Source organism: Crotalus tigris, unplaced genomic scaffold, assembly GCF_016545835.1.
Source record: "Crotalus tigris isolate CLP2741 ecotype Arizona unplaced genomic scaffold, ASM1654583v1 scf7180000024397.1630199, whole genome shotgun sequence".
Taxonomy (NCBI): domain Eukaryota; kingdom Metazoa; phylum Chordata; class Lepidosauria; order Squamata; family Viperidae; genus Crotalus; species Crotalus tigris.
Genome location: NW_024100565.1, coordinates 1,458,993 through 1,531,081, shown reverse-complemented (window position 1 = coordinate 1,531,081; position 72,089 = coordinate 1,458,993). Strand labels below are relative to the sequence as shown.

The 72,089-nt window shown below is 40.6% G+C and overlaps 1 long non-coding RNA gene across 1 annotated transcript; it reads right to left on the bottom strand.

Annotated features, from left to right (window-relative positions):
* Positions 1 to 13,584: 13,584 nt before the first annotated feature.
* LOC120301807 lies at positions 13,585 to 50,424 on the bottom strand. Its single transcript, XR_005555037.1, has 3 exons — positions 50,348 to 50,424; positions 45,353 to 45,460; positions 13,585 to 14,485 (listed from the first exon to the last, which is right to left on the bottom strand). It is a non-coding gene; the product is annotated as an uncharacterized LOC120301807 (long non-coding RNA).
* Between the last annotated feature and the right edge of the window lie 21,665 nt (positions 50,425 to 72,089).

The window sequence follows — 72,089 nt, the reverse complement described above, 5'->3', positions numbered from 1 at the left end:
AAGGAGATGGGTGTTAATGCTGTTGACTCCTATACCAATGGCAAGGAGGAGAGATAAACACTTCTGATTTTTAAAACCACTTCCCTTGGGAAATGCAGGAGATCAAGCCAAAACACCCAGGGAATACTTTAGAACCTCATTTGCAGAATTGAAATGTTAATGTAAATATTTTAAGATGGCTGCTTAAAGCTTTTATCCTCAGCTAGCTTTGTGGTGTGCCGCTCTGTTTTTTGATTGTTTTCATGTTTTAACTGTTCCAAGTAGTTTGGGTTTTAATTACAGGACTGATTTAGGCTTCATGTTCAAAAGCAAACTTTAATGAAAAGGACTCAGTGGGAGGAGGCGATGCCAACAGCTGCACAGATCCTTTTTTGCTCAAGGAAGCCAGCAGGAGAACTAACGCTGGACTGCTGGCTGGGAAAGAAAGCTCAGAAAAAAACTTTAAGGAGATTGTTATCCCACCCTCTTTTTGGGACTCTCAGGGTGGAAGAGGTTTCAGTCTCTTCATAGTAGTGGGGTGGTATTCCTTGTTTAGTGACTGTCTCATTTTTCAACCATTGCAGTTATAACAGTGATTAAAAAGTAACTTTATGACTAATCCTCTCATTTATGACCTTCACGGGCCTGTAAAGTAAAGGAAAGCTGAGGTAAGATCGTAAGCACACTCACGGTTTCACTTAGTGACTGCTTCACTTAATCACCAAGTTGCCAGACCCAATTGTGGTTGCTAAACAAGCACTACCTTTTTGCAGGATCAGTCCAGGGTTTAGAATGGTAAGCACCTTGCTTAGAATATGGATAGGGACACACAATTGTGTCACTGGCATTTTTCTAAGATTCTGTTTTTTCAATCTTCATTTTGGCTAATTTCATTTCCAGATCCATTTTCCCCCCGCAAAAGCTCAAGTGATTATTAAAATACATGCTCTTGTCCATTTCTCATAAATATGCACATTTTGAGATGTCATATCACATATGACACTCACCCTTTTGTATGTTGAGTGTCACAAATCAGGCCATTCTCATGCATATCAGAAAAGTGCTTCTATTTAAGGAGAACAAGATTTTCATTTTGCAGGCTAGGCAACGTTTGCAGGCTGGGCAAACTAAAACTGATGAAGTTACCAAGTTTGGGTAATGAAACATATGCAAGAAAACAGCCAAGCTCAAAGAACACTAAGGACCCCTCAAAGTTGGCGTTACCATGTGGGGGAAAAAAAGAGAGGACAAAATGGGCCATGTCGTAGAATTCAGGGGTTTCGATCCTCTTAACTGGCTAAGAACTGCCAGTTAGAAACACAACTGAAGGGTACTATGTTGGAGAAGACTTATGTAAGAGAAGCAGGATGGGACCAGAAATGCCTCACCTTACAGGAGATGAAATGATGGTTATTGTTTTAAAATGTCAGCCCATCCAAACTGATGACCTGATTTTTAAATTAGACTCACACTCTTTGCACCTTGTACTGGCACAAGCCGTATAGTATATGGCTACCATTTGCAGTTGACAATAGGCTAGTGGATATAGCACTTAGCAATAGCACTTAGACTTATATACTGCTTCACAGTGCTCCACAGCCCTCTCTAAGTGGTTTACAAATGTCAGCCTACCCCCCCCCCAACAATCTGGGTCCTCATTTTACCAACCTCGGAAGGATGGAAGGCTGAGTCAACCTTGAGTCGGTGAGAATTGAACTGCCAAACTGCAGGCAGGTGGCAGTCAGCAGAAGTAGCCTGCAGTTCTGCATTCTAACCACTGAACCATGCCTCATGCTAAACGTATGTATGTATGTATGTACAGTATTCATTCATTCATTCATTTTTATCCTGCCTTTATTATTTTTATAAATAATGTAAGGTTGCAAACAAGCCTAATACTCCTTCTTTGTCCTATTTTCCCCACAACATAGGGTAAATGGCCCATTGACGCTTAGCAACCAGACAATAGGTGGTCAGACATCTAGGAGATCATCTGTCCCTAATCTTCCACATAGTTGGAAAAAGCATTATGTTTCTCTTTTGACTGCTGGTTATCATATCTGTACATCAGCATATGCTAGTATTTTACCAGTCGGGGTCTTCTCTGGCACTCCTTTGGTGATGGTGTTTGCATGGGGCCAATGGACATATTTGGCCAGTGGATTAGTCCTTGTTTTTAAGCTTCCCTCCCAGAGGAGAGTCAATAACCAAGCTTTATAAAATATGATATCTTTTTTAAAAAAGTTGAAAAACAAGAGCAGCAATTTCAAGAGTGGTAGCACCCAAGAGAGTACAAATGTTTATGAGGCACTTCTGGGTCAAGTTGGGGAGAAGGGTGTTCCAATCAAAAGAGATACCATAAATGCCGACGTATAAGGCAACTTCCGTGAGCGCTGAAATTGGCGCCAAAGACGGGGGTCGTCTTATACGCCGAGTCGTCTTATACGTCGGAAATACTGGTAGTTTCCGGCGTATAAGACGATGTTCTAGGAATGCGGCCCGGTGATAAAGACGGGGGTCGTCTTATACGCCGGGTCACCTTGTACGTCGGCATATACGGTAATTCCTTCAGCCAAAGAAGAGGCTGCTGCCCATGGAACCTGTATCTGCCCTTCAAATATCCCAGAAATATTTGGGGAAGAGAAAGGAATAATGAGGTTTTTCTGCTCCCAACATTTCCTTGTTTCCCTGAAGCAACAGCTCACTGGACAGGGAGGGGAAACCCTGGGGACCAACAATCTCAGATCATTTTGTTGTTGTAACATCTTGTTCCTGCTCAATCTGGGGAGAATATAGGCAGGATACCATGTGCATGTTTACATGATCACTGGAAGCTTTCCAGTCTCATTAATGCTGTTGGGAAACACCTAAAAGCTCTTAACCCCCCATAGAGCAATAGCAGTTGGTTGCCAGAAGATAAATATGACATTTATCAAGAAAGAGAACCTTATTATTAGAATTTTTATTATTTTATTATTATTGTAACCTTATTATTACATTATTATTATTCTTATGTATTTATCACACCGTTACAAATATATAATTCAATGAAAGATAAAAGCGGATCAGAATACTTTGAAATCTGGGATAAATTGTACCATCGGTGGGAATCGAAGAAGACTGTTGGGGTATAGATTAGTAATAAGATGGAAATACATATATTCTTAGGTTAGCAAATAGAGAAAATGTATTTAGTATTGTATTAAAAGTTTATATATATTTATAGAGATAAAGAATTGAATTTAAGAGGAGAAATAATTTGTTAGAAATGTTTAAACTGGAATGTTACGTCATGTCCAATGTTTTAATTGTATTATAAATAAAAAACTTTATATATATATATATATATATAAAATTCAAGGTGGCAAGCATACCTAATATTCCTGCCACGTTTCATGCCTACGGACTAAGACTGGAATTCACAGCCACCCAGTTTCTCAGCCAGCACCTTCCTTGTTACAGCAAACCGGCTCTCACAATAAATTAAAAGACATGCTGGGAGAATGGGAGCTTTGCTCTGGCCTCAGGGAGAGTCCCAGCCGTGAAATTTCCAAGGAAGATCTGCAGAGCTGGGCTTTCTCTCCTTTCTGTCAGAGTCCCTCTTCATCCACCATGAGCGGGACAGGCTACTTTTCAACTGGGAGGAGAGGTAGGCGGCAAGAAGGAAGATTGGCTGTGAAAAGAAAGGGCCGAGCGCGTTATCTTGCCAGGGTAATAAAACAGGACAGAGGCAAGACAGCTTCCATAAAGAGACAAGTCGGCTGTTTCTAAAACACAAAAGATATATTTCTGAGAAAACTCTATTAAGAATTTAAAAGGTGAAGAACCTTTCATCCAGCTGACTCCGGGAGAGAAACTTCCCAATAAAGAATGGATAAATAAAGGCGTTTGCCCTTAGCTATCCTGGCATGAAAAGGACATCTTATGAATACTTAGCAGATTAATGAGACAGAGGACTCGTAAATATGTCAGGGGAAAAATGAACACTGGGCTGGCAGTGAAATAGATGCCTCATTGGGATGCAAGCTTGCATTCATGAGGGCAGGTGTTCTGTAGGAGGCCACCCTCATGTGTGGGATGGGGTGGGGAGGGGGGTGAGGGCTGGCTACTTGCAGGCTGAGGTGCCCTTCATGTTTAGGTCAAGAGAACAGGTTGAGTCCCTGTATAAATTCAGGAGATTGGCATCCGGTGGGTAGAGAAGCTTACGCCCAGCCACCAAAGAAATAATGTGGCTTTCTCAGAACAGAATAGTCCAGGGCTGGCCCCTTCATGAGACAGAATGAGAGCTAGGGTGCTGTGTGATAAAATATTGCACTGTGATTGAAGAGACGCAAGTTTCCTCTTGACCATGAAAACTCACCGGGTAACTTTGGCCCAACCTACCTCATATGGTTACTCTAACACTGGAGAGAGTACTAGGCAATCATCTTTGAACTCCAGGAAGTTGGTGAAAATTTGAACCTACCTATTATAATAAAATAAGTAGTCAGCATGAATATCTGTGGGGTGGGGGACCAAGTGGTGTTTGTAGATACTTCAACTTACAGACTTGCATCAGGACATGGACCAAAGGGTGGATCTGCATCACAACCTAGCTTCACCATATTTGCATCCTATTTGGGTCATCAAAGCTTGCTGTCGATGAGACCCATAAGAAGTGGGCCTCATCACTTCCAGCAGCAGCAGTAGATTTGGAGTGTCATAGAAAAGCAACTGTTATTTTATTAATATTTCTGCATTTTTTTTCTCCTACTAGTGGAAGAAGTATTTATTCTGTTTTCTGTCTGCTTTGCCAAACAAACTTAGCTGGCCATGAATTCTCTCTGCTTAATTTGAATGCTAAAGTCTGGGAGGTCAAATTTCCAACTCTACTTTGGGCAACAAAATGCCCAGGGCAAGATCTGTTGAGAATTCTCCAGATGTGGAATTCCAACTGCTGTTAATCTGAGCCACTGTTTCAGACGATAGACAATATATAGAGTCTCCTGCTTGAGCAGGGGGTTGGACTAGAAGATCGCCAAGATCCCTTCCAACTCTGTTATTCTGTTATTTGATGGACTATCAATTGCCACCCAAGGATTGTCCAATCTTCAGAAGGTCATTTCAAGGTTCACTGAAGTCTCCCTTTGAAGTGACTTTCACTTCTGACTGTGGCCTGGTATTTCTCAGAGGCAACTCGTGTGTTTGCTACAAGGCACAGCGCCTCTCTGAGGTAGATTGGGTGTGATCAGCTCAGGCCTACTATCAGATCTCTACCCTTGATGGAACTCATATGTTACAACTAGCTATTTTTAACTTACTAAGGTAAGTGGACTTTAGTGTGGAAAAACATCAGAGCTTAGCTCAACTTGGTCATTAAAAATCTTGATAACCAACATTTTAGGACACTTAGCTAAACTAAGGAATGTCTATATTTCTTTATCCATGTCTGAATGGCAATCTGGATGACAATATTCAGAGAATGTAATGAAATTGTGGCCAGCCAACGATATTCTGATACTTGAGACACTCATCCCTCCATTTCATGTACAACAGTTGACTGGGTTGATAGATGAAATTTGCTCTGACACCAGTGATGAGACAGCATCTCACATCATCCCAAAGGATAGCAGGAAAGTTTGGCAGAAAGCACAGGGCTGGCTAAGTTATACAGCTTTGTCCTCTAGCCAGTTACCAAGGACCTTCCTGGTAGCATACAATTGCTACATGAAATGGTTGGCTTGCTCCTCCTGGAGGTATAAGTGACCCTGTGAAGAGTCAATTCATCAGCATCTATTCAGAACCAGGGATAAACAGCAATGGCTTAGCAACCCACTACAGCTTGTGACATTTTCTAATATATTCTGCTTGTCACATGTAGAGTCACTGCTTTGCTGAAGTATGCCCATTAATCTCCCAGGTGGCAGCTACAAAATAACAACTAATATCTACTGTACTGGTCCTCAGCTTATGGGGACAAGCTTTACTCCCGTGGGATATATTGAAAATTATAGATTCAACAATGAATTTAATTTTTTTTTTTGAGCCTCTTCCAAGTCTACATCCCAGATTCATGGGCAGATTTTGAGAAAAACCTGGTGGGAAGGGGTTCCCTGCATTTATGGCACTTGCAATCCCCTTTGGGAGTATCTCTTGTAAGGCTGCTTAGCTTGAAACACTTCCAGGAAAAATAATTAAGTGACCACACATACATTTTAATAATGGCGGCAAGCCATTCATGATTTGTGAGAATGTATCTTCCTGTAGAGTTACGTTGACCTCCCTGCTCTGCTTTTCTCATATTTTTAAAGGTTGCATTGATGCTAAGGACCCAGTAGGCTTAACCCATGAAGGGTTATGGCTGGGAGAGATAGGGTCATAGGGCTTTCTTCCATGCTATAGAGTAGGACTGGGCAAGCTTCTTTTCTGCAGAAACCCATTTTTAAAGTTATTATTCCTTGCAATCAGAGGCTCAGGGGACATTGTAGTGACAGATAGTGATGTCATTAGAGTGGAATGAGCAATGGCAAGAGACGAGTTGGGTAGATTTTTTTAACAGTAATAAATTCCTTTACTGTTGAATTTCAGCAATACAGTCCTGAAAGCTGTGAAGCTACTGAAATGGATCTGGGGGCCATCTGGGAACCCCGGGTTGTCCGTCTGCCAGTAGACCTCTTTCCCATCCTGTTCCTGGCTGAGGCATTCATTCTGTGGTCATTGACTTCTCCCTTGCCTTTTTAGAAAGGGCTGGCAACTATTTTCCTTTAATGTTTCTTTTTTTATTGGTACACTAGGTAGAGCACAAAAGGGGGTGGGTGGGCTATCAATCCTAGCAAACGGTGACAACTATTGTATAGAAGACAGGACTTCAGATAAGAGAACCTTTATTGCCATTTTTTTTTACTGTGGGCACAGCGGCACACATAAAAAATGAAATTTAGTTGCCCGCTCTCATACATGACATGCCCTAAAAACATACTATGTACAACATATGTATAGACTCATACCCCTACATATACATAACAAATAAATATTAAATACTGTCCATCTTGACTATATAACGGAAGGAGGAAGCTTGAGAGTTCACAAGGTTAATGCTACTGTATATGGACTGAAACTATGGCTGAATCTGGATGTTCTGCTGTGGATACCACGAAGCCTCCTCCCAGAAGGTAACAAGGAAAACAGGTGGTGAAGAGGATGTGTAGTGTCCCAGATAATTTTACGGAGCCTGCTCAAGCAGCGCTTCTGTTCTATGTCCTGGATGGGAGGGAGGGGAGTGCCAATGATCTTTTCAGCCATTCTCACCACTCTCTGCACCACTTTCCTATCTGAAGCAGTGATGCTTCCAAACCAGACTGTGATGCTGTATGACAGGATGCTCTTGATCGTCCCCCTGTAGAAAGTGGTCAGGACAGGGGAAGGAAGATGTGCTTTTCTCATGCGATGCAGAAAATGCAGGCGCTGCTGTGCCCACTTTACCAGTTTCTCACTGTTGAGCGACCAAGCCAGTCAACAGAGCAACTTGTGCTGTATGATGAGAGACAACTCCATGAGTGACCAGCCCAGCCTGGTCACTTCCAATTGTGTAGACATCAACTCTCAGAATTCCCCACCACATAGTCACTGCTAGGATTTTCAGCGTAATTCTTGTTACCTGGGCTGAGCTATCCCTTCCTAATCACTTGCCTCAATCCCTGCTTCTTTTTCTTTCTCCAAGGAACAGGAAACTAACCCTCTTTGCTGGAGAGGCAGAGCTACAGAATCATCTTGAGAACTCTTGGTGATGATGAAATGAATATTCACTCATATTTAAATGTGGCAAACATTCACTTTCACTAGGCCGTCTTTGACTGAGATGTGTCTGCTGAGAAATTGGAATGAGCACTTCTGAATGGCAAATATATTACTTCCAAATGCAAATGGTTTAACACTTGTTATTTATTTATCTGGTCATTTATACTCCCACCTGTTAGTCCTGATAGAGACGAAACCTCCCAAAACATGTAACAATGATCAGCAGTTAGCTGTTTCTGTTTTGGCTTTTCTAATAATCCTTGGTAGAATGTTGGCTTTTACTGTACATTCTTATAAGAAACTGTCAGTGCAATCAGATCTATGTCCACTCAGAAACAACGCCCAGTGAACTCACGAATAGAAACAAACAAACAAATAAATAAATCTAGGCAGGATTGCAGCTTTACATGTTCACCCACCAACATTCATTGCATTTAAAATGCATCGACAGATCAGTGTGTTATAATCTATATCTTTAACCCTGCCTGGAGAAGGGCAGCATTTTTTGAATATTTTTATTTTATTCTACATCAGTGGTTCTCAACCTTTTTAATGCCACGACCCCCAACCGGTCGTAAGTCGAGGACTACCCAACCGGTCGTAAGTCGAGGACTACCCAACCGGTCGTAAGTCGAGGACTTTCCCTTCCCGGGAGTGCCATGCATGCATGGTGCCGCCCCCTGTGCCATCCGAGGCATAGCTGGCAAATGGCAGAGATGGCACAGGCCGACCACCGGCTGGGCCACTAGCTGGCCCAGCCCAAGGGAGGTAAGGCACCCGCTGGGCCCCACTCGCACCAGCAACCCTCCCTGCATCCGCCAGCCTCCCACCTCCCACCCCTGGCCCTCTTTTACTTACATTTTTAGTAGTTGCTCAGCAGGGAAGGGTGGAAACTTCCAGACAGCTCGCCTTCGCTGCAGACAACTTGCAGCACTGTTTGCAGAATGGGATTTTTGGCGGGCTCAGCAGGGCAGAGACAGCCTGGACAATTTCTATTGGCTTTTGAAAGCCAATAGAATTAGACTCTATTCAAGAGAGTCTATTCTATTGGCTTTCAAAAGCCAATAGAATAAAAGGGAGTAGCACAGCTAAGGAAAAGGGGAAAAAAATGGCGGACTTCGTTGTTTGGTGACCCCCGTGAAATGGTCATTTCACCCCAAATGGGGTCCCGACCCACAGGTTGAGAACCGCTGTTCTACATACTCCATGTTGATCGATAGTATTCATCTGGAGCAGAATAAGGAATATTTTTTTCTATATTTCAGAAGTTGGGAGTAATTTCCTTAACAAAGCCAAGGTACTTGATTGCTTTGACATTAAGACACTCTCCAGGAATCCTGTCAGTGATTTTGTCACAGAGCACAAAATTGTGAAATGTTTAATCCAAGCCAAACTCCACCCCAGAAAATGTCTGTTCTGGAATTATTTCTTAAGAGACTTGAGGTCCTTCCTTCCTTCCTTCCTTCCTTCCTTCCTTCCTTCCTTCCTTCCTTCCTTCCTTCCTTCCTTCCTTCCTTCCTTCCTTCCTTCCTTCCTTCCTTCCTTCTTTCCCTCCCTCCCTTCTTCCTTCTTTCCTTCCTTTCTTCCTTCCTTCCTTCCTTCCTTCCTTCCTTCCTTCCTTCCTTCCTTCCTTCCTTCCTTCCTTCCTTCCTTCCTTCCTTCCCTCCTTTGAAATTTCTATATTACATAATACATGTTTTGGTTTTCTTCTTTAAGTTTGGGGGAACACAACCCCCGCCCCTCCAAAATGCAACGTGTAATTTCATTTTTTCCCCCATAACTCTATTAACATTATGATTCCTTAAGAAACAATTAACTGGGACAGAGTAGCAATACTCCAGCTATGAAATACCAGTCCAACTGTGTGGGGGTAGCAGCAAATTTTAATTGCCATTGGAAGATTGATTACTAATTATAAAGCTGTCTCAAGCTATGTCAACTGCATTACTAGGTCTGTGCCATCCCAAGAGCCCGAGTTCAATTGAATGTCTATTGTTACAACTCAAGAGTGAAAATAATTCTTTCCCTCCAGCACCACGGCACAGCACCAAGGTATGTCAATCAAGCAGCCACACAGCCCATTATCCCACTCAGGCAGGAGTCAAAAATAGCAACTCAAGAGCAGTGTGAAGCAATTGCCTTACATTTCCTACTTCTTAGCCCTATAGGCCCCCAGGGACTACACCACTGTTCAGAGCAGGCATTGCAATCGGTTCCTGTTATTTTGGTCAGACACTGATTGGTGGGCATACTGGCTGACAGCAGGGGAAGCAAGATTTAGCTGGCTCATTTCAGACTTTTAGTACTTACTGAAGAGCACACAAAACATGGATGGTCTTGGCCACCAAAGCTACCAGTATTGCCAGTGATGATGTTGGATGCAGGAGTACCCCAATTTACTCTCTCCTTCAATTTAATTGTTTGGGGGTCAAAGTATGTGTTCATGAATATTAAATCCTGAAATCCTGTATACTAATACTATAGCAGAATCGTGAACTATACACGACCTTCGTGGATCTCACCAAGGCTTTTGACACAGTTAGTCGTGAAGGACTATGGCGCATTATGTCGAAGTTTGGATGCCCTGACAGGTTTATTCTGATGGTACAACAGTTCCATGATGGCATGGCGGCTCGTGTTCTGAGTAACGGTGGATTCTCAGAGGCCTTCCCTGTTACTAATGGCGTTAAGCAAGGCTGCGTGCTGGCACCAACCCTGTTTAGCATGATGTTCTCAGCCATGCTGTCAGACGCCTTTCAGAACAGCTCAGTGGGAGTTAATCTGAGGTACAGAAGTGATGGGAAACTGTTCAACCTGCGAAGACTTCAGGCTGTCACCAAGGTAAAGGAGACTGTGCTACAAGATCTCCTCTTTGCTGATGACTGTGCCCTTAATGAAGGATCGGAGCAGGAAATGCAAGCCAGCATGGACAAATTCACAGCCGCTTGTGACAACTTTGGCCTCTTCATCAACACGAAGAAAACTGAAGTGATGTACCAGCCAGCTCCAAAAGCCCAATATCAAGAGCCTACCATCACAGTAAAGGAACAAAAGCTGCAAGCAGTGGACCAATTTACGTATCTTGGTAGTACCCTCTCCCGTGCAGTGACAATTGACATCGAGGTCAACTGTAGAATTGCCAAGGCAAGTTCTGCATTTGACAGATTGCGGACTAACGTGTGGGACCGCCGTGGAATAAGTGTTGCTAGCAAGCTTAAAGTTTACCAAGCAGCAGTGCTAACTACCCTATTGTATGCTAGTGAGACCTGGACAGTGTACAGGAGGCATGTTAGGCAACTGAACTACTTCCACATGACTTGTCCTCGTAGAATTCTGAGGATCCGGTGGTAGGATAAGATACCAGACACAGATGTCCTCTCCAGAGCAGGCCTATCATCAGTTTACACTCTGTTGATGAAAGCCCAGATGCGCTGGGCAGGCCATGTTGTAAGGATGCCAGATCATTGCATTCCTAAACAGCTCTTCTATGGTGAGCTGTCTCAAGGAAAGCGATCGCACGGGGGACAAAAGAAACGATACAAAGACACATTGAAAGCTTCTCTTAAGTCCCTGGATATTAACACCATCTCTTGGGAACTTCTGGCATATGATCGACCGACATGGCGCACCTTGGTGTACCAGGGTTGCCAGACATATGAACACAGAAGGACAATCTTGGCACAAGAAAAGCGAGCACTCCGCAAAGCCAGAGCTGCAAATGCTGAAGTAACAGTGTCTACATTTCTTTGTTCAGTATGTGGCAGAACATTCCGTGCTAACATCGGTCTTATTAGCCACCTACGGACACATCGTTGATGGCCCATAACCCACAAGATGTCAAGGTCTTCATCGAAATCAATGGACAAACAACACTATAGCCACCACACAGCTATAATGACCATCTGCAGAACCAGCCTAGAAGGATATACCTTGATTGATGCTATCAAAGAGACAGATCAAAGATCATTGCCAGAGCTTCCCTTGAGCATCTCTCTTCCACAGAAGGTGTTTCTTTGTCAGATTCCACCTAAGTAGATCTGATCCATCAATAACTACTTTAACAATGCCACTGTTAACAACTTTGCACTTATAATACAATCCACTGGATCTTTCTTAATGTGTGGTCATCATATCTTGCAAACATTAATAATCTCCTGGACTCATCCCATTGTTTTAGCTTATTTTAGGAAGACAAGTTGGGCCAGTTTTGAAAACATAGATAGATCTCTGCAAGCATCCCCAAGCAACAATAAAAAAAAACTCTGATGATCTCAAGCTAAAATATAGTAGTCAATATACTAGAACCTTTCAGACGATGCCTAATACTGCTTGTCTTTAGGAATTAACTTGGGGCTTTCAGGTTTTAAAATTCAATCTTTGTTACTAAAAACCCTTTCTTGGGGTTAATATATCATTGATAAATATATCATTAAGAATCTGGTCATTTTTATGACTGAGTCATTTAGGATGACTGTAAAGGAATTGTTCCGTCGTTGGCCTACCAAGTAGCGGGTAGCAGTAGCATTATTAAAGAAATTGTGACACCTGACAGAGTTTTAAGTAATGCATTAAGGGTTGCAATATTTTAATCCTGCTTATTATTCTTGCATGGAAATGGGAAACATGTAGAGAAGTTATTACAAATATTACGTTCAAGTCAAAAGAGATGGCAGAATATCTCAGACCTACTTCAGAAGATTCAATAAGCTATATAGGGGAGGAAGGGAGAGAAAGTTAAGAAAGGAAGGTCAAAATAGTGAGAGCTTGAAAAGGTACATTGAGAATCTTATGGATGGTAAAAATGTTTCTCAATTGTGGGTGTTTAGTAGGGCTATCATATCAAGCAACACTACATTAATCACCATGGTAACACAAGGAATAAACTCCCAGAAATTGGCCCAAATACTTATGCAATAGACTTTAATGAGAACATCAGGCCAATACATGGGCAATAACACTAGACAAATTGTTTATTAGTCTTCTCCAGTCTGGGTGTCTTCCAGGTGTATAGATTTCAGCTTCCAGAATTCTCGGTAATGACCATGCTGGCTAGGGAATTGTGGGAGCTAGTATTCATCAGTAGGACACCCATGTTGGATAGGCAGCTGTATGTAATGAAAGCAGCCCGGTGAGTAAATGAAGGTATCCTCAAGTGGTACCGAGAAGAGAAAATATACGGTATATATAGAGAGAGGTCCCTGGTGGTTCAGTGGTTAAGGTGCAGCATTGTGGGCTAACTCTGCCCACAGCCAGGAGTTCAATCCTGACTGGCTCAAGGTTGACTCAGCCTTCCATCTTTCCAAGGTTGGTAAAATGAGGACCCAGATTGTTGGGGGCAATATGTTGACTCTGTAAAACTACTTAGAGAGGGCTGTAAAGCACTGTGAAGTGGTACATAAGTCTAAGTGCTAGACACACAGACACACACATACATATACATGTGTGTGTGTGTATGTGTATATACACACACAGAGAGAGACAGAGACAGACAGACAGACAGAGACAGACAAGACAGACAGACAGACAGACAGAGAGACAGACAGACAGACAGACAGAGTCAATCAATCCAATCCTGTGTTAACACACAAACTTCTTTTAAATATTATAAGTATCATACCCAGGTTAATATATGCATTAGAATAAAGTTCTTCTCCAAACTGGGAAATTGTTTTGTGACAAAATGATCAAGTCCCACTTCAGCAATGAAAAGCAGCTGGGTGACCTTGGGCCAGTTGTTCTTTTTCAGCCCAACCACTCACAAGGTTGTTGTTGTGGGGAAAATAGGAGGAAGGTATGTCATTTTATTTGTAAAAATAATAAAGGCAGGATACAAACAAACAAATAAATAAGGGACATGCATGGATAAAGTTCGCTTTTCCTGTACTGTCCACCAGTGGTGGAATTCAAATATGTGAACAACTGGTTCTCTGTGTGGATGCCACTTCCGGAAGTCCGTTCTGGGCCTGGACAACAAAAAAATTAGCTATCGGTTCTGCCAAACTGATGCAAACTGGCTGAATCCCACTGCTATCCACCTATTTGGTGCTTGAAATTATCCCTGCTCCTTATTCATTTGGTAACCCAAAGATAACCCTGCTACACCTTTTGTGGCCTCTGCAAAACAGAAAAAGCAAATTTCTCATTGAACAAGTATTTTTTTCAGCATGACTATAGCTAAGTGAACCGAGTCAATGAAAGATTAAATCTAAATCTGATTAGGTCCAGGTGAACCACATTCATTTTGATTAAAAAAATGCAAACTATAGACAGTCTTTCAGATCAAATATTTTGATTGATTGATTATATCATCAAGTGACCACATAGATAGACCTTTGCAAGATGAAGTCTCCCCTAGCAGATCCTTCAGGTCTTCCAATAATGCATCCAGTACCACTGTAACAGAGGCTATCCACCTTGCTGCTAGCCACACTCTTATTTTCTCTCCCATCTTTCCCAGTGTTATGGATTTCACAAAAAACATGTATCCGAAATATGATAATTTGAGTTTAGTCATTTGTGCCTCAGGTAAAAACTCTGGATTGATTTGTTCCATGATCATTTGTTTGTATCAATACTTTTCCAATATCAAAAAGCAGAAATACTCATTCTATTTTGCTTTTTCCAATGTCCAATTTTTACTTCCATAGACCTCTTGTTGAACATTGGTAGTACTATAGAGGAGTTGTGTGCTGATGTGATTCGGAACATGTGTATTGGACTTCAACATTAGCTAGAAAAATGAAAGAAAATGATCAAAATTAATATTACTATAGTTTGATAAAATAGCAGCAATATATTTTTTTACTTTTTTGTATGATACATAACTAGCATATCTCTCTCTCCTTCTATCTACCATCTATCTATCTATCTATCTATCTATCTATCTATCTATCTATCTATCTATCTATCTGTCTGTCTGTCTGTCTGTCTCTATATTCTCTCTGTCTCTTATAATAAAATTTGGATTGCTAACAAAGAATTAAGGGGGAATGGAATAGCTATTTTGAACTTTTTAGTTCTCGTCAACCAGACATACCCTTCTGAGATTCGAACCTGGGCTGTCTGCATGTTAAGCAGCTGTGTTAACCTCTAGGCCACAGGCTCGAAATAGCTACTTTATTCTCCCTTAATTCTTTATTAGCAATCCAAATTTTATAATATAAATGATGTCGTAGTTGCGACTGCTGCCTGTGGATGGCTCTAGTTTGAGCTGATACAAGGCAAAAGATTTCTTTCTCCCATATTTGGGTCGACAGGGTGCATCAAAAAGCACTCAAGATATATATATATATATATATATATATATATATATATATATATATATATATATATATATATATACATACATACATATGTATCTGAAAAATGTTTCAACAAATAACTAAATGATTAGTATCTGTATATATATAGTGGCAAAAAAATATCAAGAATAAATCCACAGATTCTCTACAAAAACACCACTGAAGGAGGCCATGGAATTCCAAACATTAAATCTTATTATGGCGCTATCCACATAAATAACATTTTAGCTTGATAAAATATAAGAAGAAAGAACATATTGGTTAAAATGGAATGTATAAATATAACACTAGCAAAAAACTAGGGCACTTTCTTTGTGCCAAAAAATAGTCATAAAGAATTCAAATACATTCAAAATCTGTTTCTTTTGAATATTTTCAAGGTTGGAAAAGAGAGGTCCTACACCTTTTCTACTTCATCATGCCTTTTATGATGAAGATAAAGTTAAACAGTATCAGGGCTGGAAAATTAAAGAGTTTTGCATTTCAAAGAAGAGTTTAAAACAATTTAGAAAAATTGGCTCATAGAATGTTTCATGTACATCAAATTTTACATTTAACTGCGATTCCAAGAATCAGAACACAAGCAATTAGAGGCATGACTAAATTTGAAGTTAGGTTTAATTCGTCACATAATGGGAAGAAAGGCAGGCCATCAAAAATTTACAGTGCTCTGTTGGAAAACAAACTTCCCAGATGGGTTGAAAGCAATCAAATATAATAACCTCTTTATCTATGACTTTATGATTAAACAATTGGCACAGCAAACTCTGAAACTGAATTCAGCTCAAATTGGAGAAAAGTCAGTGAAAGCATTTTATAGATGGGATTTACCATTAAGGAAAACTGATAAATTCTCTGCTGGAGAAAAAACAACAACGGGTACATACCATACATGTGGTCTTGTAAAGTCAATTAATATTTTTGAACGGAAATATTCATTAACACAGGAATGCTCATAACACAAGCCAGTAGATTGGTGCTAAGTAGGCTTTCCTAAGTGTTTTGAAATCCAAAATGATTCTTTATAAAACAAAAAGTTCACCATTTTGTTATTGGATGTGGCCAAACAGGTAAATAGTAAGATCCTAAAAAACAAGGTAGGATTTGAATATTTATATATGGTGGCAAATATGCTGGAAAATCAGTTCAAAGGAGAAGTTTATTTCTCCTCCATCCCAGAAAAATAGCAATTTCACATTAATACAGAAGATAATTTTAACTTCATCAAGTAGTTTAAATTTATTAATGATGCACAACAAAGGCATAATGATTGTCTATCATCCAATCCCAGATTTCTAGATAAGTTCATAAATATTTTTATTATAAAATGTAAGGAAATTGTTAATAATGGTTAATTCGAGTTTCATGTCACTATGCACATGAGAATAGTAACAATTCCTCTACTGTAAGGTGACCAACCGTCCTCCTTTAGGGAGGACAGTCCTCCTTTTGTAAGTTCTGTCCTCCCTCAAAAAGTGTCCTCCTACATGTCCTCCTTTTCGATATTTGAAGACTAATCTGCAGGGCTTTTTTTCCCTCATAGAACGCTCAGAATGGCGTTCCGGCACCTTTTTTTGATGGTTTTTTTTCAACTTTTGCATGAGCTGTGCTACTCCCACTATTGGCTTTCGAAAGCCAATAGGAATTGCTGCTGAGCGCACCAAATTGCTGCTGAGTGCGGCCGGCAAACTTTGCACATACAAGTTGTCTGCAGCGAAGGCAAATTGGTAGGAACTTTGCACCCCTCCCTGCTACCCAACTACACCATCTCCTAGTTAGTCCTGAAGATACCTGGAGAAGACTGGAGCGGCGATGCCATGGTAACTTTCTCTTGATCTTCGGCCCTGCTAGGGCAATAATGGCTGCGGGCGCAAGAGGCAGGGGCGGTGAGGCTGCTGTGGGCGGGGGTGTGAGGGGTAGTGGCAACTTACAGGACCGCATTCTGCCACACAGCTCCCAGAGACCGGTGAGGTCCCATAGATTGGGCCTCCTTCAGGTCCCGTCGGCCAGACAATGTCGGCTGGCGGGCCCTCGGGGAAGGGCCTTTTCTGTGGTGCCTCGGACCTGGTGGAATCAACTTCCCCCCGAGGTTCGAACTACTCCCACCCTGCTGGCCTTTAAGAAGGCCGTTAAAACCCTCCTGTTCCGGCAGGCCTGGGGCTGATGTCCCCGGGGGGCCGGGATATGATCGGACTCGCGGTATGACTGCTTTATTTTATTGTTTTATCATTGTTTTAACTTTGTACGCCGCCCTGAGTCCTTTGGGATTGGGCAGCATATAAACACTGAAAATAAATAAATAAATAAACCGGCTGCTCCCCGTGCTGTGGGAGCCGTGGGCCCTACTCTATATGGGGCTGCGCAGGGTGGGAAATGGTGCTGGCGGGGCGGCTGTAGGCGGAGTGTATTGACGGCAGGCTGCCCCCCGGGGCTGGAGCCGGCACAGCTGGTGCTTTGGGAGCCGCGGGGCCCACTCTGCATTTATCATATTATAGTGTATTCTGTATTATTGTTGCAATGAATAAAATGTTTCTTTTATGTATGATATTTTTTCTTCAATTTATTTGTGTCCTCCTTTTCATTGTAAAAAAGTTGGTCACTTTATCTATTGATAATAAGTTGAAATAAAAGAAAACAGAAGAAACAAAATACCCATGTTTGTGCATTCTCACTTGCACAGTGGTGTGAAACTTGAGTTGCTCAGGACAGCATAATTGCTGGTCCTAGTGCACAGGCAAAAAGCACAATCCTCCATGAACACACAGCCATCAGCCATCACTGTCTTCTCAAGAACTCCAGCATACACAGTGCTACTGGTAGAAAGGTCAGGTAGAAGCAGGGGTGGGATTCAAATATGTGAACAACCGGTTCTCTGTGTGGATGCCGCTTCCGGAAGTCCATTCTGGGCCTGGGCAACAAAAAATTAACTACCGGTTCTGCTGAAGTGGTGCGAACTGGCTGAATCCCACCACTGGGTAGAAGTCAGTAGATCCATCCTGCTTGGAACAGACAAAGTCCTTTCTATCAGTCTCAATGGTGGTAAAATCCTGGGGGGAACAGATGAAATCAGGCTTGTTATAAAGCTGGGGGGAAAAACAGCTGGACGTTCTCTCTTTCTATATTATTAAACAATCGGCATATGGCTTAGAAGAGCTTTCTACAATCTGAGTCGTGGGTGTCTCACTGCCAGAGGCAAATGTGAGGTGCCTGGGAAAACAAAAAAAATCTCCGTCTTTCTGATCCATTTTTTCATGTTATTTTTTAAAATTCAGTCCCAGGTTGGGAGACAGCTTGTTATTCACTGCCTAGATGCCTGGTTGACTTCCATGCTACATTTGGTACCCCAAAGGTAAAAAATGACATGCTGCTGGTTTCTGCAAGTCACAGCAAGAGGAAAAGAAGAATCAAAGTCAAAGTCTCTGGTTGTTGTTGTTGTTATTTTGTTTTGTTTTTAGGAATTCTCTTGCTAATATGTCAACTAAATGAAAAAAATGCCCTACTAAAAAGCAAAAACATTCCAGCAAATTAGCTGTTGTTCCTTGGATTAACAGTCTCTTTCAATATTAGCAAACATGGCTTAAAGAAAGACTTGGGAGGGTGGTAGAGAGACTACAATCACTGCCCCCCCTTCTTGTCAAGGATTTTATGTTGTTAATGATCACTGGGCTTGGGTGACAATGTGAAGGAACAATGCTTGTGCTGGTCCAGTATATAGCTAGCTTAGGAATTAAGGACTGTGTGTAGAGCAAGTAGCATTTTAAGGGTTAAAGTGCTGCCCCTTTAAGGGTGGCCTTCTGGGAAATGTAGTTTTAGTTATATCTGTGTTCTGATTGGCCACTGGGAGGGACTTGTGTTTTTATTACAGGACATCCTATGTATGTGCCAGTTTTATTATCTCTCTCCATGAATCCTAGCCACAAGGCTGGGAGCTCCATAGAATGGGGAAATCTGTTATCCTTTTACCTATGCGATGGGTCCAGATTACAATCTACATTCTAGAAGAACTTTTACAATAACTGTGAGTTAATGTCTTGAGGATGCCTGGAATAAAGTAATTTTGTATGACTCATCCATTGAGTTTATTCTGCCTGTTTCAAGTGAAATCCAGCAATCTACTTTGCATGAAACAGGAAAATGCTGCCTTATTTACTGTTATTATATGATGTGCTTTGGTCTTCCAGCTCTTTGATGTACACTAGCAATGCTGTGGAGGAGCTGAATGGGGATGTGCTTCAGGGCATGTGATGATTACTTTGGGTGGGATGCTCATCTGAACCATCGTCCACTCTCATTGGCCAAATAGCAGGAATTTAAGGCATTCTGAAAAACAATCTCCTTCTCCTGGGCTCCTTCTCCTGAACTCCTGGCTATTCCTGGGAAGGAAGAATGCCAGGAGTGTATGCCAAGAGTCTCTAATCCCAGCAGGGTCTCCCAAAGTATGAAAGTCATTCCAGCTGCCCAGCCAAAACAAGAAGGCACCTATTTTGGACACCAGTGATACAGGAAGATGTTGCCAATGGAAGATCACTTTAGTGATGCAAGCAAATAAATCATTACAAACTGTGCAGTAGAAGGCAGTGGTAACTCTCTTTGGTATTTTTTACCAAGAAAGCCATATGGATGAACAATAGTGTTAGATGAGAGACCCCTCAGGTTGGATGACACTTAATCCACTACTAAAGATATGCTGAGATCTTTTGGGGGCTTACCGTGTTTTCCCGAAAATAAGACCCAACCGGAAAATAAGTCCTAGAATGACTTTTCAGGATGTTCGTTATATAAGCCGTACCCCCCAAATAAGCCCTAGTTAAGATCTTCAGCCATATGGATGCATTTAGTACCGTATTTCCTTGAGTATAAGACCTAACTGGAAAAGAAGCCCTAAAGCATTTTTGGAGCAAAAATTAATATAATACCTGGTCTTATTTTTGGGGAAACACAGTAATAATGTTTATGATAAGGCTAGATTAAAACCTCCTGAACATCTAGTTGCTGATGTTCCTTTGCAACAACAAAAGGAAATCTGAAGCTGCAAAGATGGAATTACAATGGGAACATAAGCAATATAAACACAGGGAAACTCAACATGGTATGTGTATCGTGGTTAGCAAGAGAAGTAGGAAATATGTACTTCAAAAAAGGCAAAAATTCTGTGCTATCGTTTAGTAACATACCCACTGACCAAGGTTTCTGTGTCCCGTTTCCCTTTTTCCTTTCAATAAATCAGTTTAAAGAAGAGTCTGGGAACCTTGGAAGGGTGTGTGTGGTTGGCTGTAAGTAGCTATCTTACTCTTGATACTCCTGAACCTTTTGTAATGCATAATTCACTATGTGAAGAAAGCCATGCAAGGATCTCATTTAATCCAGGATCTTTTCTCAATGGCTGTTTTGAGGCTTCAAGAAGCTCCTAAGCAGATAAGGAACACACATCACCTCATATCTGCATTTCTCAGGAACAGATTTGGACTTGTTTTAATATGTGCATGTGGAGTTTGTGTGAGATTGTGTGATGTATGTGTGTGCACAATATTGCTTTCTAGAGGCTACATTTTTTAGCCTCAATGTGAAGTGCAGAGCAGAATGTCATGGCAGAACCTACTGTTCGAATGGCCACTTGACATCAGTTGAATTGGCTTCGTGCACACACAGAAACTGATTTTGAATACCGTGTTTCCCCGAAAGAAAGGCCTACCCCCCAAAAATAAGCCCTAGCTTGATTTTGGGGAGTGGGCCTAATATAAGCCCTACCCCAAAATAAACCCTAGCTTGATTTTGGGGAGTGGGCCTAATATAAGCCCTACCCCAAAAATAAGCCCTAGCTTGATTTTGGGGAGTGGGCCTAATATAAGCCCTACCCCAAAAATAAGCCCTAGCTTGATTTTGGGGAGTGGGCTTAATATAAGCCCTACCCCAAAAATAAACCCTAGCTTGATTTTGGAGAATGGGTCTAATATAAGCCCTACCCCAAAAATAAGCCCTAGTTTTGGGGCGAGGCATACACCTAAAAATCAAGCTAGGGCCGGCGTGGGGATGTGGCTCTGCCCCATGCACCCCATACCTACTTGCCTGGCAGCCAGGCCTCTCCTCACCAGCCCACTTCTTCTGCGGCGTCTTCTGCAGTCAGGCCTGCATTTCTCAGTCACAGGCCTTTCCGGAAGACCACTGCAGCTGAGAACCAAGCTATGGAGTCAATCCATAGATCAGTTCTGCAAGACCTCTGCAGCCAAGGAATCCATAGCTCAGTACTCAGCTGTAGTGGCCTTCTGGAAAGGCCTGACTGCAAAATACAGGCCAGAATGCAGCCACAGAAGTGGACCAGCTGGGTGGGGCTGTCTGTGCCAGAGGTGTGTATAAAAGACACACCCCCCCAAAAAAATAAGATCTGGTATCTTTTTTGGAGGCAAAAAAATAAAAATAAGACCCAGTCTTATTTTTGGGGAAACATGATAGTGTCACAGTGCTCCAGCATTTGTAAGGAGGATGCTCCAGATTTAGCAGAGGCGCTTCCAATTAATACTTTGCTCCTAAATTTGTTAAAGTGAAGCTTTTCTCCAAAGATGTGTTTATCATAATAGGTAGCATTGTTTCTCATGCAATCATCTGTCAATAATTTCCTTTTTCCTAACAAAAGTTAGGAATCAAATGGAATGAGCACAGCACCCATGTTTGAAATGAAAACAGGTTATTGCAACATTCCTAGAAGATCCCATACTACTGTGCACAAAGTCATTCTAGTATTCAGGAAATGAGCAAGTGGATGCAATTTGGTATGGCAAGCAGCCTCAAACCATACAACTCCTCCACCCTTCATCACTGTCCAGGTGAAAGCAAAGAGGACAACTAAAGATGATGATGTTGACTGCAATAGTCAGAAAACCGGATATTTTCATTTTTCCCAGACAAAAAAAAATTAGAAACAGGATGTTCTAATTTAGTCCATATTACATAAAATTTCTTTAAGTTTGTATAATTAAAATTAAGTTTTATAATTAAAACTTCTATTTAGAGGGAGGAGATTATGCAGGAAAAGGAGGAGAATGATCAATCTGCAAATCAGAGGGTAAACAAAATAAGAGGAAAAAGAGACAATATGGAACAAAAAGTTACTTATCTATTACTAATTTTTGAGGCCAACCAATGCCTTCCTAAAATATCTGTTACCTCCCAGTTTTCTGAGTGATTTGAAATATAGTAATGCTTCAGGCAATTCATGCTGTCTTCTTTTGGAAATAAAAGTAACTTGTAGCTTATGTTGTAAACGTGTAATATGTTGACACATTTGTGAGGTCAGTAAACTCACAACTGAAATCATCACCTGGGACAAATCAGTTTTCACTGGAACCTGAAAAAAATGCTACAAGGAGGTAGTAAATTTGCTCCCTCTAGTGCTTGCAATGGGGTCAGCAAATGTCCCTTGAGGCAAAAAAAAAAAAAAAAAAAACTAGTTCAACTACCACTTTGTAATTTAAGACAGAGGTGAAAGTTTGTATTTTCAAACATCTGGGCTATGAATTAACAATGCACAGAGTGCTGTTTTATTTCACACTATATACAGCTTGTTAAACCAGAGTTCCAGGCTTACCTGCAGATTAGTATTCACAGACCTCAGTTTGGATTTATGAAAACCGGAGATTAAAACAAAGATTTGTAGAGTCCGAATACAGATTCTGCAAATCCAAAATTGTCACTGTTTCAGGAATGGACACACACTAAGTACAGGTAAATCTCCAACATTAATGCATCAGGAGGTACAATGACAGGTATCTTCTCTAACCCTTGCACAAGACTTAGCTTATGTGAATACAGCCGTTGTTGTAAAATGTAGGACCAGAAATTTGACAATTTCAAGGAGGAGCAGCTTTTAAAATATAATAACTAGGCTTAATATGAGCAGCATTAGTGGCTTTCACCATATAATCTATACATCTATAAAATATACATGTTTATTCAAAAATGAATCCCGCTGATGCTAATGGAGGTTACACCCAGATAGATAAAGGGAGCATTGAAAGCTTTTAAAATTGTTGCTTATGTGGCTGGCCAGTTTGGTGTAGTGGTTAAGGCATCAGGCTAGAAAGCAGGAGACTGTGAGTTCTAGTCCTGCCTTAGACCTAAAGTCATCTGGCTTGACTTTGGGCCAATCACTTTCTCTCAGCCCTAGGAAGGAGGCAATGGCAAATCACTTCTGAAAAACCTTGCCAAGAAAACTGCAGGGAATTGTGCAGGCAGTCTGAGAAGTGGACATGATTGAACAGACAGGGGGGGAAAGTGAACTGAAGTACATAATCTTTATAAACTGAAATACTGCAGTAGAATGAATGTACTGCTTACAAGTAGAGAAGAATGTTATCACTGGCCGTGTTTGATGCCTTATTGACAGCCATTCATGTCGGACACTTAAAACTCTAAATCAAGATGCACCTTCCTTGCCTAAATAGACATTTAGAATCAATGGAACATGTTTGTCTTCTTTTGTGGTATAAAGATGTGAGCTACAATGTTTTACTACAATAGATTAATGAAAAGCCATTATTCTTAACATAATCAGTTGGGAGATAATATGTTTTCAATGTAACCTTAATTGTTTGCTATGAGTTATTGTTCTCACTGTATATAGAGTTGGGTTATTTCTTTTTCATAGTCTAAAAACTGAAATTTCTAACTTTATGATTTCTAATTTGATTCACTGTTTATCTGGGATTGATTGTTTACCTTTACTGTCCTTTTTAAGGATAAACCTTCTACGATGAAATCCTATCAACAAGAATACCACTGGATCATTCCAGGAGCATTTAGGGAAGATATGAGGGATACTAAGCTTGAAGATTACCCATGCCTTTCCTGTTGCAGCAAAAATAAAGTTCTGAAAAATTAGAATTCCATTTTGCCCATTTCAAAACTTTTGAAAAATCAGATGACAATGGGTAAACTTCCTATATTTGGCATCTGAAAATGATGCATTTGGATTTGATCTCCTGACAGATGTTATATTTTAAGTGCCAGCATTCAGAAGCGCTGGTAGAATTTAAGCTTTGAGGAGAAGCTGGGAAAGGAAAGGAAAGGAAGGGAAGAGGGAAGGGAAAGGGGGAGGGGAAGGGAGGGGAGAGGAGGAGGGAGGGGAAGGGAAGATATTGTCTTAGGGGAGAAAAAGCAAGATCATTTCTTCTTTCATACTTTCTACAGTGATAGTTAGCATGATAAGAATCGTTAATTTCTCCCCCATCCTCAGTTAGACTTATGGGGAAGGATGGGCCAGGTTGCATGAGCAGACCTGTTGTATGTCACTAAAAAATGTAGATGCTGAACAATAAGGTGAAAAGGATGTTTGGGGTAGGGGGACATCATGCTTATCCTCCATGTCATCTTGTTCTATCACCTTCTCATTTGAAAGTTAAAAATGCCTCAAACTCATGACCTAAGCTGATTTATTTCAGGCCAAGAAACAGAAGAGGTCATACAGCACCTGAATGTTCATCCACATACCAAAAAGAGACCTAGCTTGAGCCAACCACTCACTTCCTATGTGTCTGAGCATCCACAGAGGCAATGTATAGATGCCTATGCATACAGAGATACACACTCATACCGGTACATGCTGCACTTCAAAATCTACTTTTTATTTCTGGGCCATACTGGATCATGAAATCTTTTGTGACCCAGAGATTTTCTTCATTGGAATTCCCCACAGCCTGAATCATCATGTTTTAAGGAACAAGGAGGTTCTGGGAAAGTCTTATTTGATGTCAGTGATTAGTCATTTCTGTCCAAGCTGTAAAAGGATAATTAATGAGCATGGACACGGGCTCCTCTGATGCACCAAATCTTGGGTCAAGGAACCATTTCAATGGAGAAAATTAATCTAAAGTGTGTGTGGGTGGGTGAAAGCCTAGTACGGAGGCAAACAGCCCCAATCACATTATCAGACATGAAATACTCTCCCCATTTAAAATACTGACATATCTTGCAGCCCATGATAGAATCGGGTTGAAAATAGGAAAAGCAATATCCTGTTAGACAGGCAAAATGAGAAACTGGCTTATCAGGACCACAAGTCATCTGTTAAAAGTGCTGCTATAGCAGGTTGGGAGGGGTGATGGTGAAATATGTTTTCTTTTCAGCTAAGCAAAAAGAAGCCTACCACTCACAGACCAATAATTAAAACTGCCACAGTCTCTCAAATGACTTTCATTAAGTCAGTTCCTAATGCATGATAACAAAATGGCTGAGTTGCCACATCGCATTCAGCCGTAATTTGTTTGCTTTGGGTAAACTCGTTCCTGTTTAACATGACGGGTGATCCCAGTTATTCTTTTCCTGCCCTTGTGTGTGGATGCTTTTAAAGACAGAATGAGAGGGTTTAATTATTAAATTATGGAAGGCATAATGAAAACTTATTATCTACTACTCATGATTCTTGTTTTTAAAAGTGTTTTTGTTGTATGAACTATTATTGTACTGAACATAGAACTGGTTGAATTAATGTATTTTCACTGATGGGTTTGCTCTTACTCTGCCGTGTTTTAATATTAATCGGTGAATTAGTTTTGTTTTTTTTTTGAAAAGTCAGATTCCCCCAAAAAATCACAAGCAACAATATATTTAAATACATATTTTTTGTTTCTTCTCCCACTGTACTTTCATGTATGCATTCTGATTTGTTTTCAATTAATAACAATGTTGAAACCTTTGAGAAGTGCAAAAATGTGCAGATAACAATGCTCTAACCTGCTGATTAGATACAGATCCGATTATTCTCACTGAAAACAGCAAAGAATGAACTCTTCAAGCATCGCTAACCGAATGGTAATTGTGAATGCAAATTATTATGGTGTTTGCTTGACTTACATTAAATTATGCTTTCTATATAGGCACTTTAAAAAAAATCACTGATATTTAGTTCGGTTTGTTGAACTGAAAGAAAGCTTATTGACAATCTGTTAACCAGTGAATGGTTTAATAGGATTATAGCGTAATTCTGGCAACTCCCTCTTTCTCCCCACACACACAAACACACACACTTCTTGATACACTTAAAAACTACAGCCTTCAGTTTCCTGAGCAAACTGATACATAATCAATTCATCCAAATGGCACTGGGTAGGGAAAGATTGGCATAAGCTATTAAGAATAATCCCAGAGCTAAACCCATTGATCCCATTGTGAATTTCACTGACTCTTCCAAAACTGAAATGTTGAACCACAATGACATAAGGCCAAGGATCCAGTCATGAGGAAATCCATGCAGCAAGAAACTGAATTCAATTCACTAAGTTTTCTTCAGCCTGCAGTTCTCCAGATATGTTGGACTACATGCTCCCAAGCAACATGGCTAAAAAAATGAGAGGAGTCCACAACTCATTGGAGAAGATCAGCTTAAAGCAATACTTTCACCTCAGGTATCTTGCTTGCTCCCAATGGAGAGGTTTGTACGGGATGCAAAAATATCTAGCTCATCTTTCTATATTCTCAGGTCCTCAAAATGGGCTCAGATTCCACTCCTATAGTTCCTAGCCATGTTGCCTAAGGATTATGGATGTTCATGTCCAAAATCTCTGGGAAGCTTAGGCTGGAAAAATAGTCTTAGTTATTGGTACCTGATTTTCCTGTAGACCAGAAGGGATTGTAACCTTAGCCTCAATAACCATTAAGCTAAGAACTTGGAGGGAAAACTCATTCCCCCTCCCCCATGCAGTCGCCCATAAAAAGAGGCTGCGTGGTTGCAATCTGGAACATATTCTGATATGGTGATGAATCAATCAGTCTGAATTAGCTCCCAGCAGGAACAACCAGAAAAGCTCCCTGGTGCTGGTGTGTTCCGGGATTCTCACGCTGCCTGCATGGCGACAGTCCTGCTATTTAGTTTCATTCCCAGCTCCTGGTGTCCCTCTGAAAGCATACTGCATCCAGTTTTGGTCACCACGATGTAAAAAAGATGTTGAGACTCTAGAAAGAGTACAGAGAAGATCAACAAAGATGATTAGGGGACTGGAGGCCAAAACATATAAGGAACGGTTGCTGGAATTGAGTATGTCTAGTTTAACGAAGAGAAGGCATGAGGGGGGACATGATAGCAGTGTTCCAATATCTCAGGGGCTGCCACAAAGAAGAGGGAGTCAAGCTATTTTCCAAGGCGCCTGAAGGCAGGACAAGAAGCAAAAGGATGGAAACTGATCAAGGAGAGAAGCAATTTAGAACTAAGGAGAAACTTCCTGACAGTTAGAACAATTAACCAGTGGAACAACCTGACTTCAGAGTGAATTCTCCAACACTGGAAGTTTTTAAGAAGAGACTGGACAGCCATTTGTCTGAAATGGTGTAGGGTTCCTGCCTGAGCAGCTGGTTGGACTCAATGACCTCCAAGGTCCCTTCCAACTTTATTATTATTATTATTATGGATTATCGCACAGTCAGCCAGATGTTCAGACTGCATTTGGCATTTTGTCTACCTATCGAGTCCTTACCCAGGACCTGGGATAGGCAGATGTGGATGTTTGATGGTATTACAGATATCTTCTCCAGTTCTTTCTCTTCTGTTCTGCTGTCTCCAGGCACTGCCACGTCCACTATCCAGACTTTTTTGTCTTTCTTATCGACAATTGTTAAGTCTGGGGTGTTATGTTGCAGGTGCTTGTCTGTTTGAATTCTAAGCACCTGCAACATATTTCAAACAGACAAGGACCTGCATCATCATCATCATCATCATCATCATTATTATTATTATGGATCATCGCACAGTCAGCCAGATGTTCAGACTGGATTTGGCATTTTGTCTTACCAGGACCTGGGATAGGCAGTTGTGCATGTTTGATGGTATTACAGATATCGTCACAGGATGGAAGCAGTTCCTAGTAAGGCCGCCTTTTGCAATTGACTAAGAGTGAATTTGTCAATGCCAATAGTGTTCAAGTGGTGCTCCAGTTGTTTTGGGATTGCACCCAAGGCACCTATTCCTATTGATACTACCCTTGCTTGCTTTTGCCACAGTCTTTCTATTTCTATTTGTAGGTCTTTGTATTTTGTTATCTTCTCCAGTTCTTTCTCGTCTATTCTGCTGTCTCCAGGCACTGCCACGTCCACTATCCAGACTTTTTTGTCCTTCTTATCGACAATTGTTAAGTTCGGGGTGTTATGTTGCAGGTGCTTGTCTGTTTGAATTCTGAAGTCCCAGAGCAATTTAATTTTATCATTTTCTATGACTTTCTCTATTTTATGATCCCACCAGTTTTTGCTTACAGGCAAATGATATTTTTTGCAGATCTTCCAATGCACCATTGTTGCTACTTTGTCATGCCGCTGCTTGTAGTCAGTCTGTGCGATCTTCTTGCAACAGCTTACCAAGTGGTCCACTGTTTCTTCAGCTTCTTTGCATAGGCGGCACTTATTGTCTGTTGCTGTCTTCTCAGTTTTGACTTTATATGCATTTGTCCTTAAGGCTTGGTCTTGTGCAGCCAGAATTAGTCCCTTGGTCTCTTTCTTCAATTTTCCTGCTCTTAGCCATTAGCAGGATTAGCAGGTGTTGTTATTATCTGCATTCCCAGCTTTTTTTTTTTATGTACTGGCCATGTAGTGCTTTGTCTTCCCATGCCTCTATTCTGTTCTTCATTTGGTCTTTCCTGTAGGCCAGTTTGGTCTTTCCAGTAGTCAGTAAGCCTTCCTGATATACTAATTTCAGTGCATCTTCATCATTGTTCTTCAGATATTCTTCCAGAGCCATTTTTTCTTCTTCAACCATCTGATGTACTTGTAGCATTCCACGCCCACCTATTTTCCTTGGTAGATAAAGTCTGTCAATGTCACTGCATGGATGAAGGGCATGATTCATTGTCATTATTTTTCTGGTCTTCCTATCCGTTGCTTTTAGTTCTGCTTGAGTCCAGTCCACTATTCCAGCTGTGTACCTAATGACTGGAATTGCCCAGATGTTGATTGCCTTTATGGTATTTCCTCCACTGAGTTTGGACTTTAAGATCTTCTTCACTCTCTTCATGTATTCACCTCTAATCTTTTTCTTGACTTCAGTGTGCTTGATGTTGTCAGCTTGAAGGATACCCAAGTATTTGTAGTAATCTTCCTCATCCAGACTCTTAACATTATTTTCGTGGGGCATCTTGATTCCTTCAGTTTTCACTATTTTTCCTTGTTTGATAGTAAGTGTGGCACACTTGTCCAAGCCAAACTCCATTGCAATATCTTGGCTATATATATAGACAGTGTTGAGCAGCAATTCTATTTCAGATGATGTTTTTCCATACAGCTTCAGATCATCCATGTAAAGGAGATGGGATAGTCTGGCAGATGTTTTTGATGTTTGATAGCCATGTTCTGAGTTATTCAGTATTGTTGACAGAGGAAACAGCGCAATAACAAATAGTAATGGTGATAATGAATCTCTTTGAAATATTCCTCTCTTGATTATCCAGTCATGTGGCAGAGAGTCAAATGCCTTTTTGTAGTCAATCCATGCCACATTCAGGTTGGTCTTCCTTTTCTTGCAGTTTTCCAAGATCATTTTGTCTATTAGGAGTTGATCTTTTGTTCCTCTGCTATTGGGGCGGTTTCCTTTCTGCTCAGGTGGAAAGAGATTGTTTTCAACTAGATGCTGTTGTACTGCATCAGCTACCACACCAGTTAGTAATTTGAAAGTTGTTGGTAAGCAGGTAATTGGCCTGTAGTTGCCTGGTGTTGCCCCTTTTGTTGGATTTTTCATTATTAGGTAGGTTTTCCCAGTTGTTAGCCACTTTTCAATTTCTCCTCCTTGTAGCATATTGTTGAACTGCTTGGCAATGAGTGGGTGTATAACAGTTAGATGTTTCAACCAAAACCCATGCAGTTCATCTTCACCTGGTGCTGACCAATTTTTGATTTTCCTTGCTCTTTTTCTACCATTTTTGTTGTTATTACTAGTTCTTTCATTTCAACTTCTGTTTTATTTGCATCCACCTCTTTTAACCAAGCCGCATCCTTGTTGTATTTCTTTGGGTTACCCCTTATCTGCTTCCAAAACTGCACTGTTTCTTCCTTGTCAGGTACTGACTGATTCATTGCAGTTGTTGTTGTTGTTGTTAAGTGTGGAGTGGTGAGGGTTAACTATCTTTTGAGCAGGAAAGGTGGCAAGAACAGAAGCCCCACTTCTGAATAGCAGTGGTAGAGCTTTTCCTCCTTTTGGGGGGGGGGGAGCATGGTGCTGAGGATAAAAATCAGAGCGCCTTTGTTCTCAGCGTCTCTTCCGGGTGCTAATTAGCTCTGGAAACTGGAGGCTGCTTTGTGTGCCTGCTTTACACAGACATTCGGGTGCAGCAATCAAGCATTCGTAGAACAGGTCCTTGGGTGCCTTCTTCTTCCCTAGACCCATCTGCTGCTGCTCTGTGCTCTCATCTGTTTCTTCTGCCTGAGCGACTTGTGAGCATTGCTCTCAATTTTATTTTATTTTTAAAGACATGAAAAATGAGCTTGTGCAGGATGTGAAAAGTCCCTTGAAATCTTTCACCTCACTGTCTCTTTCTGATTTATGTACGTGGGGGGTTTATAACGCTGAGATGCTATAGCTCTAGCGCCTTTGTCATTATTCTCCTTTGCAGAATAATTTTAGCCTATCAGGAATCACCTAGTGAACAGGATAGCTAATTATGTCCCTATAACTAATCCTATTCAGGCACACAAGGAGGTCACTAAATGAGGCTTGCTGGAACACTCCCTCTGAATGTAGAATCAGGGAACGGGTCATCAAAGCAACTACATCTGTGCCAGGCTTCTGCACACAGAGGCGGGCATAACCACACAGCTCAGAAACTGAAGAGGTGGTATCCGCTTTCAGGTAAGTGCTCAAATGCATCCCGCTGAACAGAGTGGGTGAATGTCATCTCCAGCCCTGACTTTGGAAACAGATGGTACTCATCTGCTCTGCCCTGAGCTACTTCCAATGAAATGTGCCATCAGTTATGCAATTGAATGCACATCCCCGTCCAGCACCTACTTGTCATCACCACAGAGGGAGGCTTGTGAATGAAGGAACAGCCCAGTTGGCTCAGCCACCGGGCTTTATGATTTCATCCCTCCATTACCAGCCCCAGTGCATTTTTGTGCTATTAAAAAAAAGAACAATGCCTCTTTGGGGGGGGGGAGAGGAGAACCTGCAGCCCCCCTGATGTTGCTGAACTATACTTCACTGTTGTTCCAGTATGAAGCATGCTGGGAGTTGGAGTTCTACAAGATCCAGAAGGTGACATGTTGTCCATCTCTTATATAAAGGACATCATTTTTGTGTGAGAGAAAAAAATAAAGTTTGCCAAACTCACTCCTGCTGAGCACTGCTCCCTAATCTTCACATCAATGGACAGACCTGTATTTTTGAGGGCGGAGGTTCGTTCTCTGAGCTTATGGGTTGGTTTCCAAATGTTTCGTTACCAGGCTAGGTAATGCAATGTTTGGAAACCAACCCACAAGCTCGGAGAACGAACCTCCACCCTCATCCTACACCTGAGCTGCAGATATGTGCCACTACAGCAGACCTGTATTTTTCTTAATACGTTTTCTACCTAGTTTTCTCTAGCACAAAGTCATTCCCCCACTGAAGAGTTTGTTTTTCCTCTACATATGCACAGGACTGAGTGCTTCTTTCTCATTAATCAAGCAGCAGTGATTATCACTTACTGCCATTTCAGCTGAATTAGAAAGGCAACATATGAGGAGGTGGGAATGGGTTAGGCCTCCTCTCTTCAGCTATGCTATCCTTCTGATCTCTCCTGTTGTTGCAATTATGAATGACAGAAGAAGCACCAAGAAAACTCATTGTAGAAACTGTTCTCCTTGCCAAGGCTATTAAATTCTCACTGTTGTATAAACACACACACACACACACACACACACACACACACACACACACACACCGGCATGCTTTCTAGCTCTCCAAAGTTCTTTATAAGCAGTCTGTCACATTTTAACACCTGATGTAATTACGGTGGTCTCTATAGTGGATTAGCTTTTGAATTTCGTTTTATAAGTTTCCCTGCCAGAACCTCTTCAGAGATCTCTCTAATTTAGTCAGAAGACTTGTATTTCACTCAACAACTTTTTTTCTCCCCCTGCCGAGCCTTTTAAAGCAGAACTGCCAGCAACAAATGTCAACTTCTGTCAATATTAAGATAATGATTTACTGCATCTTTTTGGAGTTTAACTTACTGTACCTATAATTGTATGAATACCTTAGTAAAAATGAAAAAAAAAGCCTTTACATTCAAACAAATATTTACTTTGGGTCTTTTCATTACTCTTTTTGTTTATCCCTATTATTATTATTAGGGGTATTGTGATAAGAAATCATTACAATGGGACGAAATCCTGGAAGTTGGCTGATTTATATTGACAGGGAACCACAGAAGGAAGCTTCTAAATGCAGAAGTGTGTCACTTACTAACAGAGTTACTTCCCACACAGTCTGTCAAGCCGTTTACAGCAGCTCCCAACCAAGAAAACAAGATTATCACAAACTTAGAGTAGGCAAGTTTAGGGTAATAAGAAAGTTGTTCAGTTACAGAATCTTGGAAACTGGATATTTGTATCCAGGGCTTTTTTTCTCATAGAACGCCCAGAACGTTTATACACACACACACACACACACACACACACACACACATATACATATATGTCCTTTCCAAAGGATTCAACTTTGCAGTCGCTCCCAAACACATCCCCACTGAAACCATTATATGTGGAGTTGAAACCAGCCTGACTAAAATCAACCCCGACGACGCCAACAGAATCAGACTCGAAATCACCAACATCCTCTGCACCAGCAAGCCACCCAAAAGCAACTTACCCAAAGAGGAACAGACAGCACTACGTAACCTTAAAGAAGACACCAGCATAATAATCCTACCAGCAGACAAGGGCAACGCCACGGTGGTTATGAACACATCTGACTACCAAACCAAATTAACCAACCTACTCCAAGACTCCACATACAAACCCCTAAATACAGATCCCACCACCTACCTGGAAAAAACCACCAGATCCAAAATAAAAGCCTCCCCCATTAGCGAAGAGATCCAGCAAAGAATCATTCCCAGAGAGAAATCATCCAGATGCCCCAAACTCTATGGTCTCCCCAAGATACATAAGGAAGGAACCCCACTCAGACCTATAGTCAGCTCCATAGGCTCACCTCTACAAAACCTAGCCAAATTTCTCGCCAAACAACTACAGCCCTATGCAGAATCCATCACCTCACACGTAAAAAACTCATTCCAGTTTATAGAGATCATAAAGAAACAAAACTTACAGCCCAGCGACCTACTAGTGAGCTTCGATGTCATATCCCTCTTCACCCAAGTGCCTATCAAAGAAGCCTTGACAGCTATCCAAAACAAATATAACCCCCCCAAACACATCTTAGATCTGACCAACCACTGCCTATCCAACACATACTTCATCTATAATGGACAAAAATACAAACAAACAGAAGGAGCACCCATGGGATCACCCCTCTCACCTGTCATTGCCAACCTCTACATGGAACACTTTGAAACCCAAGCCTCTAGAAAAATCGGATCACAAACCCAAACTCTGGCTCAGATACGTAGACAACACCTTCATAATCTGGCCACATGGGAAAGAAAAACTGGACAACTTCCTCACACACCTCAACAGCCTACACCCCAAAATACAGTTCACCATGGAAACAGAAGCTAACAACCAACTTCCCTTCCTGGATGTCTTAATCTACAAGAAATCCAATGGCTCCCTAGGACACACCATCTACCAGAAGAAAACACACACAAACCGCTATCTGCACGCTCTCTCACACCACCACCCAGCACAGATCAACTCTGTAGCCAAGACACTCATCTCCAGAACAAAACGCTTAGCTGACGAACAACACCTAAAACCCGAACTACACACTCTCACCAATGTACTAACATCCAATGGATTCCATAGAAATAAGATTACAAACCTAATCCAAAAAGAAACCCCCACTAAAATCCAAGACAAAGAACAAGAAAACGGCAAAGCCATCCTCCCATACATAAAAGGCATCACAGACAGAATCAGTAAGATCCTCCATAAACACAACATCAAAACAGCATTCTGCACAAACAGAAAAATATCCACCATCCTTAGAAACCCCAAAGATAAAATTGAATTAGAAAATCAAGGAGTATACGAAATCCCATGCACCACTTGTCCCACCACATACATCGGACAAACCAACAGAAGAATAAGTGCACGCATTGAAGAACATAAGAACTCAGTCAAAAAAGAGGAACCAACATCTTCCCTGGTCCAACACCTTAAAGCTACAGGACATGAAATTGACTTTAAAAATACCAGAACCATTGCCAAAAGTGAACATTTTAATAACAGAATAAGCAGAGAAGCCATCGAGATAGAAAAACGCCCACACAGCATGAACAAGCGAGATGATACCTCCCGCCTACCAGCCATTTGGAAACCCGCCCTCATTGACAAACGACTCCCTAACACAAAAAATGATACCAGACCCACACTCACAAAAACCACACAGGAGGTCACCACCAAACATCCACGCAAAAAACAAACCCAAAGCCACACTGACTATGAGGCACGACCACAAACCAGAAGCCAGACCACAGCTGCATCATTAACCACTTTAAACCCCCCCAATCCACACATGAAGCAAACTGACACCCTCCATGAAGAGGAAGCACGACCACGAACGCGAAGCCAAGGAATGGCAGGGCAGCTCAAAATCTTGAATCCCTCTGCAACTCAGACTAACCTGAGCACAACCAAACAGAACACTCCCCCAGCCAATCAGAGCACAGCCAACCCCCCAGCCAATCAGAGCACAGCCAACCCCCCAGCCAATCAGAGCACAGCCAACCCCCCAGCCAATCAGAGCACAGCCAAGCCCCTAACCAATCAGAACACACCTCCAACCAATCAGAACACAGCCAAGCTCCCACCCAATCAGTTCATACCTCCACTGGCAGTTAAAAGGAAGAAACAGCCAAGACCACACACTGCTGCTCGAGGCACGAAGCTGAAAGCACCAGACTGAAGATGACGAATGGGACTTCGTCGAAACGTCGCCAAGACACTTCCAATTTTACGTGGGAGAAAACCCGAACAACCAAAGACCTACATACAAATACCCGCGAAAACCTCAGAAAACAAATATATATATATATATATAGCACTGTATCTGGCCTCATTTATCATTGAGTACATTAAGGAAGGCTGTCCCTAAAGCTTTGATCTTCCTTCTAACTGAATCTTTGTTTAATGGGGTAGATGTTAATTGCTTATTTGTTGCCAAAAAATGTCCATCTGTTCTTGTTCTGCAATATTTTGGAAACATCCATTTTTGTTCCCGGCTATAGAATTGCATCACAGGGTCCCTCCTTTCTCTCCTATTTCCATCTCATCTGTCATGACAAGCTTTTTAACAACAAGAGCACAGATAGATCATCTATGTAAAAATTGATCAAGGATCACACTAACAAAACACTTTTCTATGTGTATGCATGTTGTGTATACGATGAGTGTTTTTCTATGGGGTTTTGCAGATGAAAGTACAAAAAAAGGGGGAGGGGATCCTTATAGGATCATTTCTAAGAAATGCTTCTTCTTCCTTTTCTGCTCCATCTGGATTCCACACATTTTTTTAGGTGCATTAATATGAGCCTCACGATCCTGACTTATAACTTTAAAAATGTGAAGTATGCATTTCTGGGATCCTTCTTCCATTTCTGTGGATCCTGAAATTACTAAAAATCCTCTCTTTCTTTTAAAAGACACAATCCTAGCATTTCTGTCTTATATATCTGTTGGCTAGCTTGGAGTCAGATATAATCATAACGTCAGCTTATTTACTTACAATGTGACATTGCTATAAATTCTTTGGGATTTATGGTGACCATTGGACAGCTGGACGTTGAAGCTTATTGATTCCCAGATGACATTTCTAAACCATAGTAGGGATGGCTCAAAGTTTTCTGCACAGTATTGCTGATAGCATTGCTACCACCTGCTGGTATTTCCTGCCAACTGGTCTAGGTGGGCCTTTGCTCTTTTCCTCCTTTTTCTCTGTGCACCAGGACCACCTCAGAGCTGCTTCCAGAAGTATATGGTCTTGCAGTGGGATGTTTTCAGAACTGAGGTGCAAGTGGTAAGGATGGAGACACTGGAATTTCTTGAGGGAGATGGTGCTTTAGTTGAGGAAGATAAGAAGAATAAGTCTTGGGTTTCTTCCTAAGCCTCAACTATTTTATTCTGCTGTTTATTGAAAACACAAAAGGAGGACAGTTGGGGACTGGAAAGAAGGACTCTTGACATTCTGGTCAGGGAGGCCCATTTGGCCCTTACATTGTTGTCCATTCAGCAGCAGGATGATCCTTTTATTTCCTGGTTTTTAGCTCTTCTGAATTTCTAATGGACATACAAATGGTTGCCTGTAATGATCCAAGCCCTGGCAACTGATGTAGCAGGTGATCATGGTCCAGTCTGAACATCTTGTAAACCAGTGGTTCTCAACCTTTTTAATGCCACGACCCCCAACCGGTCGTAAGTCGAGGACTACTCAACCGGTCGTAAGTCAAGGACTACTCAACTGGTGTAGCACCGTTTGCAGAATGGGACTTTTGGCGGGCTCAGCAGGGCAGAGACAGCCTGGACAATTCCTATTGGCTTTTGAAAGCCAATAGAATTAGACTCTATTCAAGAGAGTCTATTCTATTGGCTTTCAAAAGCCAATAGAATAAAAGGGAGTAGCACAGCTAAGGAAAAGGGGGGGGGAATGGTGGACTGTGTTGTTTGGCGACCCCCGTGAAATGGTCATTCAACCCCAAATGGGGTCCCGACCCATAGTTGAGAACCACTGTTGTAAACAAAAGACTCAAATCACTCCTCCCTGGACCTTATATTTGCCTACTGGTGAGCCACATAATCAGTGGTGGGATTCAAATATGGGAACAACCGGTTCTCTGTGTGGATGCCATTTCCGGAAGTCCATTCTGGGCCTGGGCAACAAAAAATTAGCTACTGGTTTTGCCAAAATGGTGCGAACTGGCTGAATCCCACCACTGCACATAGTCCAATATAAATGAGCAGGCATCATGTTTGAGGAAAATACACTTAATACATGTCAAAGGGAAACACGGAATGGGATGGGAGTGATGATCACGTGCTATGGAAAGCAGAGTGGGCAATTTTTTGGTGGCTAAGAGAGACATGTAACAGGCTGAGAGAGATACATAACAGGCTGATACCTCCTAAAATTGCATTTATCATTTTTGTAGTGGCCACATTCTACTGATTTATATTCAATTGCAATGCTTTACCTGCATATAAATCATGCTATTCCCTTTTAGGATTAGGAACAGTAGGCAAAGGCAAAGGGAATAGAAAAAATATTAAAGGCCAGAGATAACAGCAAGAGGAAACATAGCTAAGTCTAATTTACCCCGACATCTTTATATCTCACCATGCCTTTCAATCCTAGTAAACCCTTCTTGCTTCTACCATGCACCGTACTGTACACTGCCTTTTGTTTTCTAAACTTCTCAACCTCTTGTCTTCTGATATTTTTTTTCCATGTCACCAAGCACAAGTACCTTGGTCTTCAATACAGTCATTTTATTTTATTGGCAATCATTTACTCTATTTTCCTTGTCAAGTACAACTCTCTTGACACAACTCTCTTGACACAACTTGATACAATTATCACCAGGAGCCTTGGTAACACAGTAGTTAGAATGCAGTATTCTAGGCAAACTCTGCCCACGGTCTGGTGTTAGTTCCTGACAGGTTGACTCAGCCCTTCCATCCTTCCTAGGTCAGTAAAATGAGGACCCAGATTGTTGGGGGCAATAGGCTGACTCTGTAAACTGCTTAGAGAGGGCTGTAAAGGACTGTGAAGCGGTATATAAAACCTAAGTGCTATTGCTATTGCTATCTACAATACATTCATTTTTAGAGCCATATGCCTTACTGCATCATACAATTTACACGGCATAGCACATCATTATTTATGGAGCCAGTTTGGTCTAGTGGTTAAGACACCATGCTAGAAAGCAGAAGACCATGAGTTCTAGCCCCACCTTAGCCCATGAAAGCCAGCTGGGTGACCATGAACCAGTCTCTCTCTCTCTCTCTCTCTCTCTCTCTCTCTCTCTCTCTCTCAGCCCAATTCACCTCACAGGGTCATTGTTGTGGAGAAAATGGGAGGAAGAAGGTGTATTGGATATGCTTGCTTCCTTGACTCATTTGTACAAATAATAAAGGCAAGATACAAATAAATAAATGTTGGTACCAACAATACAAAAGTACCTATATCCTCCCCCCCAGCACACTCTAATATCACCACAAGCATTTTTTATAAACATCTTGATAAAAATGTCAAATAATCAAGAGCCCATTATATATATTTATTTTATTTCTTGCTCAGTGTTGCACTGCGTTTCCAAAATGTTGCCCATTCTGACATTTTGTACCCTTTCAATCATAATTCAGCTAAATATATTTCCATAAATTAATGGAAAACTAATCCTCAAGGGGATTTTGTTTTATTCTTAGTATCTTTTCTTGAAATAGGGGAAAATAACAGAATTCTTCTCAGTGTCAGATATGTGCAATCTTCACATGCGTATTAAATAAATTGCATAGCCACTCGATCCGCAAGTGATATATTTTAACATTGCTCCAGTTATACTATCTACATCTGCAGCCTTATCATTTGTCAACATTGTTATAGCATTTACGGTTTCCTTGAAATCATTTTTTTTTCAGGGCCACTCTCATTTATAGCATTCATTGCAGTTCTAGTTCTTGGGATATTATCATTCTCGTATAAATTTCTAAAGTAGTCTTTTATCCATAGTTCTCAAAAACCTACTGCTTTAAAGATTAAAAAAAAATGGTGAAATTATCCTAGAGATCATCTGTATGAAATTAAAGCATTCTAGCCTAAACATATAAGAATCCTTGAAGTGATCCAAGAGGAAAAAAATAGCAATATCACTTAGACCTATATACCCCTTTATATTGCTTTACAGCACTCTCTGAGCAGTTTACCAGAGTCCACATATTGCCCCCAACAATCTGGGTCCTCATTTTACCGACCTCAGAAGGATGGAAAGCTGAGTTGGCCTTGAGCAGGTCAGAATCATACTCCTGGCAGTTGGCAGAGTCAGCCTGCAATACTGCACTTTAACCACTGCGCCATCTCGGCTTTCAAACTGCATCAGGAAAGCACAACCACAGTTTGAATTTGGGATGGGGAGGAGGGAGATAGTGTGAATAAATCTCCTTCGTTTCTCTGCGTGTGTTGCATAACTCTTGGAGCAAGACCCAAGAGTTATGCAACACACGCAGCTCTTTCAGAGTTTGATGGTGTCTTCTCCAGGCTGCGTGCCAAGGGAGATGGCAAAGTTTTTGACCTGGAATGTTAATGGATTGAATTCTCCTCAGAAACGCAAAAAAATCTTTTATTATTTGAAGCAACATACTAATGATGTTATTTGCTTACAGGAAACTCATATTTTACTTAAAGATCAGAAATATTTAGTTAATGCTCGTTTGGGATCTCATTTTATATCTTCTGCTCCTGGGAAGAAAGGGGGAGTTGTTATATATGTTAAACAAAACCTACCAGCTTGTCTGGTAGAATCAGATCCCCAGGGGAGATATGTGATGATTGAACTTGGTATTTATGGTAAGAAAATACTTATAGTTGGACTTTACGCTCCAAATCAACAACAGGAACAATTTTATAAGCAGCTACATCAAAAAATAACATTGTTTGATTATAGATCAGTGGTATTAATGGGTGATTGGAATGGTGTCTTAGATACACAAAGGGACAAGAAAGGTTCCTCTCCTTTTCTCAAACAAGCAAGGCTACCTAAAGCCTTTTTTGATATGAAAGAAGACTGGGAATTAAGGGATTATTGGCGGGAACGTAACCAAGAGGAGAGAGACTTTACTTTTTTTTCTGATAGACACCAATCTTTTTCAAGAATTGACTTTTTCTTGATTACCACGGACTTGTATAATAAAGTAAAGAATGTAAAGATTTTTCCTAGATCACTGACGGATCATAGTCCAGTTTGGATGGAGCTGATTCAAGAGAAAGAGGAAAGAAGATCCTGGAGAGTTAATGAAAATTTGTTTAGACAAGAGAAGAATGTTCAAAAATTAAAGGAGTCTTTAAAGGACTATTTTGCTTTGAATATGTACAAGGGGACTTCAATGTCAATGGTATGGGATGCAGGTAAAGCATTTATGCGCGGTGTTTTGATAAAAATGAATAATTTTTATAAGCGAAATCAGATTCAGAAACGTAGAGAACTTGAGGATGAAATTAAATTAAAAGAAAGGGCTTTGATTCTAAATCCTTCTGATGAAAGTACTAAAGAATCTGTAAAGTTATTAAGGTCACAATTTAATATGTTGATAGCAGATCAAGCTGCAACCAACTTATTATTTATGAAACAAAATACATTTTGTAATGCTAATAAGCCGGGGAGATGGTTGGCTTATCAATTAAGAAAGAAACAGAGACAGAGAATAATAGAGAAAATAAATTACAAGGGTAAACTAGTTTCTCAGAAGGAATTAATTAAAAAATCTTTTTTGGATTATTATCAAAACTTATATAAATCTACTAATGTACAATTGTTAGATATAAATAAATATTTAGCTGAGGCAAGTTTTCCTAAATTGACTGAGGATCAGAAATATGAAATTAATGGCTTAATTACTAAGGAGGAAATTGCCTCAGCAATTCAACAATTGAAATTAGGGAAAGCACCGGGTACGGATGGGTTAACAGCTGTTTATTATAAAGCTTTAATGGAGGAGATGATCCAACCATTAAATGATCTTTTTAATGGTATCTTACAGGGTTTAGAGATTCCTCCTTCATGGCGTAGTGCCTTTATATCATTGATTCCAAAGGAGGATCAAGATCTTACTTTACCAAAAAATTATAGGCCTATATCTCTTTTAAACGTGGATTATAAGATATTTGTAAAAATTTTGGTAAATAGGCTTATGAGGGTGGTGCATCATCTTGTGCATAAAGATCAATCAGGGTTTATAACAGGAAGGTATATGAAAAACAATGTTAGACAAATTATTAATTTATTAGAATACTTAGATAAGAACAACCAAGTTCCTGCAGGGCTCATATTTTTAGATGCTGAAAAAGCATTTGACCAACTGAATTGGCATTTTATGCTAAGAGTAATGGAAGAAATGAATTTTGGTGAAAACATATTACAAGCCCTTAAGGTAATATATCAAAAACAAACAGCACAACTTATTGTTAATGGAGGTCTTTCGGAGGTTTTCACAATAGAGAAAGGTACTAGACAGGGGTGTCCTTTATCGCCATTGTTGTTTGTTTTAACATTGGAAATATTATTGATCAAAATTCGAGAGTCTCAGGAAATTAAAGGAATATATGTTAATAAAAAAGAATATAAGTTAAGAGCTTTTGCGGATGACTTGGTTGTTACTTTGTCGCAACCTGATTATTCTGTAGTAAACTTATTACAGTTGATTCATCATTATGGCTTGGTCTCGGGTTTCAAGATTAATGTAAATAAGACCAAAATTTTACCTAAAAATATGTCTAGTCAGGAGAAGCAGATTTTGACTAATCTGACGGGTTTTGAGATTGTTAATAAGGTAAAATATTTGGGGGTGATGTTGTCTGTTTCTAATGTAAAATTATTTAAAAATAATTATGAAAGGTTGTGGGTCAGGGTACAGAAGGACTTGAAGAACTGGGAAAAGTTGCAATTATCCCTCATGGGAAGAATTGCAGTGATAAAAATGAATATTTTACCCAAGTTTCTTTTTCTGTTTCAAATGTTACCAATTTTGAAAAATGAGATTAATTTAAATGAGTGGCAGAAGGGTCTTAATAAATTTATCTGGGCAGGGAAAAAGCCAAGGGTTAAGTTTAAAATTATGCAAGACTTCCGTGAGAGGGGTGGACTTAAGGTACCAAATTTGAAATTATATTATGATGCGGTGGTTTTAACACTAATCAGTGATTGGGTAAATTTGACAAACTCTGAGATACTTTATCTAGAGGGATGGGACTTACTTTATGGGTGGCATGCCTATTTAATATTCAATAAAAAAATGGATTGGGCTTTTAAATCTCATATCTTAAGAATCTCTTTACTTAGGATTTGGAGAAAATATTATAAAAGTGATTTCAAAGTACCATTATGGGCTATACCTTGGCATGCGATAGAAGCAATAAAAAGAGGGGTTAAAATGGATATGGTGTCTTACAGACAGTTACTTAAATGGGATGGACAAAACTGGCAATTAAAATCACGGGAAGAGTTAGCACAAGAAAACTTTATTTATTCTTGGTTCCAATATAGGCAATTACTAGACAGATGGAAGATGGATTGTAAGGTGGGTTTTCTTAGAGAAGATGAAAATCTTATTAAGCAAGTGAAGGATTCAAGACAAACCCACATTAAGAGAATTTATGCGGTTTTAGTTGAATTGGATTCAGAAACGGAACTAATTAAAGATTGTATGATAAGATGGGCGCAGAATTTTGGTGAGCCAGTCTCATTGGACACCTGGGAAAATATTTGGGTGAGAAATGTCAAATTTACACAAGCACAGAACTTAAGGGAGAATTTTTATAAAATGTTTTATAGATGGCACCTTGATCCACAAAAAATGTCTTATATGTACCCTGACGTGCAACCCAAATGTTGGAGATGTGGTTATAAGGAGGCTTCCTATTATCATATTTGGTGGTCATGCAGAGAGATAAAAGCATTTTGGATCAAAGTATGGTGGAATATCCAGAGAATTTTTAGAAGGAGGGTAAAATTTACTCCGCAATTATTTTTGTTAGGTATTGTTACAGATTGTGATACAAAGGAGGTTGTATTGATGTTAAATTTGATTACAGCCGCTAGGCTGTTAGTAGGACAATATTGGAAGAAGGAATCCTTGCCTACATTGCAGGAATGGTTTCTTAAAGTAGCTTATCTGGCGGAAATGGCAAAGATCTCTGCTTTCTTAAAGCAACAAACGCAAGAGAAGTTTTTTGCTGTTTGGGATAAATGGATAAAATTTATACAATTTAGATTGGGTATACAAAAATATTATATAGTTTTTTCATAAGTTTTATTTTTATATATATTATAGATAATCTTTTTATATATATAAATATAAAGTTTTTAATTTAATTTTTATTTTTACTTTTTAAGCCTATATTCTGCTCTGGGAAGCTCAGGGGGGGGGAAGGGAGGGGGGGGGTTTTGGGAGGGGTGGGGTTTTTTTTTTTTTATATATATGTATTGTTTAGTTTTATTTTTTTTGTATATGTTGTCTCTTGTTTTGTATTCTTTTTTCTTTTTTGTAAAACTTATAAAACTTTTAATAAAAAAAAAAAACTGCATCAGGAAAGCACAACCACAGTTTGAATTTGGGATGGGGAGGAGGGAGATAGTGTGAATAAATCTCCTTTGTTTCTCCCCTCAAAAAAAAAAAAAACAAGCAATGGGGTAACCAGGCTGTACATATGTGCCCTGAGTCTTTCCTATTTCAGAGCTAGGATAGTTGATTGTCTGTTGCTTTTCTCTACACTTGAGCCAAGAATTTATAAGTTTCTTGGAGGTACCACATATGGCAAAGTTTTTTTTTTACTTCAGACAGGTGTCAGAATAATTGAATTTTCCCATCAATATTGTTTTACGCCTCTTACAAAATCTGCAGTTTGCTTTTGAAAAACATCACTCATGTCTTCTCCTTGGATGGGCGGTTAATAAGGGATACAACAACAGTCCTGCATTTATTTGTTCTCCTGCTTCTTTTAACTCAGATGGTGTCTACAGTATAACCAAAGGTATTCATTGGGATTTCTGAGCAGGTGTAGACTGCTTTATCATCTTTTATCATACAGTACAACTTCTGTTCCTTTTTAAACAGACTGCCATATTTCAGTCATGGGGATTATTATACCTATTAAATTATATCTGCCTTCCTGAACTAGAAGTTCATCTTATTTATTTCCTGTACTGTGAACATTATGGTGCAGACAACAGCCATGAACTTTATGAGCTTCTTCTTAATTTTTTATTAGATGGTTTAATAGGTCCCATTAAAGCAAAGCTCTCACTTTATTCTATAAGGCACTTTACATGAGGCAAGGTTTCTGACACACACAGGATTCAGTTTAAAACCCTTCTGATCAGGTTTTACCAGGTTTTAGCTGAGCAAAATCTCTTGCTTGCAATCTATTATCCAGAAACTACAGTCAACCATTCCAGAAACTCTATTCCCCCCCCCCAACATTATTTATATAGCCAGTCACCTATATCCTTTTTTTTCCTTTCAGAGATCAATTCTACTGACTGAAAATAAATAAATAAATGAGCTTACTGCCTAAGGTTCCAGGTTCCTGAGCTTCTTTCCCAAAGTTTCAAGGTCCACACTGATATGGGTGTGATATAATAGTGACTGCTATTGGTAGTACCGTATCAACTTACACAAGTCTGGTATCAGATTCGCATTTTATATGTGTTTACATCCATATGTGTCAGGATCTTTGATTCCCACATTAGGTAGCATTGTGGATGGGGCAAGCACAACCACGCCTGGTGGGAGGTCAAAAGAGTGTTTAATCACTTATTTTCCCACAAGGGGTGAAATAAGAAAAAGTAGAGTCCATATGGAGCCAATGTGGTGTAGTAGTTAAAAACGCTGGCCTAGAGAGGTTGTGAGTTCTATTCTTGCCTTAGGCACAAAGCCAGATGGATGACTTTGGGCCAGTCACTTTCTCTCAGCCCTAGGAAGCAGGCAATGGCAATCACCTCTGAAAAATCTTCCAAGAGAACTATAGGAACTTGCCCAAACAGTGATCAGAAGTTAACTTAAAACCATGTACGTATGTATGCATACATGCACACAGAGTCCACAATTACTTCAATATTTTTTTATATATCTATTCAGCCACCAGGCCAACTGGCTATCAGCCTTAGAAAACTGATTAAAATAAGCATGTTTTCATTGTAATCAGTTTTCTACTGTTTCTAATGTTTTTAGTATTTCTGATATTAAAATCCTTAGCAATGGCTTTCAGTTCTTTTGTCTCCATGAAACATACCACAGATTTGTGAAAGCATAAAAATGAAAGAGGTTTCATTCAAAATGTCAGAAAAACTGCCTCCATAACAGGGTGAGAAAATCATACATGCATATTCAGTGTGGCTCTTTCATTTGGTTTGGCCTCTGTGGACAGAAAAAGAAAACCAAAATAATGTCATGCTTCTTACCTAAGAAGCAGCTCACACATTTGATGCTTGGGAGTCAATGTTCTTTCACCTTCTTGATGCTGCATTGCTCTAAAAAGGTACTTACTGGTAGGCAGAGGCTGAGATACTCTTCAAATGGTAAAGAAAGAGAAAAGAATGCTAATGTTAGAGACATTTCAGATACTGGTGGAAACTACATCACTCAAAACTCAATGACTTGTAAACTGCATAAAAAGAAATCTAATGAAAGGTCAGACACAGTCAGGTTTGATGTATGAGTTCAACTAATGTTTTAAATTCTCCAGAAGTTTCAAAACTGACACTTTGAAATCAATTCCCCACGACCCCACTCAAAAAACAGAAGTGGCAAATGTTCAAAGCAGTAGCTGTGTAATCCTGAGAAATGACACAGCTGCTTTAAAGAACTGCAGGGGAAAAAACCGCTACATTCACACTCCTGTACACATTATTTTCATTATTCCTTATGGCAGCAGTGTGGACTGAGGGCCCTTGAAAGATAAAACCGCAGTCAGAAAGAGGAACTTAATCTCATGCTTCTCTGATTCTTCCCACCGTATCCCACTCTTTCCCAACAGCATTTCCTCATTCCAGCAGTTTTGTCAAAATAAGTAGATCAGTGTTTCTCAACATCCATAACTTTAAGATATGTGGACTTCAGCTCCCAGAATTCTTCATGCAGTACAGCTGGCTGAGAAATTCTGGGAGCTGAAGTCCACACATCTTAAAGTTGCTGAGAAAGTCTGGAATAGATAAATGGCATGACATTGCAAAGCCAGTTCTGCATAGCTGAATGTGCCATCATAAAGCAATTACAAAAGTGCAGACATTTGCCTTGTGAAGTCACAATATCATTTTTATTGCATTTTTTTATTGTACTTACATGTTGGTGAATACATGTAGGAAAGTAAAGACGTAAGATTTAATTGTGAATAAAAAGAATTAAAGAATGTCATAACATATGAATTAGTATATTCCTGATTGTTGTAGGTATGTATGATGGTTAAATTGATAGTTTTGTTATAGCTGCAAATTATGTTCCAGTGAATGGTGATAGTGGAAGAATATGAGATGAGTTTGGAGAAAAAATATGCAATATTCTGCACGTATTCAATCCATCAGGGTAAAATCTGCAAAGTAACGTGAACCAATGGGTGGGAACAAGTTGAAGATGTAGAAGAAAAAAAATATTGGGCCATCAGAGATCTAAGAATAAATAAGAATGTTGGATGATATGTATCTGCTTAAAAAAAGATTTGTTCATTTCAAATATGTACTTTAAACATAAGTCTATCCATATGTATACATGGCAAAGCACTGGATATATAAATCTAAAAGCATGACTGATTTGATTATTTATGATGATAAATTCTAAATGCGGGATGAGTATTTATGTTGGTGTTGTCAAAAGTGAATCTTGAGAACCAATGGACATGGTAGAACAGGAAAGAAATCAAAGTAAAATAGAAGAAGAAGAAGAAGAAGAAGAAGAAGAAGAAGAAGAAGAAGAAGAAGAAGAAGAAGAAGAAGAAGAAGAAGAAGAAGAAGAAGAAGAAGAAGAAGAAGAAGAAGAAGAAGAAGAAGTGGAGGAGGAGGAGGAGGAGGAGGAAGAAGAAATTCCCTAGCAGAGTGAACATAAAGTGAGTGTAAGGAACAAGGATATAGAAGCCACTTGGAACTGCTTCCAAAGAATTGTGTGCCAGAGAAATGTTTGGATTTACACTAATGGGAAGTATGAAAAAAGATGATTGGTGGAAGGATGAAGATAAGGAAGCAGTTGAGGGAGAAAATACATTTTTGTAGACTGGATTAGAAGGATGCTGTCTCATTATATAAAAGGAAAGGCAGGGGAAAAAATGCAAAACCTACAGGGGGATTAGTTGATTAAGTGCTCCTGGGAAAATGTTTGACAGAACTCTGATCAGAAGGATAGGAGAAGGGAAGAGTGAGCAAAATCTGGGAGGCACCGTGCAGCTTTGTGATAGGTAGCCTGTTGTACAGTTAAGATTTATGCTCTCCCAAAGGTCATTGAGAAATGTTTCAGTATGAGAAGGGAAGCCTGTTGAATTAGAGAAAGGGTATGATAAAGTGAACAGGTTTGAACTGTAGAATGTTTTATGTAAAGAGTTGAAGGGTGTTGACGAATATAAGAGCAGAATATAATAGAGCTAAAGCATGTGGGAGGGTCATAGAAAGCTTCCTGAAAGATTCAGCATTAAAGAAGAAGACAAGGATGTATCATATCCCCAGTTTTTAAATGCATTTAGGGATAAGTTCAAAAGATGTAAAGATGACATTGAATGACATTAGGTATGTGGTGTTCTGAACCAAGAAGACCTATCACCAAATAATTTGCAGCAAACGTGAGATAGAAAGAATGTTGCAATGAAAAGGGTGGCTCTGAAAAAATGATGTATCAGAGGCCAAGTAAAGGAAAACAAACAATTCCAGGTGATATAAAAGTAGCAAAAAACTAAATTATGCAGATGAACTTTTGGGAGAATGTTTTCTAAAGATGGGGAAATGGATGCTGGCAGAAAAGTAGTTGGTAGCATGTTTGTGGGAAAAAGAGCAAAAATGACTCAGAAACAAGAGTTAGTTTCTACTGCTTTTCTTATATAGGATACATTAAGAGAAACATGGAAATAAATTAAATGAGCTGTTGTGGGAACGGATTTAAGAATTACACCTGTGATCAAACAATATGTGGAGTCAAGAATGAATGCACATCATGGACATCCACTAGGGCAGCAGTTCTCAACCTGTGGGTCGCGACAGGGTCACCTAAGACCATTGGAAAACACATATTTCCAATGGTCTTAGGAACCGAGACACCGCTCCTCTATCCGTCTCCACACGGCTTCGAGCTGGGGGCCATTGCAGTTCCGGATTCGTTTCTGTCGAGCATCTCCTAAGGGAGGCTGTGCTGCTTCGCAGCCCTTTCCGCGGAGGAGGCTGAACTAAGCTCTGCTGGCACTGTCGCCCTCTTGGCTCTCTCTCTCTCTCTCTCTCTCTCTCTCTCTCTCTCTCTCTCTCTCTCCCTCTCCCCACCTGGGTGCTTCTCCAACCAGACTGGGCGGAGCCAGTGGAGTGGCCTTCCTGCCCCCCTCCCTGGCCAGCTGGAGCCGGGCAGGCCGGCGACCTTTGGAAGTGAGGCGAGGACAGGCGTGGCGCGCTGAGCCCCGGGCACGGTGGGTGAGTGGGCGGTGTCAGTGTGCGCTTGGAGAGCCCTTAGGGTTGGGGGTCACCACAACATGAGGAACTGTATTAAAGGGTCACGGCATTAGGAAGGTTGAGAACCACTGCACTAGGGGAAGGAGTAGGCAACCTTGGCTCTTTTATGACTCGTGGATTTCAACTTCCAGAATTCCTGAGCCAGCCATGCTGAGGGAAAAGGGAGAGGTTTCCAAGCTGAGCCTTGCTGGCTCAGGAATTCTGGGAGTTGAAGTCCACAAGTCATAAAAGAGCCAACGTTGCCTACCCCTGCACTAGGGGATGGGATAGTAGATGATAAAATGAGTGCTGTGGTGCAATTCCTGTTGTGTGTACAATATGTTATAGTACATATAACATACAGATAAGGTGTGGAGTCTCCATCATGATGTACATGAGGTACAGGTAGTCTTGACTTGCAACCCCTTGTTTAGCAAATGTTCAAAGTTACAACGGCACTGAAAAAAGTGACTTATGACCAGTTTTCACACTTACAGCTGTTGCAGATGCCCATGGTCATGTGATCAAGATTTAGGTGTGTGGCAATTGGCTTGTATTTATGACAGTTGTACTGTACTGGGATCACATGATCACTTTTTTGTAACTTTCCCAGATAGCTTCCGATAAGCAAAGTCAATGGGGGGGGAATCAGATTTGCTTAATGACCGCAGGATTCATTTAACAACTGTGGCAAAAAAGTCATAAAAACTTAACAACTGCCTTGCTTAGCAATGGAAATTTCCAGCTCAATTGTGGTCATAAGTCAAGGACTACCTCTACTTGTTTTACCATTCAGACAAAACTGTCAGTTTCTGAGGTCGACAGTGAAGGATACTGAATTAAAAGTGGATTGGAAACAAAAGTGAAACTAGTACAAAAGAAGTCCACTGAAAAGATTTGACCACATAGAAAGAATGAAGGGAATTGGACTGTGAAACAAATACTGTATTTTCCAGCGTATAAGACAACTGGGCGAATAAGACGACCCCCGACTTTTGAGAAGATTTTCATGGTTTAGAAAGTCGTCTTATACACCGGAAAATATGGTATATGAGAAATCAATTAATAGGACGAGAGGAAAGAAAAGATTGAAAAAGTCAAGGCCAGTGTAGTTGATTAATTCCAAAAGAGGTAAGATGTGAGCAGTTTAAGAACAAAAGGCAATACAGTGTATTATGTAATGCATGGATGTGGTAAAAGGTCAAGGATGGTATTCAAGGACAAATATGAATTAGTCTAGCATTGAGGTAAACTAGTTTACCACCTTTCTCTTTTCTTATCTCTACCTTCAATTTCTTTGGCTAACTCATTTTCTGCACAGCACATAACACCGCCCATCCTAAAACAGAGTGATCACATGAACTCAGGTGATCACATGAACCCAGGACACTGCAACCGTCATAAATATGAATCAGTTGCCATTTTTTGTCATCTGACCACGGCGATGCTGCAATGGTCATAAGTCACTTTTTTCAGTGCCGTTGTAACTTTGAATGGTCACTAAATGAACTGTTGTAAGTCAAGGATTACCTGTATTAACACAAATGTACTCTTTTTAAAAAAATGGAGAAAGAGACAGAGCTATAACAATGAGATGATCTTTAAAATTTACTGACCAGGATCCAAAAACACATGCTAAATGTCAAATGCCAAAGCAACTGCATAACATTGCATTCACTGGTACAGGTGAAATACGGTAAGGTTTACACAGAAAACAATGTAATCCTTCTACGGTAATTTGGCTTGTAATTTATAATGAAACATTCATTTTGGATTAGGAGTTACCTTCTTAATGGGAAGCAGGCCAGCTTCCCCATTAACTGCCTTCATCCTTCCAAGGTGAGACAATGATAAATTCTCTGTAAAACAAAACATATGCACTAATTCAATGGCATAATAGCTGAGGTCATCTGGAGGCCATTTGTAGTATAGACATTGCAGTGAGAATGTGTAGCATATGTGCTAAAGTGTTGATGAATAAATGTAGTGAGAACTGGGTGAAAAAACTGGAAGGTATGACATAGAAAGAATTCAGTAAGTGAAAACAAGGAATGATTTTAAAAATGGAATAGTCTTTGGGCAAATCATTTATTTTTATCCATGTTCGTTGTTCTTTCGTATTGTTTTTAAAGCAAGGGATGAGCTTTAATACAAATAATTTTATAACAAAATTCTTAGCACCATTTGGCATATTAAGAAGAGATTGGTCAGTCCCTTGTCTAAAATGGTATATAGGATCTCCTGCTTGAGCAGGGGGCTGGACTAGAAGACCTCCAAGGTCCCTTCCATCTCTATTGTGATTAAATAAATAATATTAGGAAACAGGTTTTTATTTTGCGAGGGCCTGTTAATATTCTATGGTTTATAAACTACCATCTTTAAAACATTTGGAATGAGTGGCGTGCATGGTTGCCCATGGAGATGAAGCTGGGAACACTTTAGTTTGACTTTAGTGAAATACAGTGAGGAAGACTAAGTCATGCTAAGCTCCTGTTCTAGATAGTACAGATAGTCCTCAACTTACGACTATAACAGAGCCTGAAATGATGGCCGTGAGTCATGGTGGTCATTAAGCAGATCACCACCTGACCAACCTGATTTTGTGGCAGCCATTAAATGAACATAGTGGTCATAAAGCAAATGCTGCAGTCATTATGTTAACCCATTGTTCACACTGGGCTTCTTTGTTTTTTGCCAGAAACTGGAAGTAAACACATTTCCCCCCCCCCAAAAAATAAATCATAAATCACTGTCACATGACTGCAGGATTATGCAAATGGCCAACAATGTGAGCTGATTGCTGATTGCCCCAAATGATCACATGAGCATGGGGAGCAGCTGATGTAAGTTCGAATCTGGGTCGTAAGTAACCTTTTGGAGATCCGTTGTCATTTTAAACAGTTGCTAAGTGAACAGTCATTAAGCGAGGACTACCCGTAGTACGGGTCAGCAGAGATCTGGGCTAACATACCTGCCAAGCATGGCTGACCAGTCGGACTCATGTAGAAGGAAGCTAAATAGGTAGTCCTCGTTTTACGAACATTTGTTTAGTGGCCATTTAAAGTTACAACAGCTCTGAAAAAAGTGACTTATGACTATTTTTTTCATTTGTGTGTCAAGCCTCCGTGGGCTTGACACTAATGGGAGGGGGGAGGGGGACATGACCAGTGGATGGAGGCATCCGGATGCAGCGGTCGAGGCCAGCAACAGCCCCTTCCCTCCCCCGTTACCTGGATGTGAAAGGGGACCTGACCTTGGCAGAACAAAGCTATGTGGCCATCGGCTTTGCAGCTGTTCTGCCAAATGGCAGATCGGTGCGAAGAAGCAGCAAGGAGCCGGAAGCTGGCATTGCGTCCTTGCCTGGCTGCTCTTACTGGTGTCAGTTCCACGGTCGTCCCACCGAACAGCTGATCAACATGAAGAAGCAGCAGGGAGCCGGAAGTTGGCATTTCATCTTTGCCTGGCTATTCTTACCGGCATGCATGCCGGATGCTGGTTAGGTGGATGGGGGTGGGGGTGGGGGTGGTCGGGAGGGTTATATGTAGAGTGCTGGGAGGCGACTGCTCCCAACACTAACTTTGTTTGCTGTTTCTGTGACAAACGCATGCCAGAACGTTCCGTGAATAAACCGACCACCTGTGAACTCAACGGCTTGTTTCTTGTTCGAGCCAGGGGTGTGGCAAGGTCATCTGACATTGTGATCATTGCAGTATCCCCATGGTCACATGATCAAACTCTGGACACTTGACAACTGGCATGTATTTATGACAGTGGCAGTATCCTGAGGCCATGAGATCACTTTTGTGACTTTCTGGCAAGAAACGTCAACGGGAAAGCCAGATTCACTTTGCACATATCAAGAACTTAACAATTGCAGTGATTCACTCAATAACTGCAGCAAGAAGTAGTAAAAGGGGGCAAACGTACCCTATAGCTTGATGGAAACTTTGGGCTTCCTTGTGGTTGTAAGTCGAGGACTTGGCCCCTGTAAGCTTAGCCTCTATTAAAAAAAACACACACACAGCTTGTGAAGGTGGCATGGAACAGATGGGCAAGTAATGAAAAGTATGGCTCAGACTGATATTGGATATGTGGTCTAGACCAGGAGTTCTCAACCTTGGCAACTTTAAGACTTGTGGACTTCAACTCCCAGCAAAGCTGGCTGAGGAATTCTGGGAGTTGAAGTCCAGAAGTCTTAAAGTTGCCAAGGTTGAGAACCCCTGGTCTAGAACACTGTTGGTCAACTTTGGCAATTTTAAGATATGTAGACTTCAACTCCCAGAACTCCCTAAGCAGCATGGCTGGCTGGGGAATTCTGGGAGTTTAAGTCCGTGTATCTTAAAGTTGCTAAAATGGAGAAACACTGATCTAGTCCAGGGCTTTTCAACCTTTTCACCCATTATACCACTTTTAGGATATGGCAACATCCGAGTGCCACCAGTCGCCTAGCAAGGTGTCAAAAACTTGATGACCACAAAAAAAAAAGGAAAAAAGTGATCAAGTACAGGTAGTCCTCAACTTACAACAGTTCGCTTAGTGACTATTCAAAATTACAACGACACTGAAAAAAGTGACGTATGACCACTTTTCACACTTATGACAGTTTCAGCATTCCCAGGATCATGTGATTTACATTAGGATGCTTGGCAACTGATTCATATTTATGATGGCTGCAGTGTCTCAAGGTCATGTGATCCCCTTTTGCAACCTTTTGACAAGCAATGGGGAAACCAAATTCACTTAACAACCTTTTATATCGGGGTATCAAACTCAATTTCATTGAGGGCCGCATTAGCATTGTGGTTACCATGGAAGGGGTGTTCCTTCCTTTTTCTCTCCTACCATGCCTCCCTCCTTCTCATTCCCATCTCCTTTCTTTCTTTCTTTCTTTCTTTCTTTCTTTCTTTCTTTCTTTCTTTCTTTCTTTCTTTCTTTTTTTCTTTCTTTCTTTCTTGCTTTCTTGCTTTCTTGCTTTCTTGCTTTCTTGCTTTCTTGCTTCCTTCCTTCCTTCCTTCTTTCCTTCCTTCCTTCAGCGGAAGAACCAGGATCACCACTGGGGTCCAGCTGATCGGCGCTTCTGGGGATCTCAGTAGAAGCACCAGGATCAGCGCCGGGGTCCAGCTGATCAGTGCTTCTGGGGGGCTCGGCAGAAGCACTGATCAGCTGTAGCTGTGCACGCGATCCCGGGCTCCTGCCGAGCCCCCATAGCCCTGCAGAAGTACACATTGATCCTGGGGCTCCTGCCCAGCTCACTCGCTTGCCCTTCCCCCCAAAACAGGCCACTCAATAAACACACCGCTTGTTCATGTACCCTTCTCCCAAAAACATGCCATTCGCTAAACAGACTGCTCGCTCATTCAACCTTCGCCCCAAAACATGCTGTTCAGTAAACAGGTTGTTCACTCATGTGCCCTTCCTCTGAAAACCGGCCGCTCACTAAACAGGCCTCTTGCTCACGCATCCTTCCCCTGAAAACAGGCTGCTAGCTAAACAGGCCACTCGCTCACTCACCCTTCCTCCGAAATCAGGCCGCTTGCTCTGTCTCTCCTCACTGCTTTGGTAAGAATGTCAGCTGGCAGGCCCTCGGGGAAGGGCCTTTTCTGTGATGGCTCCGACCTGGTGGAATCAACTTCCCCCCGAGATTCGAACTACTCCCACCTTGCCGGCCTTTAAGAAAGCCATTAAAACTCTCCTGTTCCGGCAGGCCTGGGGTTGATGTCCCCGGGGGGGGGGGCAGGATACGACTGGACATGCTGTATGAATGCACTTATTTTATTGTTTTATTGTTATATTTATTGTTTTAATTTTGTACGCCGCCCTGAGTCCCTAGGGATTGGGCGGCATATAAATTTTATTAATAAATAAATAAATAAAAGCCTCTTCTTTCCCTCTCCTGCCAAAACCTGCCCCTTTTATACTTTTATTCTCTCTGCCCTCCTCCTCCTTTTCTCTTCCAGAAGCTCCAATTACTATGTCACCATATGTGCCAATCCTGGGGCTTCTGCCAAGCTCTGCAGCTCCAGCTGATCTCCTCCAGGTCTGTGCAGCACCACTTTAGCTGGTTCCCTCCCCTGCTACACTTGGCTAGGGGTCGCGTACCATCTGCCAGGTGCTAAAGAACCACTGGTGCAGTGGTGGGATTCAGCCAGTTCGCACCACTTTGGCAGAACCGGTAGCTAATTTTTTGTAGCCCAGGCCCACAGTGGACTTCTGGAAGTGACATCCACACAGAGAACCGGTTGTTCACACAGTTGAATCCCACCACTGCACTGGTGGTACATGTACCACCGGTTGAAAAGCCCTGGTCTAGAGCAGGAAGGGTATTGGTCTGTCATCTGCAGCTTTAGAACTTTAGATATCTGCTCCTGGCTTTTTTTAAAAAAAATTATTAAGTTAGAGAATACTGTGTATGCTCTTTGGCTTGTTCAGGCTTAGAAGTTAAAAATAGTCAGATTTAGTTAGTACTTCAGACACATTAACAAAAAACCCAACTCTCTGGAAAAGGCTTTAGGAAAGGTAGAAGTCAAAAGAAGGACAACCAACAGCAAGGTGGACGGACTCAGTAACAAATCTCCTATTGGGAGATTTGAAAATATAGATTAAAGACAGATCATCGTAGAGAAAATCCAGCTATGTAGTTGCTAGGAGTGGAAAATGACTTCATGGAAGATAATCAATCAATCAATCAATCAATCACTAGACTAGGAAACTTCCTGGAAGAAGGCAGTGACAAACTATGTCTGTTTGTAGCCAAGAAAATTCTGTGAATACATCTATGCAATTATCCGAAATAATGTTCAGCGCATTATTTTCATTGCTCAAAATCATCCTAAAGTGAGATTGTTTTCTTGTTGTTTTGATAAAAATGACATTCTATGAATGCAGCATCATTACTGGCTTTCTGTAGGAGGGTGCAAATGAGCAATTAGAGGAATAATACACCTACACTGAATAGTCACATTCCTTTCTCAAGCCGCAACAGAAGTTCTCAACGGCTGACCATTATTTTGGTGATGTGAGAGACTGTGAAAAGCAAGGAATGAGACGTTTGAATGTTTATCTCAAAAGAAGCTTCTCAGTTCCACTGCTGGGAGATAGGAGAAAAAGGCTTTCAAAGAGACCTTGCCTCAATTAACTCAGTGTATTACCGAGGATGAGAATTTCCTCCTACAGGTTTCAAGATTTTGTATTTACCAGAGACTAGCATTTAAGGCCCAGTGTTTCTCAACCTTGACAATTTTAAGGCATGTGGACTTCAACTCCCAGAATTCCACAATGCTGGCTGTGGAATTCTGGGAGTTGAAGTCCACATGCCTTAAAATTGTCAAGGTTGAGAAGCACCGATTTAAGCTATTCCTGCATTCCAGCATTCAGTTCCTGGTATTGGAACTGCTCTTGCTCCTGACAGTTGGCTATCAAAGGAAGTGGCCAAGCCTCACAATGAGAGCCACGTTGCTTATCCAAAATTCCATTACCACTTTGAATGAAAAGAGCCCTAGTGGCGCAGTTGTTAGAATGCAGCGTTGCAGGCTGACTCTGCCCACAGCCAGGAGTTCGGTCCTGACAGGCTCAAGGTTGACTCAGCCTTCCATCCTTCTGAGATCGGTAAAATGAGGGGGCAGATTGTTGGGAGCAAAACGTTGGCTCTGTAAACCACTTAGAGAGTACTGTAAAGCACTACAAAGCAGTATATAAGTCTAAGTCAGTGGTGGCGAACATATGGCACGTGTGCCAGAGGCAGCACTCAGAGCCCTCTCTGTGGGCACCCGTGCCATGCTCCGGAGATGGCAAGGGACTGGCCCCTGCCACCATGGCTCCAGCCACACAGTCTGTCGTGACCACCGTGGCCATGCCCACCCGACACCTGGTGATAAATACGTGGGTTTTGGGTTGTAGTTTGAACACTGGGTCTCTAAAAGGTTCACCATCACTGGTCTAAGTGCTATTGCTAAGTGCTATTGTAAAAGGAATTCTGGGCAAACAATATGGCCCAATAGGTCATACCCTCTTGACAAATTTTGCCTGATGTTCTGGTCCCACAAATAAATGTCCATGAAAGGCAGAACAAGCAACTCAGGGTTTAAATTAGGCTCGGCAATCTACTATTTAAATGAGTCGGTCTTTTCTAGTCCACGTTTACGTTGCCCAGGGATTCTTAACCAACAGCCAGTATTAAAGTAATTGATACCATCAGTTCTAGGCAAGGGCCAAAGTTTCCAAAGAAGTTTTCATAGCTTTACATATATAGGATAAGGCACACATGTGGATTGTTACGGAAGGTTCTTCTTCCAGCCCTGAACTACAATTAGCTAGTTAAACCTCAAACCATAACCCCTACCTGAACAAAACTAGACCAATTAAACTGGATCCCTGGATTTCTGACTAGGCCAGGTTGTGCCAAGGGGTTTCCCACACAACAAACATGCATCTAGCTCTCTGTCATCAATCCTGTGAGCATAGAGGGAGGGGTTTCTGGATTAGAATCATGGTTTTCCAGGACAGAATTAAGAGCAATGAACCACAATTCTGCTTTAGCATTCGTTCTACGATTTCACCCTTCAGTCTCACTTCTACTAACGGCCTCATTTTCTAAGGTTTTCTAGGGAAGACCTGTGATCTTTGAGCTCAAAAACTGTTCAAACCCTGCAGGCCATTCTGAAGTCATTCAAATTATGACACAGTAATCAATTTGGTTGCTGAACAGGCTGCAATGATGATGTTTTTACTGCAAAAAAATATATTACTAGAAACAAACACCTGATGGTTCAAACTTTTTTATTTCCATATAATTTGTTTTTTTCAATTATACCCTGTTGATACAACACAAATGATTTCATTTTATAGTTATTTATAATTGCAGGGGGCTACTTTTGATTCTTCCTTCCATTTTCTTTCCACCCATTCATTTGGTATTATTCTGAATTTACTAGCCATCAAATATAATGTGGAACATCAAGTTCTCTCTTTTTGTGAAAAACAAAGGGAATCTTCCTATCCACAGGATACATATCGACCTCTAGTTCTCTCTCTGTCCCACACACATATTTTATTACAGTGCCTTCTTTTATCCCTGGTAAATTACTGTTGAGAGAATCATTGTAGAAAGTTATATTGTTCAGTTTTTATTGGTATCCTTTTTGTGGAAAAATACATAAAGAACAGTGGAGCTAGAGCAATTTGCTCCCATACAATAGTGCCTAAAAATCAATGCCAGGACACAAGACTGAAAATAAAATAGTGTGTGATCTGCGCTTGGAAACGTCCATCAAGGGATTCAGGGGACTGCAGGACCAGGTCACGCACACACAAAGAGTTGTATTCCTGTCTGAAATGGCTTCTGGCTCTGCTCATGTATGAGTTTTTCACCTGACTGGCTTTTCAATGAAACTCCTGAGTACCCAGATGATTCGTACCAATCAGCATAAGAGACGTTAGTGCATCTTACTTTTGCCTGTGAAATTGCTAAAGACTCTTGGGAGCCAGCTGGCTTTTCTGATAGGATGACAGCTTGTCACTTTGGAGAAAAGACTGAATTGTTCTGGCCTGACAAAAGCTTTTCCTGGTTCTATTTAATTACAATATATATATTCTTAAAAAATGGAACTGAAAGCTAGGTATAAGCTACATTGTAGACTATTGAAATAATGTTCAAAATAGCTACCTGTATAGCAGATGGCAGACCTAGCTGACTTCAGTTGAGATTTTATATATATGTAAGTAGTGGGCAAAGACCAGAAGACAGCAGTGGTGATAGACATAGCCAGGGCTTTTTTTGTCATAGAACGGAGTTCTGGCACCTTTTTTGGATGGAACCTTGAAGGGTAGGCAAGGAGGGTTGTATGACGTGTGTGAGTTCCGGCACCTTTTTTTTTTTTTTTTTTTTAGAAAAAAAGCACTGGACATAGCTATGCCAAGTGACCACAACATCAGAAAGAAGGAGTATGAGGAGTATGAAGAGTATGAGTAGGAGTAAGAGTATGAGTATGAGTAGGAAAAGAAGAAGGAGGAGGAGGAGGAGGAGATGAAGAAGAAGAAGAAGAAGAGGAGGAGGAGGAGGAGGAGGAGGAGAAGAAGAAGAAGAAGAAGAAGTAGTAGTAGTAGTAGTAGTAGTAGTAGTAGTAGTAGTAGTAGTAGTAGTTGTTGTTGTTGTTGTTGTTGTTGTTGTTTTGGAAAATCCACAGCATATACAACATTTAGATATCTGAAAATGTTATAGATTAGGTCAGGAAAGAGGGTTAAAAAATTGGCAATAGGTTGCTAATTGGATAGGTTGAGGTTTCATAAGGAAGTGAAAAAAAATAGACAAAAACAACATAATGAGATGCAATGATAAGGGTGGGCAATTAAGGAAAACATGAAGCTGAGCTGAGTCTAAATGGAAGAGTTACCCCTAGTAAATTTGCTGCCTGAGATAAATACTTAGAGTCTTCAGCCATAGCTATCACAAAATTGCCATTAAATTATGCCCAACATTTTGCTTTTTCACCCAATAGCAAATCCTCATATAAACTGGACTCACATTTTGTAATTCTCTATGGTTCATTGATAAGCCACTATTGGCTGGGTTAGTGAACAGTGGGCTATAAATAATGGTTTTCAAACCATAAAGACTAGATTCTCACAGCTGCCAAGCCAAAGTAAGCAAGCAACATTTTTAATTCATTACTTTGAATAGATATCACTGAGGAAGTTCTGCTTTGAAGGCTCAGGCTATGGAAACTTTCCTTCAACAAAGATGATTAGTTGGGTCTGATCATCTGCCCTATGATTGTCAGCCCCAGAAAAAGCGGGGCACATCAGTGGTGTGCAGGAAATGGGCTGTGGGCCTTGTCAAATTTTGCAGGATTGTCTAAATCTTTTATTTAAAAAAACCCAATTTGATCGAATTTAACACTGCAAACGTGGAAGGTGGTGAGACAATGAGAGAAATAAGGAAAAATCTGATCACAATGGCCTTTTTATGTCTGCAGAGGTGAAGATACTAAGGCAGGTATCCCAATCAGATGTAAAGGCTACCAGGCAGGACAGTCCTTGAAGACAACCTGAGAGAGGACGAGCTCACATATTATTATCTAGTGGCACTAATAATTTTTGTTTCTCTTGATTAACTTAGTTTCAAGCAAACAGGAGAAAGCAAAAAAAAAAAAAAAAAAAGGGATGTCTTTGCTTTTCCAGACCACCCAGTAAAGACTTTTTTTTTGACCCCCACATTTCTGCCATCTGTGACAGGCGAGCCCCTTGCTATCAAATTGGCAATACATTCTTCAGTAAATTAACTCAAACAGATGTCCTTTTTCCATAACTGTCATATTTTCATGTGGAAAAAGAAGTCTACACCACCCACTCAGAAGTTGACCCCCCAAACCTACAGTGAGCATGAGTGGGGATGAAGGAAAGCAGTGAAATTTCAGAAAGGTTCATACAAGGAAAGCTGTAGACGGAGTCTATTCTGGCAGGCCCTCTCTGTGAAGTCTGCAAAGTTGGAAAAAGGAACAAAACAGAAGCCACTGGTTTTGTTATCCTTCCCTAAGTGTTGAAGTTGCTAAAGGCAATGAGATAAATAAAGCAGAGCTGAAAAGGAAGAGTGTGATAAAAGGAGGAAGGGAAGGCTCTAGAAAAATTCCTTCACAATAAAGCCTACTAAGAAATGGTGCCATCAGGTCTTTGAAGAAAACCAAAGATTGCTAAGCAGTGTTTAGGTGGATTCTGGTTTTGGGGGGATGTGAGTTATTTTGTGCAGCAAAAGGTGTGATAAACAATAGAAATTACTGGACAGTCTTGAGTTTATGATTTTGAGGTGGCCTCAGCTCTGCTTTTCATCTTCATTCCTCTCCTCTTCCTTCTACTTCCCTTTTCAAGTCAATTGCCCTGCTTAAAGAATTATCTTGTGTGAGCATACTAGGAGAGAAAAGGAAGGGACAGCAAGAGGAGCAACAAACAGGACAGGTTTAAGGGAATCTTCCCCAAGCTATCCTTTCCTCACTCACAATTTTCTTCCAATTTTTTTCTATTGAATCTCCTTCTTTGCTGCTGGTCTCCTCTCTGTAAAACCTCTTGTGGCTGTTCTGTCAATGGGTTCCCTGGAGCTCAGTGAGAAGCTGCCAGTTGCTTCAGCTTACTACTAGGAAAGAAACAAAAAAACAGTTGTTGTTGTTTTTAACTGATTTAGGAATGTTTGGAGAGAGGATGTCCCCTCTTGGGACCTGGGAGCTTGTCCTTAGTCTAAAAGCAGTGTCATTGGTCTTATAGAAAGCCATTCAAGAAGCAAGTGCAAGATGTAGAGAAGGGATAGAGACCCTTGTAATAATTGTCTAAGGGACTCTCTTGGATACTACCAGTCTTGAAATTCTCTTGTCATTGCTGCTCTTGTTTTTCAACTTTTTTTATTCAAGATATCATATTTTATAAAGCTTGGTTATTCAGTCTCCTCTGGGAGGGAAGCTTAAAAACCAGGACCAATCCACTGGCCAAATATGTCCATTGGCCCCATGCAAATACCATCACCAAAGGAGTGCCAGAAAAGAACCTGACTGGCAAAATATTAGCATATGCTGATGTACAGATATGATAACCACCGGTCAAAAGAGAAACATAATGCTTTTTCTAACTATGTGGAAGACTAGGGACAGATGATTTCCTAGATGTCTGACCACCTATTGTCTGGTTGCTGAACGTCAATGGGCCATTTACCCTATGAATTGTTCTTCTTTTTAAAATTTTAAACAAGATTTGGAGAATGGCATGGAGTATGCAGATATTCCAGCTAGGAGATATAGCCCAATGAAAATATCATTCTGACTAAGTGCAGATTTGTTTTATGTTTTATAGCTGAAGTTTTTCTTACCTTCCAGCGACTCTTCTCAGTTTGGATGACCTCCAGATCTGCCAACTTCTTTGAATCCCAGGATTGCTCAGTCTCCTTTTAGATTTATGTCTGTTTCAGTTTAACCTTTTGGCCAGCTCAAGAGAATAATATATACCCATCCATTTTTCCTGAATTGGGGCTATCAAAAATTTCTCATTATGGTGGCAGTAGAGGGTACTGGGTGTTTGCAAACCTATTCTGCTGTGTGAAAGGAAGGACAGCACATCGCACCATCTAATAAAGATAGATAGATCAAAATGTCCAAGAATTCCCCTTTAGATATTGCATCACAGTGCATTTGCAACTTTCCTCCTTCCTTGTGTGTGTGTGGGGGGAGAATGTGTAGGGCTTGAGCTAGTGATCAAGAAAGAATTATATCATACAAGACTGTGCTAAGTTTGCTCCAGAGAATTATTGCATTACAAAGTAGGTCTCATGATGCCAGAGGCATTTCCACTTATATAAAAACAGTTATAAAATCAGATTAATAGGTTTATACTATGCTATTAATAGGTTTATGTTTATCCAGAGCTTTGCTGCTGGATTATCTCAAGCTGGTTTTTAAGAACTTTAGGTCTGATCACAAAACTATCAAAGTTGGTAATGTCAGCCTTATCTGGCTCTTTTAGAAGACAGGAGCAAGAGACTCAAGCAAGATTCCAAGCATATGATAAGGAATGTAGCCTTTCCTATTTCAGCAGGGAAAGATAAAGTCCAAAGGCAGGAGCTGGAGAAGCTGCATCTTCCATTGCCCCCTCTTCCTAGGGATGTTCAATTATAGGTAGTCCTCGACTTACGTCCAGTCATTTAACAACCATTCAAAGTTATAACAGACTTTAAAAAAGCTACTTACAACCCATCCTCAAAATTATGACTACTGCTACCCCCCATGGTCACATAATCACATTTCAGGGATTTGGCAATCATCCTGCATTCATGACCTGTGGCGGTATGTCCTGCAGTCTCATGAAAAAAATGTTTGCATTTATTTGATTTATTTATTTTATTTTATTTGTTTGGTATTTTTTTTTTGCCAATTTCTGGCAAAAACTGCCCATTTGGAAAAATAGATTCACTGCGCAACTTTACGATTCACTTACCAACCGTGTGATTTGATCAACCATCATGGCAACTCACTTTATGCCTTTTGTAATAACTGTTGTAAAAATGTATCTGATCCTGTGGCCTCTGAACTTACAACTGCAATAACTTACAGCCAAAATTCTAGCACAACTGTGGTTATAAGTCAAGGACTACATGGGCATTCAATGTTGGTGAGTTTCGTATATAAACAATTCTATGTCCTCAAAGTTCTCACCATCACAGTGTCCCTGCAGTCACACAATTGCCATTTGCGACCTTTTACAAGCAAAATTGATGTTTCAAGTTGGAAAAATAAGAGCAACATTAAATAAGAATACAAGAACAGCTCCACTGGATCAGACCAAGGCCATTTTGATCTCTGATTTGCTTTGTTATCAATCTGTTGATATTTAGAGGTGGCAGAAATTATATCCACGTTGCCATCATCAGCTGAAATTTTGGATATATTTGGAATGTAAATAATTTCAAAATGTTTTGGGTATATCTGTAATGTAAATGACGTACATTTCTCTTCCTAATTTTGCAGGGATTGTACACAATTGTATACAATGAACTGGAATAAACCTAACATGTTTTTTATGAAAATGTATAACATTTTGCCTTTTTAATGGGATAATTACATTTAGACAAATATCTCTCTTGGTAGATTTGAATATTTCAAACTGTATAACACCAATTAATTGTGACATTACCAGATGTTTAAAATACCTGAGCCAATGAGGAAGAATAAATGTTGTGAAAATGAATATAATTTCTTGACTGGTATACTCTTTGTTGAGTCATGTCAGATACTTTAAGCAAATTAATGGTCAGATTCCACAATGCTCTCTTTCAAAGTTGTGACTTTTATATAACTGTGGGAAGAATCCAGAGAAAGAAATATTTTGGGGAATATTAAAAAGGCAGAATATTATATTTCCCCAAAGGATCTTAAAGGCAAAACACCCACCCCACCCCCACCCTAAGTCTCTCTGCCGCAAACAGAAACCAGGTCTGCAGAAATGCAGATGTGATAATCTTGTCAGAAAGATTGGAGCCAGGAAGCTTGGATTAGAAAGACAAAGATCCCTAGAATTAAGAATCCCTCACACCAAAAATTCAACAGCCATCAGTCACAGCTCCAGGGAAGTAGGATATGACCTTTGGGACATAATAGGATTAACCCACCACCATCAGAATACCAGAAAGGCACACTCAGATTCAAGTCAAAGTTCCTGCCACAGGAACAACTCCAAACAAAAGCTCAAGAAAGTATAAAAACCTACCACTCCTTACTATATGTAGTCAGCTTTCCCAGAACCATGCTTCTGTCTGACTCTGCTCTTCAATAAACTCCAACCTTCTTTCTAAAGCAGTCTCCATTTTGTTTCAGCCCAGCTTGGACTGGACCCTGATGAAGATTTTTCTTAATCATTGGACAGGTTTGTTAATCTCTGTTTTAAGGAACACAAAGCATATTGAATATGTACCATTCTGAGTCCAATTAGAAAGCTATTGTTTGACACTTTTGAAATCTTGTCAAGTACTTAGTTCTAAACATAGTAAAATTATCTTGTACTTCCTGCTCAGAAGGCAGTGAGACATATTTGGACAACAGTGGGTAAGAAATTAAAGTATGATTCTACTTTCCATAAGAAATTGGCTCTTTGAAATAATCCTTATTTTAGAATGATTGCTCAAACATTTGGGGGAAGTACTGTATGGTCTGAAAGTAAATTTGTTCTCTTGAGCAACTAAATTGTTTGTGTTGCTTTCAAAACTTCCAAAAGATTACAAAAAGTCTGTAAATTGCCAAAAAGCAGGTGAATAGAAATATATTCAGAGAAAACATTTGCGTTGTGTTGTTAGTGTGGTCATGCTGAACTGGCATTCTCAGAAGCACTATAGTTTGGAATATGCTAAATAAGATTTTTTTACAAAATAAGCCAACAATTTAATAAATAAATAAATAAATATTTAATAACATTATTGTATAAATAATAAATAACAATTTGTTAATTCATATTGAACACCCATGTAGGATATGCTGTATGCTAAATAAATACATTTAAAACTTTACTAAACTGTATGTAAAAGTACAGTTATACAAAACCTGGAAAAGAGATTTGAAGTTTCTTACATTACAAAATCAGCAGTCTTCATTTTTTTAAATATTAAAATGTTTTTTTTATGAACTTAAAATGAGTAATTCGTTCAAAAACTATTTTGATTTTTTTTTTTTTTTTTTTTGCATTACTCAGTAGATGTTTAAAAAGCGTTTTGTGGTCTGACTGCATACTACAGTCAGTCTTTTAAGATAATGTTAGTACATGCAATCGTATGCAAAAAAAAACCCAAAAAACAATCTGTACATAATACAGAATTAAACCTGACATGTTTCTGCAAATGTGACTCCTTGCTTAACTATTTATGTACAGTTGCCTCCAGATTCAAAATAAGAAAACAGCACAAGGGCAGAAATCTGGACACCCAGTCATGACTTTGTTAATTCTCTCCTTTGGTAGAAATAACAGCTTCCAAGTATTTACTGTAACCAGTTTTTCTATTCTTGCTTTTTTTTTTTTTAATCCATCCTCTTTTAAAGCCATACAGGTTAATGGCCATCATTGCATCCTACAGTAATGAATTCCAAAAGATAATTATGCAGTACATGAAGAAGTGCTTTTGTTAAGCTTTCTAAATCTCCTTCTAACCATTTCATTGGATGGTTCCTCATATCTTGAGAACTGGAGAAACACTTCTTTCTGCCCACTTTCTCCATGCTATATTGGATTTTAAACAGCTTGATCACATATTCCCCTCAGTTATCCTTTTTCTCAGCTAAAGAGTTCCAGATATTCAAGCCTTTTATCAGAGAGAAGCCATTCAAGCCATGGATCATTTTCATTGCCCTTCCTCCCCCCCCACCCCCCAGCTCAATTACATTCTTTATCAACCTTATACCTTATGTCAGCATTGGGAAGATTTGTATAAGGGCACTATCAAATGAATATGTTTATAGTTATCCTTTTCCTGGTGATCCATGGCAACAATTTTTTTCACAGGGGCTGCATGTTTCATGCAGCTGTGCTCTCTGCCTAAGATCTTTCTCTTGGTTGGTTCCAAACAACTGGACTCTGTATAGCAGACATGTCAAACACAAGGCCCAGGGGCCGGATGTGGCCCGCGAAGGGTTTTCATGTGGCCCGCGAAGCCACCCTGGAAACAGTGAGAGAACGGCCCCCGCTGCCTTGGCCCTGGCCCAGGCCAGCCGGGAGCCAATGTACAATTTTGTGGTGGCCATCTATGCTGAAACACATTCAGTCTTAGCTCCACAAGGCTGTCTGGAAACAGTGAGGAACCAGCCCCTGCCGTGTCGCCCCCGCCCCCTGGGTGCATGCTAGGGAGGTGTCACCCTTTGTGAGGAATGAAGAAATAGACCATGCCTTGGCGCTTGCCCTGGTCCCACCCCCTTCTGCCAGAGACCCCCAGATCTATCCCACTCCTGCCCAGGCCCCCACAGGCACGCTTCACATGAACGATGTAGAGCTGGCCATGCCCACCCAGCAGGCCGCACCCACCCTGGCCACACCCACCCAGCCCCCTGAGGACAACCGCAATGCTGATGCAGTCCTCAATGAAATTGAGTTTGACACCCCTGCTGTATAGCAACAGCAATAGCAATAATACTTAGACTTATATACGGCTTCATAGTACTTTACAGCCTTCTCTAAGTGGTTTACACCAGCAGTTCTCAACCTGTGAGTCGGGACCCCATTTGGGGTCAAACGACCATTTCACGGGGGTCGCCAAACAACACAGTCCGCCATTTTTTCCCCTTTTCCTTAGCTGTGTGACTCCCTTTTATTCTATTGGCTTTTGAAAGCCAATAGAATAGATTCTCTTGAATTGTCCAGGCTGTCTCTGCCCTGCTGAGCCTGCCAAAAGTCCCATTCTGCAAACGGTGCTGCAAGTTGTCTGCAGCAAAGGTGAGCTGTCTGGAAGTTTCCACCCCTCCCTGCTGAACAACTACTAAAAATGTAAGTAAAAGAGGGCCAGGGGTGGGAGGTGGGAGGCCGGCAGGCGCAGGGAGGGTTGCTGGCGCACGTGGGGCCCTGCAGGTGCCTTACCTCCCTTGGGCCGGGCCAGCTGGTGGCCCAGCCGGTGGTCGGCCTGTGCCGTCTCTGCCGCTTGCCAGCTACACCTCGGCTGGCGCAGGGGGCGGCACCACGCATGCGTGACGCTCCCGGGTAGGGAAAGTCCTCGACTTACGACTGGTTGGGTAGTCCTCAACTTACGACCGGTTGGGTAGTCCTCGACTTACGATCGGTTGGGGGTCGCGGCATTAAAAAGTTGAGAACCACTGGTTTACACAGTCAGCATATTGTCCCCAATAATCTAGGTCCTCATTTTACCAACCTCCAAAGGCTGGAAGGCTGAGTCAACTTTGAGCCAGTAAGGATCAAACTCCTGGCTGTGGACAGGGTTTGTCAGCAATACTTCATTTTAACCACAGCATCTTCAGGGATCCTATTGTACTGTATATTGTACATTTTAAATCCACAGTGAGTTCTTGAACTCTTCCAATGAGACTAGAATTTGGCTTAATTTTTATTACAATCTATGTGCAACTTCGGAGCCTGAAATATTGGCTTAAATTATTTTTGGGAGGTAGTACTGTAACACCTCAGATCCTAGGAGATAATTTTATGTTTCCATGGAAGAATGCCATTCTTACAGATCTACAATACTCATAAAACCTATCAGTCTACTATTTGACTTCATTCTGCCCTGAGAAAGTCTGTCTGATTTGAAACCAAAGCCCATTGTGATGACATCCAGAACAACACCCATGTACACAACAGGCGTATTTGGGAGAAGATTCTCCCATTTATCCTATTTAGCAACTATTCCCTGGTCATCTCATAGATCATTTATCCTTGTGCACCATAACATTTCCCATCCTAACTATGAAAAGGTAGAAGTACTAATATCACTTGCCTGAAGGGACATTGTCACTGCTTGTTGGAAGAGAATGAAACTGTTACTTGTGTGTTTTTATGCTACCCCTTCTCCATCATGTGGTGAGATAAACTGATAATACTAACCCTAACCCATTTCCTGTCAGCTTAGGAAGAAAAATATTTTTTTACTCTTAGCTGACAGGTCTCTGGATATTTCCAGGAAAACTATCAGTGTATTACAATTACTATTTCTACCAAACATTCCAGTGCCTGACAATTTGAGGAAACTCAATGTTTGTATATCAATAGCACTGTAAATTTAGTGGTATCTATGAGTGGTTTTATTATTCCCTGGTATATTGCTTTAATCTTTGAGAAAATGATTAATGATAAATGTTTTTTTTTTAAATAATATATGCAATTGGGTTTGGGTTTGTTTGTTTTGCCTCAGCATGCATCACCCTGCACTTGTTTAAACTGAATTGCATTTGCTGTGTGGAACTCTTCACAATCACTTTTGTTTTCTATCATCCTGAATTGTTTAGCCAAAGTCTGCAACCCTAGGCCGATTATTGTGACCCCTAAGTCAAGATAATTTATGAACAAATTAAAGTAGACTGATTCCACTGAAGGACTTACTTTCCCCCATTGAGAATATTGTTCACTTATTCTCTGCTTTCTGTTTTTAACTAGTTAGTTTTAATCCATAAAAGAGCAGCTCTTCTTATTCCATGAGCTAGGTTTACTCAAAAGCCTTCAGTAACAATCTTTGTGTTAGGGTTTTTCTGAATATGGTACAGATCACAGAAAGAAAAACTACATTTGTTTCCCCCCACACATAACAAACACACACACAAACACTCTTTTAAATTATACAAAAGCAAAGTCCTATTCCTTACATAAACTTACTGCTAATTCTATGCTTCTTTGTATTTTCTTATCTGTTTTATCCTACAGTCTTCTATTACTGCAATTTTACATTTCTCTCTTATTTAATCTATACATTTCTATCTCTGTGTTTGTAGCACTCTGTTTTTCTAAGTTAACTATTTCTTAGCTCTTTAGTTAACTATTAGTTAATTAATACTTATTTCTTAACTCATTCTTAAAGATTTAGTTAAGAAGATATTAGTTAGTTAGTTAGTTAGTTAGTTAAGAGATAGTTAAGAGATTGTTAACTGTTTCTTAGTTCTTAAATCTTTTCCTTTCCTTCAAGTCTTCAGCTCTTACAGGCAACCTCAGCCCATTTCCACTGAAAATCTTTTTTGATCTTGGGAATGGGCTTCCCTCTCTTTCTGAAGCTGGTTTATGATGCTTGGCTGCTGCTGCACTGGGCTCTCTTGGGTTGGCCAGCCTGCTTGTAGGGTTGGTGAAAATTATGGTGAGGCTGTTTTCCTCCCCCATCTCTCAGCTCTGCCCCTCCACCAGTCTTGCAACTCACAGAATTCATGGCTTTTGTTGACTGAAGAGCCAGTTTGGTGTCATGGTTAAGGCACCAGGCTAAAAACCAGGAGACCGCAAGTTCTAGTTCCATCTTAAAAGCTGGCGGGATGACTTTGAGTTGAGTCGGTCATTTTCTCTCAGCCCAACCCACCTCAAAGGGTTTTTGTTGTGGGAAAACTAGGAGGAGGAAGGAGGCCCTGACTTCTAGCTCTTCCTTACATACAAAGTCAGCTAGGTGACCTTGGCCAAGTTCCCCCCCCCCTCTCTCTCTCAGCCCTAGGAAACAGGCAATGGCAAACCACTTCTGAAAATGTGGCCAAGAGAACTGCAGAGACTAATCTAAAGGCAGCCACCAGGAACCAATATTGACTCAAAGGCAAAATAAATAAACTGAAAGCTGCTGCTGAGGTGCTTGCTTTTGTGTTGAAGTTTTCTCTTTCTCACTTGTCATCACCCACACACATGCTTGCTTTTTCTTCTTTTTTATGGTACAAAGTCTTCAATTAAGGAAAGGGTAGGGCTGTTTGAACCCTCCTTCCCAGGCAGTGCCAAAACCTTGAATCCCAAGAGGGGAAAGAAATGACTGCTCACTCTGGCTAGTGAATTCACTCTTCCACACTTCATCAGAGGCTTCGTAAAAATCCAGATGTCCCATGTTACAGCTTCATTTCCATCTGAGTATCTACCGACGCTCTCAAACAGCTCAAAAAGGCTTATAAGGCATAATTTATCTTTGTGGAAGCCATGTTGCTTCCCTCCCCCCCCCATCCCAGGAAGATTTGTCCATGTACTTTGCTATTTTTTCTTTTATTACCATTTCTACTAACATCTACTGAATAGATGTTCAATTGACCAGTTTCATAGTCTCCTGGATCTTCCCTCAGTCTCTTGCAAAAATGTGGTGGCCCAAGTTTTGGTGGCACACAATACTAATTCCATGTCAGGTGGTTTGGTATACTCAAATAGTCCTCCTGGATGCCAGGCAGAGAAGAACATTCTTCCTCATAGCCAAATCCTTTTTCAGTGGAAATGCCAAGGACTAAACCCTTCTGTGTAAAAAAAAAAAAAAAAAAAAAAGGATAGTTCAGTGCTGTGCTGAAGTTTCTTACCCACACAAGTTGGTACCTCTCTTCTATGGACTGTATGGATTATTGCTCAATGAATATATCCACCATGCAAGAAAACAAATCAAATTAAATGTTTTGTACATGGAAAAACCAGCACATTTACTTCTTAATTAAATGCTGTGGTAATATGAAGTCCATGATATTATCTGAGGAAAAAGAGGCTTTATTTTCTTCTCACATTATACCAATTCTGCTTAATTTTTGTCTTGTTTATTCCCAGATCCAGACATTCTCCTAAAATATGGGGTGGGGGTGGGGGTGGGTGGGTGGAGAGCAACAATCAGAACAGCTACATTAGTGAAATAAGCTGCCTTTCACTCTGTATCCTATTTAACGTGCTGCTATAGGAAATGTCATTTTGTAAACCATTTTCATCTCCACTCTCCTCTCGCCTTTCCTTGTGTTTTTCAATTACAGCACACTGTAGTTAATTTTAGGCATGAATCATAGCAGCAGTTCTTCTGCCTTTGTTATATATCTTCTAGCTGACCAAAAGAAGGATTCTGAAGAAATGCCCTCTGAGCTGTCTTTTTAAGGAAACCAGCCATTTCCCTAAGAAATTGGTCTGCTGTCACAGCTGATTGTGCAAACCCACTGATAGATGGCATTGCTCAGAAATTTTATCATTCCAGCAGAAGGGGTCAGTTCTGTCTGGTTTGATCAATCTGAATTCCCTGCAATATTTTAGACTTCTTCCAGACATATGTATAGAGCCAGTATCATACTTAAGGCTTCATCCAAAGCTTTCCCGTTGGTAGACATTTGCCTGAAACCAAAACTCTTGAACAAGCTTGAAGAAGAAGATAGCCTTGACAGAACTAAATATCTGTCCTCATGGTTGGATTAGGGAAAGACAACCAGCCTAAGGATGACTTAGCTCAGATATTCTAAGAGGCTCCAATGTCTGCCTTGTGTTTGAAGCTCTGCTGAGCCATTGGAATTCTTCTCCAGTCCTTCACCAAATATGACTGTCAGACCTGCCCCAATTAGATCCCTAGAAAAGAAAGACCCTCGGCTCCATTTGGTTGAAGTAACAGATTCTTTTACTAAGGAGCAGTGGTTGCAGTCAAAGCAAGGCTAGATCTGAATATTCCCACACAAAGGTTACAGTTTTCCCCTTTCCCTGGCCCTCCCCCCTCGACCAGTTCAACAGTGTCCAATGGCATCTCAGTTTGATATTTTGGGAACCGTTTTGATGTAGGGAGCTTCTCAAAGTGGTTTCACATTCCTTTCCCAGGCTAGGTGCCCTTGGCGACTGACTTATTCCGGTTTAATACCTCTGGTTCCTGTCAACGTGTTTCCCTCCCTCCTTTCATCCATCTTCTTCTCTCCAGCTCAAATTTCCCCGAATTCCTTCCTCTCTTCCCACTTCCATTTATGGCAGGATGCCAGCAAAGCAAAGCAAAGCGAAGCAAAGCAAAGCAAAGCAAAGCAAAGCAAAGCAAAGCAAAGCGGTTGAAAGTGGCAGACCTGACAATAATAAGGAATCCAAGTGATGATGAATTTGATTTCCTTTCACATTCTTTCCTTTTCACATTATATTAATTGTAGGCCACCATTCCCCAGACCATGCTCTCCAGATGAGTGAAAAAAACAAGTCTGAGCATTTCTAGCCAGCATGACCAAAATAGCATTCCTGCAAACTTATATATTATGTATTTATTTTTTTAAGCACTCCAGAGGGCTGCCCATTGGTACTTCAGAACAATTCAGAAAAGGGTCTTGGAGCATGCAAGTCTTTCAAGCAGTTTCTGCTTTAAAAGTTGTGAACATATTGCTATGTTGGAACTATGGCACAGCTCTAATGTCTATATGGTTTATTCCATATGAAAATAAAACAGAAAAAAACCAAGGGAAAAATGCTGTTATCAACAACAACAACAAAAACCCTTGGGAATTAGAAATCCTTGTGGGTCCATGTATTGATTATTTATTGACAAATTTATACTACCCTTATCACTATATTCTGGGAAACATACAAAAACTGAAAAATATTAATAAACAGTCCATATGATAAAACATAACAAAGCCCAACACCATTATTC